General features: G+C 36.8%; 2 protein-coding genes across 2 annotated transcripts; one reads left to right on the forward strand and one right to left on the reverse strand.

Annotated features, from left to right (window-relative positions):
• Positions 1 to 637: 637 nt before the first annotated feature.
• IFT74 (intraflagellar transport 74) lies at positions 638 to 39,340 on the forward strand. The gene is given in 20 exon segments (XM_009586737.1): positions 638 to 754; positions 1,194 to 1,329; positions 1,847 to 1,895; positions 2,732 to 2,830; positions 2,997 to 3,057; positions 3,531 to 3,590; positions 4,639 to 4,700; positions 16,287 to 16,425; positions 17,452 to 17,475; positions 17,478 to 17,519; positions 18,469 to 18,612; positions 19,276 to 19,316; positions 20,558 to 20,637; positions 23,794 to 23,847; positions 28,629 to 28,726; positions 29,705 to 29,831; positions 33,650 to 33,813; positions 34,471 to 34,596; positions 37,049 to 37,109; positions 38,895 to 39,340. Coding segments are annotated over 20 exon segments (1,800 nt in total). The 3' UTR covers positions 39,011 to 39,340.
• Positions 6,045 to 12,692, reverse strand: LRRC19 (leucine rich repeat containing 19). Its single transcript, XM_009586736.1, has 5 exons — positions 12,666 to 12,692; positions 10,010 to 10,102; positions 8,019 to 8,526; positions 7,619 to 7,828; positions 6,045 to 6,370 (listed from the first exon to the last, which is right to left on the reverse strand). Exons 1-5 carry the CDS (start codon positions 12,690 to 12,692, stop codon positions 6,045 to 6,047), a joined length of 1,164 nt encoding a protein of 387 aa, XP_009585031.1.
• Positions 39,341 to 55,470: the final 16,130 nt, after the last annotated feature.

A 55,470-nucleotide genomic window follows, 5' to 3' on the forward strand; every position in this document is an offset into this window, starting at 1 on the left:
GGGGCGTTTATCGCCCGGGGCTACAGGAGTACTTCCTGCCTGTCTGGGTTATGGCCAGCAGTACCAACGTCTCACTAGCCCTGCCTGGCAGCTGCCTGCCAGCTTCAGCGATCGAAAAGCTGTCTGTGTATGCCGCGGCTGAGGGGGAGCTCCTCAAGGGGCTGGTGAAAGCTACCCGGATTTACCGGGGTAGCGCGATGTGGGTGACTGGTGATGCCTGAGGGACTGTCTCCAGATAACCCAAATGGATATTGACAACAGCTGTTCAGTTCCAGTTTGTTTCACGAGAGACTTGAATTCTGTGGGCAGATGCTGAAACAATAAACGCCACAATAATTAGCAGGAGTTAGCTGTTCAACAATATAAACTGAGGACTGACTAAGCACTGAAGAGGGACTGCTGTCTCTCTCCTTACTGATGGACCTTCTGTGGTCCTTTCTGAGCACTGTCTCTGTCTCGCACTGTGCTTTTCCAGTAAGGAAGTGCTTTGCAGATTTCTGAAGAAGACTAAACTCCTTTTAATAGGGGGAAGAATTAAGCTTTAAAGAGTTGATCTCTGGTAGTTTTAAATAACTTGTGCAAATTAAAGGACTATTTCTATCCTTCTTTCCAGGGAGAAGTTCAAAAGTGAACGAATATGGCCAGCAGTCACAGACCTCCAATAGCTCGTCCTTCTTCAAGAGCAGGAATAGGGCTGACCGCAAGGCCTACCTCTTCATCAAGGACTCCGTCAGCAACCAGAATAGGAACAGGGGTATGTTAAAAAGTTTGAACATTGACTTCGATATATTTAGATTTTTATCCATTTTTTTGTAATTTTTTTAGTACCATGACTGGAGTGATAGTTTCTCAGGAAGAATTTTAAGATTTTAATTTTGTAGAGAGTTTTATTTTCTAATTTTGACTGAAAGGGGTCAAGGAGGTCTTGCATCAAGAGTTCACCTAGGAGACCTTAATAGCATTAATGTTGCAGACAGAGGGAACAATGAACAGCTGCTCAAAGATAATCTCTTACCCTTCTGCAGCAGACATTCGACTGAAGCTTTGTTTACGTGAAGAGGTGTAAATACTAAAAGGTTCTTATACAAACAGTATAGAGACTAACTTAAGTGTTTAATTGCTTTAGAAATTGCATAGGGATAATAAATTCGTAATTCAGAGTTGGGAGCTTTGTGTTTTGGGTTTTTTTATAGATGCCTCCTAGTACATCAAGACCCGCTTCTCGTAGTGGTTCTTCGACTACTGGAGGAGTCTTGTCATCTCAGATTAAAGTTGCAGACCGTCCAGTGACTCAACAGGGATTAAGTGGAATGAAAACTGCAATGAAAGGTATTTTTTACTGAAAATAGCTATCAAAGTGTCTGCAAACATTTTAAAGAAATATTTAGGTTTTTAAAGGAAAACTTTTCATTGCTGTATAAATTGCAGAGTGAATAGCTATGATTAATAGGAGTAGGAGAAAGGAAACGAAGATTAAAGCATCGTTCTCTTATTTTCTTTGCTCTTGTCAATCAGAGAAGATAAAGGCTTTTCTGTGCCTAAGCTGTATTTAAAAATCATTCAAAAGTATAGAATAGGATAAACTGTCTTCTTCCGTCATGGCAGAATTATTAAAATACTTTGTTTTATAGTAACTATTCATATACCTGAAAAAGTCTAAACAGTCTAAAATGCATTTCTGCCTTCATTTGTTTTAATGAGGTAAAATCTATTTAAGAACACTGAGAAGATGGCAGTTCTCTGCCTGCAAATTCTACAGATTGTTTTCATAATTTACAGTTCATCAAAATTAGTTTCCTACAAAATTTGTTTTCTAACAAAGTGTCTTCTAATTCTGCTTTGTCAGGTCCTCAGAGACAGATAATGGATAAAACATATTACCTTGGACTGTTGAGGTATGTCTTAATAACACATTCAAGCTGCAGAAGGTTTAATGCTCTGTTCCCTTTCTGACATGAAGTTTGTTGTGCTTAACAATAGCGTGGGATAAGTGGTGTTCACTTACAATGAAATCTGTCCTGTTATAAGAGTTAAGGTTTTGCATATAGTTTGTAGGAGGAAAGGAAGTTTATGCTTATGTCCAAATACAAGTAGATTCCTTTGACATTTTGTTATTAGGCTTGCTATGTTAAATGCACTCCCACAGCATTAGTAAATGGAGGGTCAGTGATTTTGAGCTTCCACCTGTAGTGCCTGATAGGTCTGATAGCTCCATTTGTAAGAAGTAGCATCACAAACTAAGCACTTTTTACATTTCAGGTGGTTTACTTGGATTATACATTGCGCTAACACTGACAAAGGCAACGCCTTGCGGAAACTGTATTGCATACACTACTTTGTCCGTTGATCATATTGCAGTATTGAATAATCAGTCCTAAAAGTTGTAATTTTAAATATGGATGATACCCACATTCTGTGAAATGATACTATGATTTCTTTTCCTGTCCGTTTGAGAATAATTCACATCTGTTTCACCAGCAGGGACAAAAAGCTAATTAAAACATTTTATTTCATATCCAGGTTTTCTAACGACTACTTATGATTTTATCTGATAGAACCACTTTGCTTTTTTCCTCACTTATCCAGCTCTTCTTTGAAATACTGATTTGAAACATGGTGCAGTGTGAGAAAGATACTGATTGCCCATCTCTTGTAGTAAAATATAGTTTCTGTTCTGTGTTTTAGTTGTACATTCAAATGTTAATGATTCTTTTTTGTTTATTTTTTACAGAAGCAAAACAAATGAACTCACAACAGAAATTAACAAGCTGCAGGAAGAAGTAGAAATGTACAAGCAAGAGAAATCTGTCTATTTGTCATATGAAAAAAGGTGAGATGTATTGCAGCTAATGCAGTGCTAACTTTCTCAGTCACAAGACTATTCTCGGGTATTGTGCAGGCTTCAAGGAACCATTAAATAATTCTTTTTTTCATTATTTTATTTTTACATACGCACATCTTCCCATATTAAGTTTGGCTTTTTGTTTTGTATTTAGGGCAGAGGCTTTAGCTGGTGAAATCAAAGAATTTCAAGGTCAGCTAGCAGACTACAACATGGTATGCTGCCATCAGCTTTTGATACTGACTGCTCTCCCTTCTCTCATTTACTTTGTACTGCTTTTGCTTTACTTCAGAATCTTTTTTTTTGACATTTCTCTGTAAAAATATACTGATTAGTACTGCCTTTTATTCAGTTATTGGAAAGGAAAAAGATGGAAACTAAGGAAAACATAAAAGAAAAAAAAAAGAAAGTGTACTATACATTAGTAGAAGCAGTTGCATATGGATTTAAGAAATCACTGCTGCATAATATTTGTGGGTTTTGTACATCTACATATAATGATGATTACTTCTAAAAACTGCATGTAATCTATTAAGATTCCCAAATCATGTTTTTTCCATTTGCAATAACAGAACATTGCTGCGTTTTCGTGAGCGTTTTGTGAGTTGCTACCTATTTGTCTGATTTTTTTGTGTGTAATTAAAAAAAAAGGAGAGCAATAACAGGTTGGAATTCTGTCTCATTTCAGGTTGTGGATATACTTAACACCAATATGGATATGGCGGAAGTGATTCGAGATTACAATATGGTAAGAATTAGGATATTTGCTATGTTTGAACAGAGAAATGGTGTGTTACATTCTTGGTGCTTTGAACGTATGACATATATAAAAAACCATAACACTAATTTTAAAACTTACCCATTTTTTCCAGTTAAATTAACCATAATACTGGCAACGTGTTTGTAGTGGAAGAATTGTCTGAAGAGTTGCATTGACAGCCCCACAATAGTTTTCTGTGTTTTAGATTTGAGAAGGCTGTCATTCAAACCCAAATTATAAGTGTTAAAATATATTCTTTATTTGACTTGGAAGCACAGAACACTAGTCGTATGACGGGCAAATTCACTAGGCTGCACTGCTTTGTAAAGCTGCCTGGTCTTCTGAAAATTTAGTTCTGTTTTGTGTTCTGCCTTTAAATGACTCCAGTGTAATATATATTAAATAGGTCTCTGACATGGCCAACCACAAAATCAATGAGCTTTGTTCTTCCTTTATTTTCTTTCTTTATTTTCTAACACAGTTAGTGTTCCTCTAAGCAATAAGGCATGAGTGGCATTAAGCATGTTCCATTTCTTATGATCACTTTGTCCATAAGCAAAAGAAACTAGTTTTAGAAAACGTTATTTTGGTAGCTTGAAAAACCACCTGGGCATTTCTTGGTCAAAATATTTTTTTTTCCCCTGCATTTGATTGAAAAATAAAGTCACACTGTCTGTGTCATAAAAAGAAGAATGCTTTGCAAGTTACATTTTCATTTTGTTTGTAGGCCTAAACAGTATTTTACTCCCACAGTAATAGTAAGTGAATTGATTTGTTACAAACTTGATTGTATTTCTTTTTCAAACATAGAGATGGCTTCTTACTTCCTTTGGTTTCCAGTGGAAGACCGCAACTTCAGAAGGTCTTTCTTCAGTATCAACTGCGAAAAACTTCTGGAGCAGGCGGCCTGTGCTGCTTCTTCTTCTACTGCATTCTAAGCAACTTTTTGCTCATTGAAAGAAAACTTTGAATTTGTGTATAAAATCTGTATCTTTGTTATTATATATTATATCAAAATACATTTTTCTTTTTTAAGTTAAAGGTTCAGAATGACCGAGACGCTCAGAGTGTGGATAAAATTTTCACAGAAAGACAAGCGTAAGTACATGAAGTGTATGCTTCTCCAAAGCTGTTAAAATCATAACTGAACTTGGCAAAATTGAGGTGCCATCTAATTCAGAAGTTCCTTAACAGGGTGATGCATGCCACAAGTGACACCTGAGCAATTCCAAGGTGATACATTAGTGCCAGGCTGCAGCTGGAGTTCCCAGCATTAAACTCTTCTGAGTAACTGCTGTGGAGATACTTACCATGTTATCCAGGAGGAGTTAGGTGGCAGTGGAGACTCCTGTCTTTTGGCAACCTTCTGTCAAGTTCCTGAGTTTTGGCGGTTGTGTTGTGGAGTAGCAGAGTGGGGAAAGCAAGCAGAAGTGGGAATAGAACTGCAATTCCTATCTGGTAAGGTAAGGGTGTGTGGAGGGGAAGATGAGGACAGTGAGATGCTTGTAGTAAGAATCTGTAAGCCATGAGAATAGCTTGTGTAGTGATAGGCTGAGAGGGTGAGTTTCTGACATGTTTAATTTAGGATGTGCAGGAGAAAGATATGATCCTGCGTGTTGCCAGTAAGAACAATCTCAACAGTGAGATTTTATGTATAAATAAGCACTTTTAAAAAACAATTCACCATTTAATAATAAGTCACTTTCCAATAACACTGCAGTTTTCAACAGCTTGCAAATGTGTCTATTCTACCCCTAAATGCATTTTTATGTGTTAAGAAAATATGAAGAGGAAGAACTTGGTTCAGTAGCAAACTAAGGCATAAAGGCATTAGATATGCAGTAATGATAATTTATCGTTGTACTTTGTGTAGACACATTTAAGGGAATGGAGCAGTTGGTGTTTCTTGCTCTGCTAATTCAGGTAAAAAAAAAACCACAAAACAAATGCTCTGTTCTCTGATTGTGTTAGTTTTGCTTAATAGACTACTGAGCTGTGACACCCTTGGTTTGGATTCGGTCCCCAGTCTGGCTGTGATCTGCTTCAACATTTTAGCGAATTTATTTTTCCTTTCTGGACTTCTTCACATATAAAGCATTAGTGATTATACCAGCTTCACAAGCTACTTTGTGAAGATTGTTCATGTTAAGCAATATACAGTAAGTTCTCTGCCCCTGCCATAAATAACAAAATAGGTTTTTATAAAAGGTGGATTATGAGTATTTTTTGCATGTTGTGCAATATTTTTTGTGACACTAATGCATGCACATCACCACATTTTTTAGCTTCATGATCCATGCAGCAATACCTTGTTATGGATTTGACGAGATGAAGGGAGATGGATTGCTTAGCTTCATTTGTATTGTACTTAAGTAGCATAATATGGAAGTATAAGTATACTACAGTTTTGAAAAGTCAGTTCATCATCCATTGTTTAAGACATTAACTCTCCTCAGTTACATGAGAATTTATGTGTTTATCCTCAATAAATCCATCTTCCCCAGGCACAAATGCATGAATTTTCTCAAATGTTACTATGGAATTTTCGTCATTTCTACCCGATACTGTAGGAGAAGAACTCATGTCAGCTGAGAGCTCCCATTCAAACATCTCTGAGTCATTTTCTTCCAGACGACGGTGACTGTAGCTGATCAAATAGTGATACCATGTCGGGCATTTTATAGCAGTAAAAATCAGGAGCGTAGTGCTTAGGACAAACCCTAGGACACCTGCTAGGAAGGTCCAACTTTTGCCAAGAAGTGGTAACTCTTTAAAACAGACAGGAAAAAAAGAATAGTCATCTTCATGAGGATACAGCAAGAACTCTAGTATGAATTTTTTCATAGCGGGATTGAGAACACACAAAATAAACAATGGTAGGGGAATTACTGAGTATCTCCAAAGCTTTAATAGAATGTTACTGCTATGTTATTAGTCAGAAACATCACTCAGACCAAAAATGCATGTACATCTCAATATAAATCCACCATGCATATTTATCAAAATTAAATAATAGTTTCAAAGTCAGATAAAGTTCTGGCGACATATAAAAGATAGAATAAATTCCAAGACTGGGCTTTGGAAAAAAAAAATCAGTAATTGACTTCAAATTCTGTTTCCCAGGCTTAAATTTCTGTGTGGTGATGATGTCTTCACCCTAAAATATTACATCTTTAGTTTGGCATATCCTTTCAATTGTATTTCTTTTATAATAAAAATTTCAGTAGACTGTAGGTGCCAGTAGTCTTTACTTAGAAGCTGGTTTTGTGTGCTGGCCACTGTCCTAAAATAGATTATAGCTGCTACAGCAAAAGAAGTCTGTGGCAGTAGTGGCATACAATTTGTGTATGTATCTGGAGATTGATATTTCTTCTGCTTTAGCCAGAAGCAAGAAGTAAAGCATTTCAGTATGGAAGAGTGGAGAAGAACATTAATTTGCATATAAGAAAAAAAAAACCATGACTTTACCAAAAGAAAAGCTGGAGTATTACAGAGTGATGGTGGAATTAATATCAAAAGGTGAAGAAAAGTAAGGAGAGACTATCACTGAAATTTTCAAAGAATATGGGATGGGCACATCCATGTCCTTTACCCTGAACACAGTCAAGGGCAGGAGTAAAATTAATAGGCTTACTCTTTCACGTTTTAAGAAGACAGCTACATCTACAAAGCAGTTAATTTGGAAGAAGTAATTGCATTTTTTAAAGATGCTTCCCTAGTTCTGTTAGGCAGAGATCTCGGCAATTATTTGAATTTCAAGCCTTTGAAATTTCATCATGAGCTTGTAGTATCATTTGAGAATTCAGGTGTGGTTTATCCGTTTTGAACACTTACTCAGTAGATCTTAACATTCACCGTAATGTGTATACAGTCTACCAAAACCTGGAAATACACTTTTTCCATAGCCCTGGCTTTTATGGAAGAATTACAGTGTGCTAGGAATACAAAACAGTTGAAATCATGGAACAGCAAATCAAACAGCTTATAAGCAGTAAAGCAAAACATCAGTATATTACCTGCATGTGTTCCATTGCTTCCAGTGATGTTGTTTGGAGTCAGAGCTGTTGGTGAGGCACTTCTTTTAAGCTTAATGGCAGCAGTGAAAGTTACAGTGTTTTCTAAAGAAGCTTTTTCAATTTTGCAGTCGGCTTGTTGGATAGCCACCATCCTGATGGACAATTTTTCTGTGCTGTTTGGGAATGTACATGTAGTGCTGTTTTCATTTTCTGTGAATGTGAGCAGTGGAAAAGCTATGAGATATTGCTAATTAATTGGCACTAAAAATTTTCGTGCATAACTAATGTATTACTACAAAATACAGATAAGTTGATGGTGGATATTATCCAGCTCAGGAAAAAACAAGATAAGGCTGTTTGATATAAACAAGAATGAAATGCTGCTCTTACCGAAACTTACCAATTGTCACATTGGAGGCAGTTAGCCATTTCTGTAAATCAAGGAGGTCACAGGAGCAGGTCCATGGGTTTCCAGCTAAAACGGTTTTAATCAACTTAAAAGATGATTTGATATGAAAAGATTTCAGAAAGTTATACTGTAGATTTAAAACTGTCAGACTTTTTAGAGAAGTAAATACATCTGAATCTAGTTGAGTAATCGCGTTATAGGACAGATTCAACACTGACAGTTGATTTAATCCTGCAAATGCTGCTTTATGAACTGTGCTAATATGATTGTTGCTGATATCCAGAATTACGAGTTTTGTCAGATTGCAGAAGCTGTTATTATACAGTACAGTAATCATGTTTTCATTCAGATAAAGTTCAGTGAGGTTAATAAAACTTCGAAGAATGTCTTTGTCACTTTTTAAAGTGATTTTATTATTTTTGAGGCTTAATTTAGTAACATTTTGGAAAAGATTAGTGGGGATATTAGAGAGGTTCTTTCCAGACTCCTCACATGTGACCTGTTGAAAAAAAGAGAATGACAATTAAATACTGTGGGGAAGTCCGGTGAGGAAGGTGTCTCAGTGATGACTATTAAGGGAGTGAAAAATCTTCTGTAATTTTTAATGACAGCACGTTAAAGGAAAAGTTCTACTGCTCTTCATGCAATTTTATTTATGTTTTTCTTGATATACTTGTGGTCTGGTGATACAGGGGAATGAATCCTCCTAGTGTATAGAGACCTGAAGTTCCAAATCAACTTAGTGCTTAAATGCTGTTTGAGATGCAAGGCTCTTTATGTGATGATTATCCAAAATGTAACCAGTTTGGCATGCTATTTTGGAATTAGTAGAGCTGTCTGTTTTAAAATTCTATGTGAAGGCTGGCTGGATAGAAAAAGGATTCCTTTCCCACATAATCTGGAAAGAAGGTGTCATAGAGGAAGTGGATTCAAGACTGAAAATTAATTCAAATATGCTTTTTCAAATGTATTTTTTTGTTTTAAAAACAGCTATGTTTACTCTTTAAAACATCTTCGGAGCAGACCTTCAACAAAACATTTAGTGTATATTTTTATTATAAATATAGCACTTAAATTCATTTTGGTCTTCTGGGTTGAAGTTTAGCATAGCTGCAGTCTTTTCAGGTTTGAGAGTGTTTACTCTCAATACGTTGAAACATTTTTGTTTTCCGAAAAGAGTAGATTTCTTTATATGTCTATGTATGCATCACTGCAGCTGATGTTTAGTGTCAAGATATTTGAACTGGCTTTAAAGGAGATTTTAAGTACTGGAAACAGATTGGCTGTGTTATCCCTCTTCCTAAATAAGTAGCCTATGGTCAGCTTGTTACTGCTGTGACTGGATTGAGTCTAGATAGCTTATTTAAAAACAAATGTAGATGGAGTGCCTTTTCTACACTGTATATATCCATTGTGTGGTTTTTTTGTTCTTCGTGTTTGTCCCAAAGGTGAACAAGCGGTAGATACAGCACTGGACCTGTAGGCAGTGACTTAGAGCAAATAGTACAATACCAGTTTTATCACTTGACTGTTAAACAAGACTTCTTCCTTCCCCTCATACCCCAATAAATACAAAATCCATTAAATTAACCTCTGAAAAAAAAACCTTTAAAATTTCTTACATACATTTGGACCTGACTTGGGCAAGTGCTAACTCAGTAAATCTCTCGAGCAGTAGTTGGCCTTATTCAAATAACTGTTGTTTTTTAGGTCTATTCCAAAAAGATGAAGGAGGCACTCTATCTGCAAGAGATTTGACTGAGATACAAAACTATCTCAAATATGTTTCAGTGTTATTCACCCATTTACAATGACTGCCAGCAGCTAGTTGTCCATTGTGCAGAAAACCACATTTTCTTATTTGTCTCTATGTGCTTCTTTCTTCAGGAATTTTATGTTTACAAGGTAGTTTTTAAAATGCTTTTAGCTTCTAGTGTATATCTTTCAAAAATAAGGGTAATTCACATACATATAAAACTTACAGTTTGAGAAGTAATGTTGCAGTCAGCAGTGACTGGATTCAAAAACAGTGTGCCAGCCCAGATCACAAGCCAAGAGAGTTTCATGTTTAGAGCCTAGCAAAAAACAATACTTTTGTACACCAAGACCAGAATACCAGTGTCTTCTGTAGAGGTGGTTTAACAAATTAATAGATATAGTTAGTTCAATGATAATTTAATAAATTTTCTTCTACATAGATACTACAAAATGTAAAATTAAGAGGAAAAACATAGGTTGTCAGAATTAATGCATTCAGCTTTCACTTAATTGACCCAAACCTAAAATCCAGTGAGCAGGCTGTATCAGCAAATAGAAAAGGGATTGATCAGACAAGTTAATAGGCAACAGTTTCATAAATGGATAAAACAAATAGGCAGGGATGTACTCATTAATATCCCTGTTAAAGCGATTGTGGGTACTGAAAGACTATGATAGGAGTAAGCTGTAGAAAGTATTCAGGCTTGTATGCTCTCCCTAAAAAATTTCTCTTGTTGCCACTGCAGAGGCAGAATACAGTGCTAGATGGATTGTTGGTTTATCTAGTCAGATTTTTTGTATGTTCTTATGTAAGTTGTCAAGCAATTCTTGTGAATTTTTAGTTAGTAGATTGATCTTCTAATCTTTTTATTATCCATAATATAACATATATCATACGACATAAACTTGGACCTCTGTATTATGAAGGTGTAGTTGTTGTTCTGATCTTTGGAACGAAGTAAATATGGTTCAATCTCTTGTGCTGGAGTTTTTGTACAGATTTGAACCTTATTTTTTGAGAGTCAGGAAAGCTTTTCTGACAAATGGTATTCACTTACTGGCATTAACTGACATTAACTTCTCTCAGAGAAAGCGTCACTTATCCATCCCCTTTGAATCAGGTGTTATTTGCAAGATCTACTCATTTTGAACAGGAATGTTAAACCATCTCTGTCAGATGTTAAATCAGTCCCTGTTTATGCCAGACTTGAATTAAAATGTTACGTAAAAGGTAGATTACCCCTTCATCTTTACACTTTTTCTTAAGCATCTGAAGAGAAAAGATTGTGGGCTAAGTGAACCTCAGTATCTCCTTCCCCGATTTCTATCTTCCAGATTAAAAAAGGCCCAAAAGATAAGGTGTAAGATACTTGTTTAAAGTGCCTATTGTATCTTGAGCTGTAGAGAGTATTCACTGAATTTAGCAGAGAAGAGTGGGGGAAATTACATAAGGAAGCTCAATTGCACAAACAATGCTACGTATAGGCAGGCAGTCAGATTTGAAAAAACTCCACCAATACTTAAAAAGAGTGCCAGGAGGCCTTTGCTGATCAGTATGGAGTAGATGAGGTCACAGACCAAATTGGTCAAGTCTAATTGATTGCTTCTATACATCTGTGTGTCTGAAGACTGACCTCATTCACCTAACTGAGTCAACCTGGAAACTTACTAACTCCCTGCGAAGAAGAAGAAGATAAATGCAACTTACACTGCTCTGATCCATCATGCATTTCTACTGATGTTGGAAATTTACATTAAATACAAAAAGAGTTAATAAACCTTTTTTTTAGACATTATCAGTGGCAGGGTCAAGGGATATTAGCAGCAGCAGCCACTGTAGTATTATGTTCTGTATTAGGTATTGTTCTTGTCAGTGATGGAGCCAGTTTTATATTGCATGGAAAACATGATGCAGTTTGAGAACTCCCGATATAGACTATGTTAACAGTTGGATCTAGTGGCATGCTTGGACCTTAAAGATACCACTTCCAAGATGTTCAGAAACAGATGCCTTAACCAGGCAATCTAGAAACAAGGATTAATATATTATTGCAGTTTGCAGATTTCAGGAAAAATACTATCTATAATAGAGTGGGGAAAATATATTAAAATACTATTTTAAAAGTCAGTCTGTAAGTTAATCAATAACAATTAAGTTGAAAATGAAAGTTAATTTTAAAGTTTTTCAAAACTTCAAGAAAAAATTTAACACGTCTGAATGAAGGCCATGCCATTAACTGGAAAAATCCTTTTCCTGTCTAAAAATTCACTCTACATGTGTCTAAGTCAAAAACATAGTTCCTATTTTTTACTTCAGTTTCTACTGAAAAGCTAGGGGTTTTCTTACAGATTTGATTTCCTGCATTGTGTGTGTGGGACCCTGTATAATCAGTAGAAGAACAGGAAAGCATCTGTAATTTTAATTGCAGTTTAGCTTTTTACTAGAACCAGACTTTAAGAATTGCTGTTTAAAGTAATTGCTTTGGAAAGAAACAGAGCCTGGCAATATATTGGTAATACCTTGACATTTCCTTTTAAGTTGAAGCGTTTTCTTAAAGTTTTCCTTGGTGAACTTCTAAAGATTTTATTGTTTAATAGTAATGTAATTCCTATTGTTTTTCTTGCATTTGTAAAGAAAAAGGCAGATTTGGGGAGGTAGTGGGGTTTATATAATCAGGTAGTCTGTTTTCAGAGAAGAAACAGACTATTCCCTGGCTTTTTACTGAAGTACAATTTACTTAACAACTTAGCATGTCCAAGGTTCGTAGTAATTCCTGAACTTTTAATGTATCTCAAGATATATTTGTTTCCAGTCTGGCAACAAAGTTACACTAATAAATCTTTGCCTACGTTTTGAAAAAGATGTGCCAAGTGTCTTACCTTTCTATTGCTTCTTAGAGGCAGCATATGTACACATGTGTAGGTTTTTCAGTGCACTGACAAGAAATAATATGATGCAACAGCACTTTGTTTTTGTTCAACCTTTGTACCTGATGAATAAGCAGGCAGTGTAAAAAAAATAATAAACCTAGAAAATCCTTAGCAAAAGATTGACTAGGTTGAGCAACTTCTTATAATCATCTTGGGTTTAATTGGATCTGCAGCCAATAGAGAAGTCTCATAGTAGTATGCTCAAATGTCAAGTTCCAGATCACATAGGAAGCACTGAGTTAAAATGCCATCAGGAATTTACAAGTAAGCTGGGTTATAATCAATTAAAGAAATGTTGGAGACAGAAAAAGACTTGCATTTTTAATGTGATCAGTCATCAAATGAAGAAAATTTCAAGATATTTGCATACTAAAGATCTCTAGCAGTTAGTTAAATCTGTGTTAAATTCTTGTGTTTTGGAAACATCGGCATCAGAGGAGCTGCAGGGTGTGATATGTAAAACTCATTAGAATTACAAGCACTTAAGGACATCTGTTACGTGGGCTAGGAAGAAATTCTAAAAACAAATGATACTTGCTCTGATTTGAGAGCATGTCTATATGCATGCATGTCTGTATGTTGAAAAAGGGATTATATTGATACACAAACACTATGTGCAATAAATTTTTTCTTGCATTGGTGCTCATTCTCTAAGCCTCATTCTGTCCAATGCACAGCATCAAACTACAAAACAGTTCAGTCTCCTCTCCTTCTCCATTCCTCTCAAATATGTGGCAGTAGAAACCATTTTACTTCACTATCCCTCTTTGATGTTATTACCACTTTAATTTTTTGCTTAGTGTCTCAGAACATTCTGCAGCTTTTCCAAGCCTCATCCCTGATTCAGCTTCATCAGTAGTCTTCAAATTACTTGTGGTAGTGAATTGTCTTCCTGTGATAGCCATTGCTGATATTTTTATTGCCTCTCAGAAAATCACTGAGTTTTAACCTTCCGTGAAAAGGTTTCTACCACAGAAGATGTGTCACAGCTAAGTCAGACATTTATAGTCTCAAGGACATACTGGATCATCTTGAAGTATTTAGCCAGGAGTCCATATCACAAAAAGAGACTTGCTTCAGGTAAAGAGGCTGTTCTGGAATGTGTCCACACACACTTTACATCGGTGGGGCTGGAAAAGAAGGCTTGCTTTCCTTACTCTGTCATGCATACTTGCAGTCTCAGGCATAGATGAGAAAAATCCAGTAGAGCTTGGAGACACAACTGCCCTCAACAGTGGCGGCTGCTTACACATGGTGTTTTGGAACACGGGAGAAATGCAGCAAGCAGTATTCTTCTCTCCCTCCCCAAATGCCCCAGTGATCTCCAGGAAAAGGCACCCTGTTTGTACTTAAGACAAGCTCCTATGATCAGTACTGACAGTGTCTCCAGGTGAATTACATCTAGTGTGGAGCTTTATTCTCGAAATTAGCAACCTTAACATTTTCTTGAATTCTTCATTGCAATTTCTCTGTTTTCATTCTGTCATGTCTTCAGTTGGGCTTGATTTCAGAGAAACTGTCACTGCTGAGACTTTGCAACAGCTTTCATAGGCCCAGATGGAGGGATGGGGAGCTTCCAATAAAGAAGTAACATGAAAGCACCCTGCCAGTTCCCAGCTCCGTGTCTTCCAGAGGGTCTTGAATCAAACTACTCTCATAGCTTAAGAACACGCTTCACTTTAAAAATTACTCCTTTCCACTACCAAGTGTAACATAATTATCCATGCATAAACTGGTGTACTTACAGTGAGGGCTTCATTCTTTGGACTGGGTCTGAACAAACCATTTTTACTCTCAAGAGGGTGTTCCATTTAATGTCATGTTACAACCATCCAGTATTTCTTGGGCAGTCTGAGTGCACTCCAAATTTGCCACAGAAAGTGGGAGATCATCACTTTGATTTGTTTCTTCATAGTCAGGTTCCAAAGCATCTTTGCAGCATGGGTTGCTAACCTGACAGAATTTCTACTTAGCATCCTCAGTTTCCTAGAAACTATAGATCTTTCTTGAAGCCAGCTGGAAGACTGGTTACACTTTTGAATCTCTTTTGAGAATTCCTTGGAAGTGGTGAAAACTATGAGGACAGGCTGAGGGAGCTGGAATTGTTTTATCACTAGAAGAAAAGGCTTAGTGGGTATCTTATCAAAGTAAATCCCTGATGGGTAGGAGTAATGAAAATGGAGCTGGTCTCTTCTCAGTGATTCCCAAGGGCAGGACAAGAGACAATGGCCACAAATTGGAGAACAGGAAAATCCATTTAAATGTAAGAAAAAACTTTTTACTCTAAGAGTGGCCAAACATCGAAACATTGCCCAGACAGGTTGTGGGGTCTCCATCCTTCAAGATACTCAAAACCTGCCTGAACAAGACGCTGACAACCTGCTCTAGGTGACCGTGCTTTGAGTAGTGGGGTTGGGCTAGATGACCTTCAGAAGTCCATTCCAACATCAGCTCTACTCTGCTTCTATGAAATTTTCATTGTTCCCTTACCCTGATTTTATCCTCATGCAGTTCGACTATTTTGCATCATCTTTTAAGTCTTAGGGCATTAATGGCTGCAATCATTGAACTGATAGTGTCAGTTACGTAATTTAAAATTTCTGGCATCTTGCAACTCAGGAAGAATTAACGAAAAATAGAATTAAAATAAATCCTGAAGGAAGTATCCAGCTGATTTTGTCATTCTTAATAGCAGAAGTCATTCTGGAAACAAACAAACACTTTAAACAATCTTTCATGAACTGTGAAGGGAAGGAGGGTATACTCTTCAGGGTCTCAGGAGTTTTTGTTAATTTCCTTTATCTTTAGCTATGTTCTCAAATAGACTCTTCAACATTCAGGAGTTCCACAGAAATTACTAGACGTTATGTGAGACAGTGTGAGAACAACTCTTTATGCCTTCCTTGAACCTGCTAATACATTTGCTTGTAGCTCAATATAACTGCAGTGGTAGAGAAGTTTTTATGGTTGCAGCCCATTGATTTCCTAATGAGATTAAAGTCATGAATCAAGAATGTCAGGAATGGCTAATTTCTTAATTCTTGCGTGGTTAAGAAGCTTCACACTGCCTAAGACACTGAAGCCACTCTCCATTCTTAAGGAATCCAACAATTCATTGCTAAAAGAAAGTCGTCTTATCATCGTTACCCAGTACTGTCAAGCCCTGGTATCTATGTAATATGTTTTCTTTATGTGCATTCACATATCACATACCAGCTTCTTTATTTCAAACTGCCTGTTCTTATTTCAGGACTTCACTGATTGAGAGCAACTGAGAGGAAGTAGTATACTTTTGCCAGTGTTGGGGACTATGCAGGTAGTCAGGGTTGGAGTGTTGGAAAGTACTATGTGGGTCCTGTAAGGGCAAAGAATTCTGCATCTTCTGCATTCCGTGTGTGACTGTTTATGTAGCTAATCCAACTCCAAGAAGATTAGATACAAGTAGGTAACTCCTTTTTTTAGAATCTGTGGAGTTTTTGTGTTAAAGGCTGAAGGAACACCAGAGTTTGAAATGGGTTCTTAAAATAAACATCAACTAGTAAAAATTACAAAAACATTCTATTTTTACAGCACAGAAAAGTTAATTCAAGGTGTAGAAGAAGATATTGAACATGAAAAGGTTGTAGCAGATGACATAATAAAAGACATGTCACAGGAAAATCAAGCTAAATATATGGAGATGAAGGCTGCAAATGAAAAACTCTCCCAGGTTGGTTTGTTTCATTGTACTTACCTAAAATGTTTCTCAATCTGGTTCTATTGGTTCCACATACAATTTCACTATTAAAGAGCTTGAGAATGGAGTAATACAATAAAAAAGCTTGCTGGTACCTTGATCAATTATAGAAGTGCCTGAAAAATAAATAGAGCAATTGACTAAAACCAAATACTTTGTCTTCTTGTATTTCTTATTTAAGAAGAAATAATGTTCATAATTTTCTTTTTAAATTTGGGGACTGACATGCAGATTTTAAAAGCCACTGTAGTGCTTAGATGTTTCGTCATGTGTAAAAAGCAAGCAAAAGGGAAAAACAACCCCAAGAATTTTTTTAGTTCACTTGAGTAGAAAGTTTTCTTCCTGTGTACAAAGCTGAATCTGACTGGGGTTTTTTGTTGTTCTTGTTGTATGTCTGAATGTATCAGAAAAATGAACTGGGCTTTGTAAAAAATTAGTGACTTCACTAATCCTAATGTTAACAAAAGCAGTAAGATTTCTAGGTTCTCTGGGATCATCTAGCTTCAGGCATACAGCCTTAGAAAGTTTCTCTGTATAGACTGTACAGAGAGATAGGCATCTTTTGAGGCCAGTGCTTCCCAGCTATCTTAGGATGAGCTGAATCACCAGTCAGGGCCTACCTGTCTCTTTCTGGACTATGAAGAAACTGTGGTGGCTAGTTCAGATTTTAAAATCTGACTTTAAACTTCTGAAGTAGAAATGATGATTTCCACACTCAGTACTGATTTTAAGAAAAATAGTGGAAAAAGAGCAAACAATTTTTTGGTTATAGCCCAACTGCAAAAAACAATGGTAAGAGTTTATTGGAAAAGTTGGATGCTGAAAAGTAGATATTATATCTGAGTTACTTGGAGAAGCTGGACACAGTCTTGTCTTTTAAATTTTTAAGAGCAACAATGAGATGTTTTACAGCATTTTGTAATACTAAGTTGCAGAACAAAAAAGTAATCTCATCAAGTAGTAATTTTTATCCGAATTTTGCATTTTTTTCTTCTTTAGGAACTGGTTGTTCAACAGCAGGAAAAAAATTGGACGCACTAAATGTAAAGGAGGAGGCTCTAAGAGCTGTATGTATAATAACAAGTGATCTCTGTACCAATCTTCGCTGTAGTGTAAAAAATAATACAGTAGAAAAATACCCATAATCTTTCTCCTTAAATTTTCAGATACTGTAGGATCATGCCCTACAATAGGAAGGCAAAGCTGCCTTTTTGTTTTCCACCAATAATTTCTAATCAGTTGTGGGTAAAAATTGTTTTTGCTAGATGCCAAGTACAAATTTTGATAGCAATAATGAGATTTCCTAGCTTTAGTTACTCAATGTGGTTTCAAATGTTTTGTGTGACATTTGATTGATTTGGAATTATTGTCTGAAATAAATGTGAAATCATCATTCACATCCTTCTTAAGGATTTGTGAGACCTGATTTTTCAATATGTTTTTAACTTTCAGGATGTGTGAGAATGATTTTCTTGTTCCACATTCCATTTCAAAAGCAACTGTCATTTGAAGCACGAAGTGGTACCTGCTAAGATATTTTTTATCCCACATACATACATAAACACACACTTCTAATACACTCTCATATTGCTAGATTGGGGAGAATTTTCTCATATTGGGTCTTTCATGGATAAAAGGTTCTATGAGCTGAAACATACAGTCGTTTATATTCAGAAAGTATGATTTTCAAATACTACTAGACATTTTTCCAGTCCTTTTGAATACTGTATAGTGTTTGTGATCCCCTAGAAATGATGAAGTAGTAAATCTACTCAGAAAATTGGCCTGAGGATGAACTCAAAAAGCAATAAGTAGCTGACTGGAATATTCCATTCCAGAAAATGCAAAATTGAGAATATGGATTGTAAAGTTTATTGTTTATACTGTCTCTGTACTGTTTGTAACAAACAAGCTTCACTTTCAATTATAGATAAGTGTTGCTTAAGTAAAACATAATTTCTGCAATGCTCTCTTGCCATCTGAAAACAGCTAGTAGGTGTTTGCTTTTCCCAACAGGAAATAGCACACTCCCAGGTGAAGCAGGAGGCTGTGCAGCTGTATGAAAAGCTCCATCAGCTCGAGGAACGTCGAGATCAAATGATTGCTGAGGATAAGAACATGGAATCTCCACAGGAAGAAAGAGAGAGATTACTAAAGCAGGCAAGAACATAAAATGTTATCATGTAAAAGGTTCTTTGAGTCAGTATTTTAACCGATGATAATATTTTAAAATAATTGGGTTTGAATCTTGCCTTTATTTGCTCTTTAAGCAGCACAAATCATCTCAAATTAAGAACAGTTAATGAATTGGCTGGATGGATGTTTCAGGTTCAGCCAAAGCAAAATTGGCACAGTCAGCTTTTCAACTGGTTGACTTGTTCCAATTCATCAATCATGTTGGTATGGGAAAACTGATTCTATTGAACAGTTCTATTACATAACTCCAGACAGTATCCTTGTGGGGTACTGAGCAGACGTACTAATCCACAAACAATTTAGTTCATTTACAAGGGTCTATGCTATGTTATGTAACTATCCATATATACTATATGGATTATTGGATGGAACGACATTGATAAGTGTGTCTGATTTTTAAATGTGTATTGAGAAAGCAGGAGAACATTTGGAAGTCATAACACTTAAGTCATATCACTTCTTCTCTTCAATGAAGAGCTACTGTTGGACAATGTGACAGCAAGTTTGTGATTTCATATGCTGAGTTTCTATTCCCTGTATACTAAATTAAGAAATCTTTTTTGATTTTTCCTTTTTTCATTTGTAGATTTTATTTCATATGTTAAAGTTGTTGTACTTTTTTTATAGGTTAAGGACGATAGTCAAGAAATAGCAAGCATGGAAAGACAGTGAGTAATCCCATTATACTGTTGCTACAAATTACATTTAGACCCTAAAGACAGATAGTTGAATTCCAACACATATTTCTATGGACTTTTAGAACATCACCACATTTTTGAGCCTCTGCTAGTGTTAACCTTCCAGAGAGAACGGAATATATCCTTCTGTTTCAGCTAAACAACTTTTATAGTGATAGGACACTTAGATCTGCATAATAAGATAATTCCTATCCTTATGAACATGCCTTAAGAATATAAATTGGTAATAGCACTGACACAAACTTCTTTAAGGCTGAAGAAGACATTCATCCGTAAGAGCTACTCATCTGGGACATTTATGAAGTTGAGCCTACATTACGCTGCAGTCACATTTTGAAGAGTTAATGTTTGTTATGTGTTCTTAAAACCTAGGAGTTACAAAGTTGCTTACAGAAAGTTCAATTCTAAAGAGTAACAGGGCATTGCTTCTTGATTCTTGGGTACTGGACCTTTCTGAAGATTTGCCAGAAACTGTGGTAAATGTTACAATAAATAGTAATGTACTAGGGGGGAAGATAAAACAGTACAATATTTCTGTGATTTTGAGCCTTTTGATTTCTCTTTCTTTACAGAAAATTTGAGATAATTCCTGAAATCTCCTCGAAACAATTTAAAATTGTTCTAAAAAGTATTCCAAACTGTAATAATTGGTTAGTTTTTAATGCGTTGGCATCTTTGATTGGATAATAAGTTGATTAACAGAATTTTTTGAAAGAAACAATAACAGAGACTTGTGTTTGAGCATTTACATAGAAATGTTTTTAAGGTAATTTCCTTTCTCACTTCAATTGATTATGTAACACAGTGTTTTACTTGGCAACTTCTTAATGAATTTTAGTGAACACGTAGGTAATTTTTAAGGAATACACTTCCTTGTTGCAGTTTACCAAGTATGTTGTACCTCTGCAAAGCTGTATAGCAACCAGCAGAGGGACCAGTTGAGTAAGTTAAGAACTACTGATGACTCAACAAAAAATGTTTTTAATAAAAAGGACAAGTACTTATATTTAATAGATATAGGGACTAAAGTGACAGACGCTTTACATATACCTTTTATAATAACACCAGTCCTCCTGATATTCTTTTGGGTTTGATAAACTTTGGTATTTTGGTTTGGTATTTTTATTCTTGATTTTTCTCTCCATTTTTGTCTGACAAAATAGGTATTTTACAACACATTTTTAACCTGGGATTTCATTATCATTTGTCAGGCTGACAGAAGTAAAAGAAAAAACAAACCATTTTAAAAAGGTAATTCAACGACTTGATATGGATCTGGAGAATCATCAAGGTAATATGTCTGGAGTTGTAGCAGGCTATGCAGAGCTGCATCTGTTCATATTATAACACATATTGTTATGGACATTTGTTGTTTGAAACTTTTAGGCTTATGCAAATGTCCATTATTCACCATCAGAAGAAGGGTTTTTGTCTAAGGGTGCAGGCTTCTTTTTTCAGATGTGAGAAATAGGGAGTACCCACTCTTAGCGGCGCATTCATCAAGTTCATACTGAGTAATAAAACTATCATATAAAATAATAGTACAGCTTTTGTGTACAGGTTTTGTGTCCCAATTTTATTTTTAGGGCTACTTGAGGAATAGAAGTTTCTTTTACTGGAAGCATTGGAGAACCAGCTTAGCTTTACAAAAACTTTTATTTATTTTACCTTTTACATGATCTGATATACTGTCAGTGAATGTGGGATTGAGAATGTTTAATAATAATGTGTAAGTAGACAGAATTCAGTACTATTTTTATCTGTCTTTGAAACTTCTTGGGTTGATCTTTGCAAGAAGAGTTTGAGAGCTGCCTAGAAATGGCATTAGCTTAGAAACTTACCTCCAGCAAACACCTGCTGTAGTACAATAGGCTAGGTTAGGTTGGGATTTGTCCTAGCACTGGAAGTTACGGTTCTGAAGGAAGTAACTTAGTATGAGCATAGGCCCTCAACAGCTGGGGAAGATTCTCCTTAAAATGGAAATTCATCCCATGGAAAACTTTCTTCTAATTATACGGGATCTTGTTTAGATAGGAGTTACATAAATATGTGCATACATTCTGGAAGACTTTATAACAAGTTATTTAAATTCTATAGGACTTATGAATTAATGTGTTTGTGTCCTTTTTACTTTATACCTATTCTCAGGCAATCAGCGTAAAATTCAGCTGTAAATTTCTTCAACAAATATTTCTAAAATTGACCCTAAGCAAATGTTTGATACATTTGTTTCTCATCTTTTGCATTACAAAATATTTCATATTTCTCCAGATACTTCATTATTTTTGTGCAAATAATTTATTAAGACTGTTTCATTAGCTTCCTTGTTTCTAGATAATATCATTGCCAACTTCACTATTCTGCTTTAATTTTTCCTTTTTGTTTGGCTTGCAACTTTTTTTTTTTATCTTTGGAGAAATGCAGAAGGTAAGCAATGAGTTGCTTTTCACATTTTATAGTTAGGTTTACACACAGAATCATTCATTGCTGGACTGTATGTCTTTCACTGTTTTTAGAAAAAGACCTCTGTTGAATAAGAGGGTTTAAAGCATATGTAGGAGAAAGCACATGCTCTCTGTCAATGTATCAGAAACAGTCAGGATATTCAGAATAAAGTTACCTTGTGGTATAATATAGAGGGAATTATACCTGTTGGTATAACATAGAGGGAATAACAAAGATATTCATAAGGAGTAGCTTTAAGACACAGCAATCTAAACTCCCAACTTCTCTAGTGAATAGAGAGAGAATCCCGGAGGACCGTTCATACTTCTGCTCTAAATCAGCATCTCGGTGTGTCCTTGAGATTCCTGTCCTCCCTCCCTCCCTCCCTGGTCAGCTTACTTCTGGCTCTGTATTTAAACTGTTTATTACAAAGCATTCCCAAAACTTCAACTTCTAAAGTTTTTTAGTTAAATTTAAGGTAAAATAGCCAATAAAAAAAAAATTACAATTAAGGATTTTTTGAATGTTTCAGGATTAATATTTCAGTTCTGGGAACATTTTTGAGCAGGAAAAACAAAATAAATAGAAATAACTATTTTTAGTTTTCACGTAAGAAAATCTAAATGAGTAAAAAATTCACCCATTTATTATATGTTCCATATATTAGCAGTTGCCTTTAACTGATTAGTCAAAATCAACATTAACTCATAATGGAGTAGACTTAACACTTCATAAATTGCATGAGAGGCTAAGTTATTGGTGTAATAATGCCATATTTTAAAGAAAACTTCTCTGTAAAGACATTTTAAAGGTTGTGGTCTTTATTTCAAACTTTTTTTTTCTTTAAATACTTGGCAGATCACGTACTTTACTGTTTCATGGCTCACTGTAACTAGAATTTTTAAGAGTAGAACAGACTGAGTTATTAAGTATTGAAGGCTTGCCTTGCAAAATGAAAGAGAGAGTCCAGCAAGGAACAAAGCCACAGCTGCAAGGAAGCTGAAGCAGAATCATAGTCCCTTAGGGTGTTCGTATTGTTTGTATATACTAGATAAAAAGGAAAGCATGGGGGTGTACAAGAAAAAAGACCTGGAGAAATTTGCTTGCTAAGTTATAGCTGTATGTACTTCATTCTTTTTCTCTGTGTTCTTTAAAGTTACAAGATTATGCTGAAAATTTATCAATGACCAAGACTCAAACAATTAAAAATTTAGATGTTTGAAACTTAAAATTATTCTTAGGAGCTGAATTGTCTCATCTTCTTGAAACTTGTGACAAATATATCAAGTCTTCCACTTTACTAGTACATTTTAATTAATTAAGGGCTATTTATAATCAGTAGTTGGATTTAAAGATGGAGTGAATTATGTATTGTATGTTATTCGTTACTCCTAATGCTACTATAAAGAATGCGTATGGAAATGTTCTTTTAAACTTAATTGTAGAAAGCTTTCTGTGCATTTTATTTTCCTATACCATTGCTTGTACAGTTTTCCTGTTTGTTTCCCTGAGATTGTCACACTGTTGTTTACAAGCTGCGTATCCATATGAAAGTCCATTCTTATATGTGAAAGTGCCATTGAAATGGCCCATATGTTAGAGAGCTGCAGAAAGTTTTAACTAACCATGGTGCCCAAATAAATATGCAAAAGCATTTGTTCCCTATTATTGAAATTCACCTGACTTCAGAAAAATCCTATGAACTTCCTTTGTTCAAACCAAGTATTTATCCCACTCTTATTTATCAAAAATTCTAACCTCTAAAAGGTTCTAAAAATTGCTTTGAGGCTGATTTATTAAGCTAAATATATTTTTTTTTAATATAAAAGTGTGTATGACAGAGTCAGTTGAAGTGACTACATTAAATGACATGGGATGAGTCCTGTATTTTCTAGGCATGTGGGCATGTAGAATTTTTATTTTTAAAACTGACATTTTGCCTACCTAAAGGAATCCAGGACTGAGACAATATAAAGTTAAATCAATATTACATCTCTTGCAGGAGAGGAAAATTGGAAATACAAGGAGCTGAAGAAGAGGGAAGAAAGCATGGACAGTAAGTTGTCTAATATACTTTAATTAGGCCAATTCCACTTAAATACAGGTTTTCTTTTATTGTTAACACTCAGTTAATTTAGAGCTGAAAAGAACTGATATCCTGATCTTTGCATAAAGTTTCTGTGATCTACCTCAGGACAAGATAATTGATATCTTAGGACTTATAGGACAGTCAAAAATATTTGGAGCATCTTTCAAGGCTTTTCATCAAACATTAAAGGTCTTAGGAACACAGCTTTATGTTATGAAAGCAAGGCTGAAATTAATTTTAAGATTAATTTAAATTAAAGATATATAAAGCCAGCTGTTCAAGTCTGATTAAAAGCTGAACTTCAAAATATACAAGCATAGGCATCATGTAGTTCTTTAAAATTAAGGCTTTTCATATCTGTTTATTCAAGGTGAATGCTACTAAAGCCTTCTTCCGTATTAAAAGGTTCTAATGTTGTAGAGACCTCAGCAGCAACTAACAGAGGATGAAAACAGAACTGTTTTTGAAATATACCCTATTGCTAGTATACTGTAGCAGGCAGCTTGTAAAGAAAGTTGGTCTGTTACTCAGCAAAAGGGGAAAATGATCAATAAATATGCCAGAAAGGCCAAAGTATATAATACCTTTTTGTAACAGTGTTCTCTAAAAATGTTCAGTACAACTTATGGCTAGCATGATACTGAAAGAAAGGTCTCTGACAATAAGGAAAGGTGGATAAGAGCGTACTTAGAGAGCTTCTGCATTTTCAAATTACCTGATTTCCTGAGAGGCAGAAGGGCAAAAGCTCGTTTGATCTTGATTCTCAGTACGAATACAGACCCCAATGAAATTGGGGCCTCATGATCCTTCTGACTTTTTGGGTTTTGTTTCTGTTTCTGCCCTTCATCAGAGGATATTGATGCAGTTGCAGAGCTGTTTGAGATTAACTGAGAGTTTTGGGGGAACATGCAGGAATCTTAAAGATGGGAAAAGAGCAAATATGGTACCTGTCTTGAAGAAGAGCAGCCAGGGAAAGATAGACCAGTCAGCTTAGTACCAACTTCCAGAAAGATTGTGAAAAAAATAAGGAAGGAAACAATTTGTGAACATTACAGAAACAGGAATATGGACAACACGAGTATTGATTTGTCAAGAACAAACAACTGATTTCCTTCTTTGACAGAAAAATATTGCAGAATAAGGGAAGGAGCAGCAGATGATGTGTACTTTGACTTCAGTACATCTTCTACTGTGTCTTGTGTTCTTAGACGCAAGCTAGGGAAATATTGTCCATTATTAACCTATAGTGTGCACTTGATTAAAAAATTATTAATTATGAAGGATTCACTGCCAAGATGGAAGAATGTATTGCGTAGAGTTTTGCAGTGTGTTGGATGTTCAGGTTAGTCAATATTTTTATTAATCAGTTGGATGACAGGAGAAAGAGTAAATACATAGTTTCACAGAAAATGCTACATCGGAAAAGCTGAAATCATGTTGGAGGACAGGGTTAAACTTTGAAATACTTCTGGCAGATTAGAAATTAAGAACAAAAGGTTCAAAAAGGATTAAGTGTAAGTTTATACAGAGTAACAGCAAAAAAACAGAATAGGGAGCAGTTTGTTAGGCACGGCGCTGTGGTATGGCTTAGAGTTACAGTGAAAGGCAAAGTGAACGTGGCTTAGCAGTATCATACTAATATGGAAGAGAAAATACCACAGCACTAGGTATACATAGGAGTGTAATTTGTCAGACACATGAAGTAATCTTGTTCTCTGTGCATTGAGGAAGGCTTCAGTTGCAGTATTAGTTCTGCACATAAAGAAAGAGGTTGGCAGTTCTGAAGAGAGACTGATGAGGGATGCGGAAAGCATGACCTGCAAGAAAATATTGAAGAATGAGTCTTTTATTTTAGAGAATTTATGACAGTCGTCAAATGTGTAAAAAACCTGTTTCAAATAGTAAGTGAATAATCTATCTCTGCATATACATGGAGGATAGAAAAGGAGTAATACACAAAAAATTGCAGAAAGATTTCAGGTTGGATATTTAAAAAAGCTTTCTAACATTAAAACTCACCAAGCGTTGGAATAGATTGTTCAGGAGGATTGTAGAGTATCTATCATGAGCTGTCTGTAAGAAGAGTATAGACAAACAGCTGAATTACTGACATACTGACAAGTTGTTTTTGTCCTGGAGCAAGTGAATTAATTAGATGACCTCTTGCAGTCTCTTCCATTCAATTTTTTATGGATCTGTGAAACACATAGGGCTCAAATGAAACAAGGTCAGTAAGACAGGTGTGATAAAAAGGAGAGTTGCTTGCAGAAAGATAATGAGGTGAGATGTAAATATGGACCTTACTTAATGTTTCTAAATAAATTCAAAGAAGATTTGAAAAAAAAAAAACTAAAAAGGTCCAGAATGCCAAAGGAGCAAAACACTAGTCAAATCATATAGGTACGATTCTTAGGTCCTAATTCCACTGTTTCGGGCTTATTTTATAGAATTACATATTTGTGGATGTAAAGTGCTTTAGTTTTGTTCTCTTGTTTCACATTTTTGAATATGTGAGAATGCTTTTCTTTCATGAAGGTGGTTTTGTTTCACTCCTGTGTCTTCCCTACGTATGTGCTTTGGAAGATTCAATATCTTCATTGCCTACAGCTTCCTTAGAAGCAAATAAATAGGTTTATAAGGATATTGCAATCAACTTATTTGAGACCTTTTGCTAAGATGCATCAAAGGCCATGGCATCATCTGTTATGTTGAAAAGAAGTGGTTCAGACCCCCAGAAGAGACAGATGTTAATGAAGCCTTTGCTCACTACTAGAGCACTAAACAGTTAAATGTGATTGAAAGTTTTGTGTTAGGTTATCTGAGTGATTCTCTTTGTAAAAATTACCCTTAATTTTTTAAACAAAAAAGGAAAGAACAGGTCCAATGTTTTGAACACAAAACATTAAGTGAGAATTTCAACACTATTGCTTTCCTTGCTGCCCTTTCCCTTACTTCTGTTGTCCTTAGGTATTTTCTTAGTGTAGAAAATTCCTGTCTGTATTTCACAGCAACGGATGGTATGAAATATCCAGTAAGTTCCCATTGACGAAAGAGCTCTTTTTGGAGCTGTCATTGTTGCTCCTCTTGTTAAAGTATAATTGTATTATCTTTAAGATAAAACAAGACAAGTTCATTTGAAGGAAAAGAACATCACAGAGAGAAAATAAAACTTCCTTTTCTGAGGGTAACTTCATTTGCAGCCTCGGTACTGGAGAAAAACAGACCTGGCAATGGTCTTATTCAGCACTTGGGACTTGACTAGCTTTTTTCAATTGCAGGCTGTTTAAGCTTTGGTTTTAGCTATGTTTCTGGTTACTAGTTCACAGCAGTGTTGGTAAAAGGTAAACTTTCTTACATTCTTGCAAAGTACTGTTCTCTACAGTTACTAGTCAGTGGCAGATGGACCGAAACTTTATTTCAACTTTTTGAGCCAACTGAATCTGCATCAGAACTAGTCATTATTTTTAGCAATCAGCTGTGCACCTTACAAGTGTGTTGTCTAATGCCATTCATTGACCTCTAAGAATTCCAAGTGTCTTTCATCCTGAAATCTGTGCCTCAGAGACAGTCTTTGTTCTATCTTAGTATTGTCCCCTGACTCAAATAATGCACATTTTCCCCTCTAAAAGTTTTAGAAGCTGTACTCTGTGAAGCATCTCTGTTAACTCTTTCATGGACAGCATTGCAGATGATGTCGGATATTACAGTAGTTTTCTTATCCATAAATGTTTTATCAATAAAGAATTTTAAAATGAGGTATTTTTAAAAAATCCTGGATGCTCTGGGATCTAGTCATTCCTAATCCCTTCAGGATTTGTCAGTAATTCCATTAAGTATTTCCCCCTGTCTTTTTTCTCTCTTCCCAAATAATCCATCTTGAATCTACTATTATCTAATCCTTCTTGCTTAAACAAGCACTTCTCCCCTTTTTCATCCAGCTATAAAGTTTGCAAACTCTTACATTTCCTGAGTGCTCCTGTGTATATAAGCCATGTTTCAGGAGGAGACCCAACAGGAGAGGGATGATTATAACTTATAGCCCTAGGTGGCATCTTGATGAACCTCTGACTTCCATGTGATGGGTCCAGCACTTTTTTTTCAATATTATCTGTCACCAGGAATACAATATAGTATGCCTAGGACACAAATACAGAGTGCATACCACCATTAAAACTGTCTAATGTCAGATTCAGTTGGATACTTACTAGAATGAACATAAGTTAGAGATGTAGCAAAGGGACGTCATACAGAAAGACAGAGATGATATGAGGTCAATATTGGTCTCAGGTCCTTAGCAGTGTTTGGCATTTAGTCCAGGCCATTAGAGATAGTGAAGTCACCTGTTTCCTTTATTTAGTAGCCCATTTTGATAGTGTTCAGAAAAATGAAGACCAACAGCTGCTGAGACAAGCATTCAGAAAGGTGTCAGAAATGAGGGTGATGAAACTCCTTTCCGATTGGGTGGCAACCCTCACCTAAACAGTGTCCAAGACGGTGGTGACCTCATGTCATTAATCAGTCAAATATGTGTCTCTGGAAAAACTGTCTTCTTTTTCATTCCAACCCATAAATTGACAAGTTTCAAGGACTCTACCACCTGTCTCTTAAGTAAACTATTAATCTTAAAGTAACCTGTCTGAAACTGTACAGGTTATCAATTTAATACAAAGTTTTGACTGGAGACGACAAGGGCTTGTGCTGTACCCATGCAAATAGCAGCCTTTTTTATCACGTTTGTTGATCTCTAGATTTTCTTGAGACTTTTGAAGACGTGAAGAATCAGGAATTGGAACGAAAGACCCAAACAGAAGCCAACATTGTTGCACTCCTGGAGCACTCAAGCAGGGTAAGTGCATTTCCCTCCTCCTGTGGCAAGCTAGGAGTTTAGAAACATAGAGCAGGAGAATGAATGGATAAAGAAGGATGGTGATTTTTATATATTATCCAGTCAGTATCTGCATAATAATCTCTCAAGAGGATTAAACATTAAACCATGTACAGCTGTAGTTAAAAAAAAAAAAAAAAAAAAAAAAGATTTGTTTATTTTCTCTTTATTTCTGGGGAGTTTTGAATATTAAATAATACTTGTGACCAGAACAAAAGAAATGTTAGTATAATTGCTGTAACTCATCATCATTGCTATAATGAACATTATTCCATTCATGATAAACATTTCAGAATACTGCAAATAAAACTACTGCAATATTTTGTTTACCTAATGTCTGCAAATCTCAGTTTATGGGTATTCTGTCTCTACTATTACGTAACTGACAATATTCCAGTCATCTCTCTGATCTGCTAAAATTATGTCTGGAATGCTCTGCTGTGGAATATTTAATGTAAACACTTTAGAAATTGTTCCCATTTGCAGTCTGCCATTTTTTTGCACTTTCAAAACATTTTTCTTCTAACATTTTTGGTTTCCGTGGAATTTTTTCTTACAGAAATCTTTCAGCTGAGTAATACTTTGATTATATCATCACTTTAATTGTCTTCTAACTCTTTCGGTATGGCATACCATAAGGTGTATTTTAGGCAATGACACTTACTTTAGAAGAGATCGATATGGCAACACAGTTTATACTTGCTGCATTTTTGTTTCATCTTCACTGGCCTGTCAGTACATCTTTTATCAAAAGTTGGCAGAATAAAAATCGTTCACATTTAAATCACTTCAGAGTATTTCCAGTATTTTCAGTCTTTGTAGTAGAAAAGCCAAATAATAGACAATGTACTAGGACAGGAGAGTTTTTTATTTGTCCAGTTACCATTTGTTGTTTCAAAGATACAGCATGTTTACATTATTGTTATTGGTAACACACAGAATGTGAATCGTATGAAACAAATATCATCTGTTACCAATCAAGAGCTGAAGATTATGCAGGAAGACCTCACTTTCAAATCAAATGAAATGCAGAAATCACAGAGCACTGCTAGGAATCTGATTACAGGTGAGATCAGCAATGAATTTTCAAATTCATTCCTTAAAAAAATTAAAATTACCTGAGTTGTTACACTAATAACAAGTACAGGATCAGTGATCTCCAAATATTAAAATACAGCGGCAAATTGACAGATTGAAACTCTTGTGGGTAACAAGTCATTTATATTCCTCAGGGGTATTTCACTTACTATTATCAGCAAATGATCAGCTTACTTGCACAGATACACATTAAACAGATGTATTTTAATACAGGGGTACAAAGTTCTTTGAGCTAGAAGTTTGACTTTACTAATATTCACCTCAAAATAAACGTTTTTCACAATCTTAAAATAGCGTTTAATAAATTGAAGTAGAGACTTCCACAGTTACCTAACCATGTATTATTTGTAAATGTAGTTCTTAGTATCACTTAATTATGGTTTGTGCTTTTCTAAAGGGGTATGTACCATGGGAGAATAACTGGCAACAACAGCGAATAGCTCTCAAATTCTCAGGCTTTGATTCTGCAGAGTGAATATTCATTTTGACTTCATTTTGGAAATACTCAAATACTTAAATTTAAGTGTAAGAATCTGCAATATCTTGCCTGTAATTTCAAAAACCAGACAGTATTTTTCTTTCATTTCCGTAACAAGTATCTATTTAGTTCTTTATTTGCACTGTTTACAGTGGAATTGTTCTCATAATTCTAAGCCTTTGCCAACATCATTATTGGTTCAGCAAGCCTTTCCTTGTTTGTTTGGCTGAAAGGAAGGGGCAGGAATTAAGAACTATAAATCATTTTGTTAGAAGGCTATTACGTGCTGTGCTTGGTAGTAATTTTCAAAATAGGAGCCTGTGTTATAACTTCAAAGTAGTTATGTGCAAATAAGAAGTTGTTATGCGCAAAATGTTACAGAAACTGATTGTTTTGCTGTATGTTTGAACATTGAGTGTTAGCTTGACTGCAAATACTCGTTTTGCAGTTCTAGTGTAGTTTAAAAAGCTGAGCCATACATTACAAGTTCAAAAATGACTTTTTGTTTTTTTGTGTAAGCATCAATTCTTATTACGTTACAATATAAGGATGTTCCAGAAGCACATAGTGCTATAGAGACATTATTGAAAGACATAATTCTTTCTTCACAAGGGGAGAGAAGGAAGTTACAGTACATAATTTTCAGCAGATCATTTAAATGATTCGTAAGTAAACTTCTGAAAGCAAGGAGTCACAGATACTGTAATAGATAACTTAAGATTCTTTCAAAAATACAGTGAATGTTCAGTTTGCACAGTTAAAGTTCTTCCTAACCCTTGAATTATAGCACAGTCATCTTCAGGATTGTTTTGTTGTGATTAAAAGCTGGATTTCCATATTTTCTTGCCAAAACAAAGATATAAAAAGTCCACCAACAGAACCCTTAAAAAAAAAAAAGAAAAAAAAAGAAAAAAAAAAGGAAAAAAAAAAAGGAAACCATGAAGAGTAAACAAAAGTGCTGATGGCATAGTTTCCCAAAAACATTTCCCTGGGTCACTGTAGTTTGGTCTGAGAGTTTGCTACAGTGTACACACTGCCTGCTAGACGCTGCAACTTCATGGCGTATCAGAAGGAACTGGGCTGCATCCTCTTCCTGTCTCTTCCCCTAGAGAAGTTCTGAGGTTTTTTGGTTTTGATTTTTTTTCACTGATGCTGTTGCTGGATAAGGATAAAATTCACCCCTTCCAGTTTCTTCCCTTTTCTCCAGAAAGTGTGAATGGATAGGAGTAGTCGATTGCTGTCTCACCATAGTTTTTATCAGTATATAGATAGAACAGTCTAAGAATCCTTTCTGGCTTTTTGGCATTTATGTTGTTATTACTCTTTACAGGTAAAATAAATCCCAATTAGTCAACTATGTATTATTTTAAAATAACAAAATATAAATATTAGAACAACTATATAAAAAGCAAAAATGCTGTGATTAGGTCTAAATAAATCCTTAAGAAAATCTAAAGTTGTTCTCTGCTATATCTCTCCAATTTGAAGTATTTTTATTTCATAATTGTATTTTTTACTGTTTTTAATGTTAAAGCCCTAATTTATTGAGGTCCATTAAGCATTTGTCTGTCTTTAAACCACAGTGCCGTAGGAACAAGAGAAGTAGAGCTGTGGTCTGTTCAGTCGTGTCTTAGGATCTGACATTGACCAATATCAGGAACCAGTGAAACTATAGGCAGTTATTAAATATTCTAGACACGGGGAAAGTGTTTTCTTAAGCCCTTTAGGGTGGAAGGCAGAATAAACATTGGATCACAGACATGCAATGCAGTTCCAAACCTTTTATTTTTAAACGCTTCTTTTTAGTAGTATGGAAATTTTTCGTATTTATATAAAGGCTCTTTGTGCTTACAGGACCCTTTCAATCTTGCCTTATGGAAGTGTGTTCCTCAGGATAATTACATATTGTACACAAAAATCTTGGCTTGCCTTTTTTTTATTTTGAGGTTCCTAAAGAAATCACCAAAGCACTCTGTAATAAGCCAGAAATGTTGATTAAAGCTAGTATTTCACTCTAAAAAATGAGTATATGGCATAAATACACAAGAGGAGAGATGAGTACCAAAATCTTTCTATGACGGGGTTTTGATCAGGTGAGATTTTCCCAAATAATTCCACTAAGGAAACCGTAGTTTTTGGAGAGGTGAACTCTCCCTCTGCCACATATGCACATCCACTCCCTTCTGCCATAAAGATCTATACTGCCTGGGTTAAGTTGGGGGAAAAATTTCCTACCCTTTTTCCAAGTGATCAGTACAAATCTGACTGTGTGAGCAAAATATACAGTCTATGCTGAGAGGAGTTTCTTTGTGCTGTCTCATCCCTCCCAATAGCCCACTTTTCCTGATATTTTGGAATGTAGAAAAAAACCCTGCATTATTTGAATCATTCTTCCGAGTTAGACACAGCTCTGAAACATTATGTAGCCGCCTGTTTAAATGTTCAGGAACATGAAGAAAATGCAATGACAAGGTTGCATGTCAGCAAACCATCCAAAACAAGTCTAGCCACATCTAGTCCTTCCACACTCAGGGCGGATAACTTGACCCCAAAATTGGCTCGAAGTGTATTTTTTATTTAGTCTGTCTTTATTGTGTCCTCTCTTAAGCATCTCATGTCTGAACAGTTTCAGTCTTTACATCTCTCTTCATATAAGAATCCGTCCATACTTCTAACTCCTTTAATTATACTCCTGTATCTCTGTTGCTTCTTTTTAGTGGACTGTCAGAAGTAAATGCTGTGTATTGTAGCACATGCTCATTTTGTAAGCTATGGCAGTTCTTATTCTGGGGAGATATGGAAGTGTTTTCCTGTACAGAGTGAATGTTTAAAGCAAATTTGGCTATTTACTCTCATAAAACTAAGTCTTATCATATACAAGCAATATAAATAAAAACAACATGATGCTAAAAAACTAACAAAAATGTATTTTTAAAATTGTCTGCATTATTGCAGTCAACTTTTTTTAAGTATCACCACTGCTTTAAGACTTGAAATTGACAGATGCTAGAAGCAACTTTAACAGTAGAAATACCACACTGTGATAGAGAAAATCACTGCATTTTCATTATTTTCACTTACGGAGTATAAAACGGTAGTTGTAATATAGGAGTCTGACTTATGGGATGATTGTGAAGATCACTTTTTTTTCTTTAATTCCATTAACATTCTCATGGATATCAAAATCAGAAAGATATCCAGGAGCTGTTTGTATTGCTTAAGTATAGCACAAACCGTTTTATATATTGGGCAATGTATTACGAAATAAAACGTATTGTTAATTAGAGATTGTGTATCTGGTGATCTAGAGAGTCAAAAACTGCAGATGGACCTACAGAAGATGGAACTTCTGGAGGGCAAGATGGTTGATGAACTGGCTTCTCTTAAAGACAAAATTGAACAAACAAAAACGGAGTTGGAGGTCTACAATAATTTGCCAGCTCTGAAAGCATTAGGAGAAGAGAAGAAAAAGGTAATGAAAGGAATGAAACCTTGGATTATGCAGAATTTGGGTGGTTTTGAGCACCTAGTGGATGGGAATCCACGTCTATGACTAGGAATCCTGACTGAAAGCTGAAAACTGGGCTTGCACACCAGTGCAAATGAATCCAAATGCTCCCCTGCTTATATATGTGACTTATTAATTGGGTATATGTACCAGGCTATCAGCTGGATACCTTCCACAAAATTTCCCATTCATTTTAGTGATTCATGTGAACTTTTCTGCTGTAACTTATGACTACCCATAAGTTTGAATTTAGCAATCTAACCACAGAACCCAAACAAAAAAGAAAAATCTATTCTGCGTGTATTTGCTCTAAGACAAACTCCATCTAGAGCGCTTCCTATTTCACATGTGACAAATTTCCTACTAATTCTTAACATCAGCATTCCCACTTGTGCTGATATAGTATGGTCTAAACCTACAACTTGGTCATAACCATTGAATATCATCTTTAGGACAGAGCATGCATTGCTAGAGAAAAGCCTTATGAATTCTTTATGCATATGATCTTGTTCTGAAAGGAAGAAAAAGTAGCATTTTGAAAGCTATTAAAATAATTTGTCTGTAGCCCATAGCACATGAACTCATCCATTAATCCGTTTGTGTTGGTTTTTTTCCAACTAGAGACTCCAGAATGATAAAGAAAAATTAACAAAACGTAGCCATGCTTTCAAGAAAATAATGGAACACTTGAATACAGAGTATGAGACACTAAAGAGAGAGCTGCAAGAGAATGAGACACATTCTCAGGTATAGGTCAAGCTACATATTATTTCTTCAGTTGTTTCTATTGCAGTTTCGGTTTTCTCATATACATGAAGCGTTGTATGGACAGAAACAGTTTATTCCTTCTCAGGGAGTTTTCAAAGTTATGTGTTATCAATGCATAGCCATATTTTCGGTTTTGAAACAGGAGTTAATATCGTGCCAATAAATTTCTTGTAAGCTTTGGATTTCAAAGTTACTAGGCAGAGCTCTTTCTGAGCTTAAAAATTGTGCGAATCCTTTGCTTAAGTTTTTGTACTAATCTTGCTCAGAACTCTTCCCCCTTTTGCCTTTCCTTTGCTTGCGGAGTTTTGAGGACCAACTTAGAAAGAAACTGCAGGAAGAAAAAGTCACTACTAATTAGATAAGATCCCTTTTACTTTTAAAGTTATGGTGGTAAGTTTTTTCTTGCAACCTATACTATTAATTCCATTTCCCTTTTTCCAATCCTTCTGCTCCTTGCAAACCACTGATGTTTTAGGGTTTGTTCAGACTTCTTTAAACACAAGGAACTTCAGTATATGAGTATATTTACATTTACATTTCAAAAGTGAATGAGGAAAGATGATATTTATAAACTCGAGCAGCTTTGATTCTTCCATTGTAAACACCCATAAATTGCTGTCATTTTGGCAACAGAACTTTACTGGCATATAGGTTTGGATGCACAGAAGGAAAATGGATAATCTCAAAATAAGCTGAAAAATGGAAATTGACTGTTTTCTCTGCATTTCTGGTTTTTGTTGTTTCAGGTTGTTGAGATCTTTGTCCTTTAGAACTGTTACTTTTTTCTAATTCAGTTAAAAGCTGAAGATGATATTTGTACATGTGTAAGTTAACTTTCTTCTGGAATGAACTTTATGGATTGGATGAGAGAGCATAGCTTGAAATGAGGAGATATGCGTATACACTCGTAGCATATGATCATTGTGGGCTAACTCTAGGGTGATAATATAAATTCCCAAAGCTGCATGCCAAAGTCTTCAAGACTTCAGATATTGCATATTTTTTATGCAAGATCAGATTCTTATTCCTAGAGATTATGTAAATCAGAAATGGATACCCAGCCAGTGTTAAGATACTTGCATAATGATGCTAAAAAGTTTATATAAAATAGTAGTTGTACTGCATTTCTTCAGTTCATTAAGCTGTGGCAGTTGTATTTCAATGTGTGCAAAAAGGATTTGTTTCTTTGCTTTTTATGTCATGAGTGTAAATGTCATGAGGGTGAATAAAGGTATATCTTAAAATAGCTGATTAGTTGACACGCATCAAGTGTTTTGAAATACAAATAGCATTTACATATCTTGAGGGTTTGGCCGATTTTGCAAGCAGTCGACTCTATGAGTTGTGGCATTCAAGGAGTTACTATAAAAATGTGCTGGATATTTCCTTTGTTATATATCAGACAGTATTTTAAACCTAGGTTCCTTTATCAGCTGTATTGCATGTAGCAACATCTACAAAGGAGACAATAAAAATTATAATTGGTCAGAAATATCATCTCTTGGAAATAAATGATTGCCATGTTTGCTGTGAACCAGTATACTAGATAACTGATTCTTCAGTGTAAGATTTATATTGAGTAATATACCCATTATTTTCATATCTTCTAGCTTAAGAATAAGCTTTTAAGTAAAATGGTTTGCAGTATTTTCCTAATTTATTACCTTAGTTTCCTCTGAAAGTTTAGTCTCAGAATGATTTTCAGTTTTTGCATTTAAAAATAACATCTGCATATCTTGAAATGCAGAACCTTGAACAGTAGCATCAGAAAAACAAATATTATAAAATTGTATTGTAAGGAAGCAGCCATCGATATAATGTCCACATTAGTTTCCTGTTGATGCTGAAAGTATTGAAGAAGTGCCAGCACTTAACCCACACTCCTACAATCTTCTTGCTGCAGCTCTGTTCTTATCACAGCTTCTGGCATCAGACAGGAAACTTAACTATGGAAGTAAGGAAGTTTCTTCTGTATAGCTCAAAGTCCAAGACAGTGTCAGGAAATATTGTATCTTTGGTGATTTTAGATCTTACTGATTTTAAGAAGAGATCATTTAAATGATATGAAGTGTAATGAGAATTAGTATCGCCCTGCAGTCTTCACCTTTTTACTTCTGATGTGCTTACACATTTCCCTATATGACAAGTCTTGAATTCTCATCTGATTTTTTCCATCTACCACTGCGGTTGCATGCAGTGCTTTTATACAAATAGATGTATGGAGTGCTAAATTATGTACAGATTAGTCATTGGCAGCTTTAAAAATCATTTTGCCATTGTTTCTCATTTCTGTGGGTTTTTTGTGAAATAACTTCCATCTTATCAGGTGATAGAGTATAAGGTATTGACACAACATTTTTGGGAGATTCTTTGTGTAAAGTGCATGTGTAATAATTATCATTTTCATTTTTGGCTCTTTTTGTGTTTTCAGCTTACAAATTTGGAGAGGAAGTGGCAGCACCATGAGCAAAATAACTTTATGATGAAGGAATGTATCCTTTTCTTTAAGAAATACAGTAAAATTCACGCACTGTATTAATTGAGGAAGAAGTCTGTTTCCTCCAGCAGAATAAGACAGGACAGAATGGGGAGCAGGAGACAGAGGAGGAGGGGAAAGGTGATGCTTTGCAAATGGCTGGTTAGGTAATAGATATTATATATAGTAAAACTTGTATGTGTTGTCTAAAACAATTTTACGGGGTCCTAAAGCATAAGATTTGTGTTGCAGTCTGGAGCTTTTACCTGTTGGGTCAGTTTTGCCATTAGGTTTCATATGAAGATCATCTTCACATCTGTCCAGTCTTATCTGAAACTATCCAGCACGTGTAGCATTGTTTGAAAAGCTGTATAGCATGGTGACTTTACTTAGTATTTTGCAGTTTTAAAACACCATAAATATCAATGATGAAAAAATAAACAACAAATTGTATATGTTTAATGTATTTCTAATCAAAGAAAGGAGGAATTGCATATTAGAGGGAAAAAAATCAGATAAATGTGGTAAGATATGACAAGGTACTTTAGCTGCAAAATAGGCTGGGATGGGGGAAGTGCATTGTAGCTTTCTCATTTTGTGATGCTAATTAAAGAGTTACATTCCACTAATCATGTAAGACCTTCCAAAAAATCAGCAAAATCTTATTTGCTGCAAGTGACTTTCATAAGGTAGTTTTTGAAATTAGCAAAAGTAGTGAAGTTTTTTTAATTAGAATTGATGGTTCTTCTTATCTTGTACTATTCTCCATAATTATTGGAGAGATCTGAGTAGGGCATAGTTGCATTTTTATTTTATATTCTAGAGAGTTTGAATTCACTGCAATAAATTCAATTCTTTAAAATTATTTAGGAAACAAAAAATCTGAAATCTCAAAGATTCATAGAATTACTGTTACATGATTATAGTACAAATGTAATTGGTAGAAGTAACAGCAAAACTAGACCGTATCATCCAGCGTTGTGTGTTGGACAATGGACATTGCTACATGTCTCAGACAATGGCACAAGAATATATTTCAGGCAATTTTGTAGTAGCCTAGCCATCGGGGGGGGGGGGGGGAGGGGGTGGGAAATAGGATTGGCATATAGCGTTATCTTTTTCATATACCATTTCTCGTATCTGATAAGTGCTATAATTCTTAGAAAAAATCTGAAAAAAGTCTTGGACAACGTAATGTAATTGGAGCCACCTTCTCTATGAAGAAGGCTCTATAGGAATATTTTATTAAGGCAAGAATCTTATATCCTATTTTTTCTAACAGAAAAACTCTTAAACAAACCAAGAGAAAAAGTTGATCAGGATATTAAAAGTGCCTCCTAACATGCTACAAGGTATTACCTATACAAGTGCACACCCTTATACAGAGTTTTATGTCTGCTTGGACTAGTGGAAAGAAAGATCCTGCTTTCTTGGACTGGGACTTTTGCAGCCAGAGTTCTAAAGTGACAGATTGTATGGCTGTAAATAGCTGAGTGCCTTGAAATGGTTTTGTTTGCAGTGTAACAATGGGCAGAGTCTTCCACGAGGGACCTATTGCCTATACATATGAAAACAAAACTGACTCAGCCATGTAATCTCTTTTTTTTTACCATGCTTGGCAATGTGAGATGACAGCTAGTAAATTGGTGTAAATCTTTTAGACCCAATTTGAGTTTTTTCCATTTTTTGCTACTCTTGACAGTTTTCACAGAAGGAAACTTACTGTATTGTGGTTCCCTTATGATCCCTAAGTATGCTAATATTTATACTGGCAGTTTGTTTCCTTAATTCTTTTAATCAGTCATAGCAACAAAAAGTCAGGAGAGTGACTACCAGCCAATAATGAAGAATGTGAGAAAGCTGGTCACAGAATACAACAAAGCTCTCATAGAAGCTTTACAGAACACCAAGAACTGAACCCGGGCACTTCCTTCCTGCCCCAATGGACCAACAATGAGAGATGTGCACAGGCAGCATGGAAAGCTGGACTACTCAGCTCATTCGCTCACTGCTACGGCGACAAATATTCTTAAAAGTATTTTTCTGGGTTTTAATAGTATGCCTCCTTTTGCAACATTAAAAAATTTTAGAAATAAACTTATGAATTTTAGAAACTTGTAGAAATAAAAAGGAAATACTGTACAATGAGTGTAAAATCATCAGAACATTTTACTGAGGCCCATTGCTGGATTGCATCTCAAATGTGAAATTTCAATCTGCTTTACACAATGAGTCTCTAATTGTCCTGTAGTCCTATCCCTGCCAGACAGAATAGGAGTTTTCCCTGAATAAGGACTGCCTGACACAGGCTCTCATACACATTATCTTAAGAAGTGTATAATAAGATAAATGGTAATATCAGCATACCATTCCTATTTAAGTAGCAATTTGTAACAAGTAAGGAAAACATCTAAGGCTGACAAGCATCTTTTTTGATTTTGCTTCATAGTATAAAGTCTTATAATAAAAGCAAATGTTCTTTGGATCTGTCAGCAAATTTTCATTTCCCAATGGAGAACTAATTAACTTCCTTATTTTATATTTTTTAATGTCATTATAAGGAGAGAACTGTGATAAAAAGTAGTGAAACATAGCTAATACTGACCGTGTGCAGAGCATTTTACTTTTGTAGTGTTCACCAATAAAGGAAGTTACAGGGAAAATTATTTGTATTTTCTGCAATTTTTTTTCCTCATGTTTCAAGCTGCAGTGTCATATGCAACCTCTCCTTTGACAAAAATACAGAGATTCAACATACAACGAAAACAGGACTGATACAGAAATAACAATGTGCTTTATGATACAGAAATTTCAGAAAATGTTTACATAAAACAAAATTTCCCTCACATTCTATATGTGAAGTAATTATAAACTACCTATTGCTAATTTCCTGCACCTGGTATGTTGTAAGCTCGTCCTGATTAAAGAGAAAAAAGCACAGTTGACTGTAGATAGGAATCTTAGCCAGACAGTAATCTAGCCTTTTACAAAAATTAATAAAGAACAGTGGGGTCTGGATTTATAGTTGTTCTGCTCTCTTAGAAAAGATTTCTGAAAAAGAAGTAGACATATATGCTTCACTTTATAGAACTAGAATAGACAAAGAATTAAAAAATGCGCTGAGTCTGTTAAAATAGAAGTTCTGTATTTTTGTCACTAAATTTCTCCAAATCTATGATTGTCATTTTGAGTATAAAGAGATATGTAAAACAAAAATATTGAAGATTCTTGCAGAGAGCACTGTGTTTCCAAATTCAGCACAGTAAATGCTGTTGCTCTGTATATTTATGTCTGTATAATACTAGAGATAATGGAACAGGATTTCTATCAACCAAGGACTGTTATCTAGGGGAAATTCCCGCTAATGTCTCTTCCTTCCTGTCAAAGTTTCAGCTATTCCAGAGAGAGCCCATTATTTGCTGAGATAAAGTTGAAGTCTAATATTCTCACCAATCAAACCATCAGCTGGAGAGATCGCCTCCTGAATTCCACTTGTGCTACAATAACATATTTTAATGAACAATGGAAAAAAGCTGCAGACTGAATAAACAGACTGCTTTAAATTCGCTTTCACTCGGGGCAGGGGATGGTTTTATTCCTTGGTAGTGGTTCTGTATGATAGCATGGTAAAGTTTACAGGTTTTTGTTGTGTTCCCCAGGAGGTGCCTGGGTGTCATAAAGGAGGTTCCCCAGGAAGTGTCATAAAGGCCCTCTCTCCAGCATGCTGTTCTTTTCTTTGTTCTATTGAAGGATCTCCAGATTACCTGTTTCTGTCTGAGAATCTCCTCAATCATTCCTTCTTTTAACAGTTCATCCTTTTGGTCCTGGATCATGGTCATAGTACCCGTGGCTGAAAAGAACTGTATGGATTCTAAATGGTGAGCTACGCAGCAGGCGTTTAATATCCCTCTAGGAGATTAATAATTCATTCCCAGTAGTGAGCTGAGTAAATTGTATCCATATCTAGCTCCTAAGGTCTCAGTAAAATAACCTTTTCTTTAACTCTTTTTATCTTTTTTTTTTTTTTGATACAAGATTAAGTACCAGACATACTGTGTTTTTTCACCAAAGCTCCTGTGTGTCTGTCAAGACACTAGATCAGTAACACAGGTCTCTCCACCCAAGCAATCTTTTACGCATTTTGTGCTATGACTTCAAACTGAGAAGACATTAACTAAGTGGCAGCATCTATGGGGTGCAGAAATTTAAAACCTTTTCTGCTCATCTGTCTCACCAGGGCTGAGCAGAGGTAAGGATCACCTTCCTCAGCCTGCTGACAATGCTCTTCCTAACACACCCCTGCATACTGTTGGCCTTTTTTGCCATGCATTGTTGGCTCATGGCCAGCTTGGTGTCCACCAGGAAGGACCCCAAGGCCCTTCTCAGCAAAGTTGCTTTCCAGCCACTCAGCCCCAGAATGTACTGGTGCCTGGGTTCTTCCTCCCCGGGGGGCAGGACTGCGCATTTACCTTCGTGGAACTTCAAGAGATTCCCGTCTGCCCGTTTCCTCAGCCTGTTGAGGTCTCTGAACAGTGGCACACCCATCTGGTACTTCAGCCGCTCCTCCCAGCTTTGTATCATCTACAAACTTCTTGAGTGCGTTCTAACCCATCATGCAGATCATTAGTGAAAAAGTTGAACAGTATCGGCACGAGTATCCACCCCTGAGGTACACCACTACTGACTGGCCTCCAACTGGACTTTGGGCCACTGATCACACAGTGAGCCCCAAGCCAGTTTTCAGTCCATCTCACTGTCCACTTACCTAACCCGTACTTTGTCAGCTTATCTGAGGATTTTATGGGAAATGGTGTCAAACGCCTTGCTAATGTCGAGGTAAACAACATCCACACCTCTCTCCTTGCTCACTGAGTTAGTTACCTCATTGTGGAAGGCTGTCAGGTTGGTTAAGCATCATTTCCCCTTCATAAAGCCATGCTATCTGTTCACTATCACCTTCCCATCTTTCATGTCTGGAAATGGTTTCCAATGTAGGTTGCTCCATCACTTTCTCAGGGATCGAGGTGAGGCTGACAAGCCTGTAGTTCCCTGGCTGGCTCTTCTTGCTCTTCCTGAAGACAGGAGTGACATTTGCTTTCTTTCAGTCTTCAGAAGCCTCTCCCTATCTCCATGAAAAAAAAGATAATCGAGAATGGCCTCGCAAATGTCATCAGCCAGCTCCCTCTCCACACGTGGGTGCATCCCAACAAGTCCCATGGACCTATGTATGTCTAGTTTGTTTAAAAGTTCCCTAACTTGGTCCTGCTCCAGGAAGATGCCACTGAGGTATTACGATACCAGGTTTGACAGTGTCTGTCACTCCAAATCCCACTTCACTGACACACTGCATGGAAATAAGCATTTCAGTTTCAAAATCTTCAACCAAAGGGTCTGTTATTTCTATGTTATGTTTGTGCTTTGCATGAGGATCAGCATAGGAAAGACTGTCCTTATTCCCAGCTCATGATGGGATGACGCTGCACCAACCTTGTTCCCATATTCAGGGATATCACCATCTTCAGGCAAACTGTATTTTTGCTACAGACAAGGGTTAATCCTCTTGCTGGTCTTCCTGCTTCATCTTACCTTCACTGCTTTTCATTGTGATCAAAAATCAATCAAATTTTTTTCTTTCAAAATGAGTTGATTTTTTTCCCTTGCATTAGTGAGCTTAGAAGATAACATGCAGCATTCCTGTGAGCAATTCCAGACAGGCAAAACACCGAGATCTTTTTTAGTTCTTTCTGCCTGATGACATTAGTTAATGTTAATGCTTCTTAGTGCTGTTTCACAATCAGAGGGATATGTTTCCAAAGTGAAGTTGTTGTAAAGTCTTTCAGTATACTTCTATTTTTCTGCTGCAAGTGTAAAATAAAAATACAAGGCACAAGGCAGACCTCATGATGAGGCACGAGTCTTAAGAATATCTTAGTTTGAGGAGAAAGATATTAGAATGCTTACTTTATAACTATTCTGCAAAGTATCTGCTTTGAGTGAACTCCTTGGAAACATGTCTCATAGTGATAAGGCATCTGGGTGGGGTGGATGTGGCAATTGTCTGGAGCAAAAAAAAAAAACCTCGGACTCTGAAAGAGATCATAAAATCAGAGTTCACTTGAACACATGCACAACGGTGAATACTAGCTGAATGCCAAACGCTATATATATTGTAGGTGACAACTCCAGCCAGAGCAATGCTGCGAAATGCAGGTTAATCACTTGGGAAGGGGAACTGAATTACTCCCAAACAAAATAGTTGTCATCTTCTTCTTCTTCTCTAAAGAGGAAGGAAGCCTTTAACTGCAGAGATGATCTGAGTTCAAATCCCAGCTTTGATCAATCATTTGTTGGGACTGGCAGAAGTTTGGAGCAGAGGAAGAAATGTTCCTTGCCCTGACTTGCAGTCTACTCTTGCAAGTTCTCCTTTCAGGAAGGAGGACTAACTGGACAATATGCCAAATGTGTGAAATGGAGGAAGCCTCCCACATTTAAAAAAAAAAAGAGCCAGAAATGTAAAATGATCTGCTCTTGTTTCCTCTTGTAAAGCTAATTCCTTGAAAGCTACATTCAAAGTGACTGAGCTTGATTCACTGAGCACTGATCTTTGGATCAGGCCCAAGATTTCTGCTGTGCAGCAAAGGATAAGTAAGATGCAAGACCTCTTTCTCCAACATACAACATGAGTTTGCCTACAAATACTATTTCAAGTGGGGTGAGAGGAACTCAGCACTTCTGAAAACTAGAAAGAAAAAGAAAATAATGATTATAGCAGAAATTATCAATAGTATCAGTCACCCCAACAGTTATGCATGAGAGAGAAAATTCCAAATAAAGCCTTCAAATTTTCAGTATCCTTCCTGTTCCTTCTTTTTCTTCCAAATTAAATGAAGAGAGGGTGTTTAATGGCTTGGACTTGTGTTCAAGTTTGCTGTATTTCATAATTTTTTAGAAGTATTGAGCTGAAAGTTACTGAAGGCCTTTACCTATATGCAAATCTACATTTTAACTTCTCACCTTAAGATGAGCCATGCATGTCTTTCACGCTTCCATATTTCAAGAATTGCTAAAATTATATTGTTCAAACTCTCAAAAAAATTTGCCATTTAGCAATTTTTCTCTCACACAGAGAGATGACCGAAGCATTCAAAGAAGGAACTGTTACACTGCAGATCACCAACAGTGCACTTGTGGCTCTCCTGTATCAGTACAAGATTTTAGCGAATCCCACTGTGACATGAATTTGGAAGCAGAGCCAGGTAGATAGTAAAGTTATCACTAAGTTGCACTTGTTGAATGCTGGTTAAAGTTAAATAAAGTTAAATGATGCAGTCATCAAATAAAAATTCCCATTAGAATCACATTAACGGTGTGAGATTAGTTCAGTGGAAGATAGCGGATCCCGCAAACACAATTTTAAGAATGAATTTTTGTAACCTTAACGGATGAAAATACTAATCTTGAGATCTGGTCCTTTTCCTAGTCCTTGGAAGCAACAGTCAGATCTGCAAACTTCACGTGCATTAAGTGGCTTACACAATTAGTCTTTATGTCTCCAAGTTGCACGCGTATGAAATTTGCCTCATTAATGCAGGGCTACTTTAAGCATTTTATTGCTGTGCATCGTTTGGAGTGATTCAGTGTTAATATCTTAAAAACATTTGGATATACAGTTGTTACCATTAAAGATAAATACACAGACTCATCCATCCTTCAAAATGTATTGTAGAAAAATTAAGTAGAAAAGCAGTAATAGAACAGAGGAGAAAAATTATAAACTCTCTAGCTTCTGTATGAGCTCTGCTTACCTCGTGTTGGATGATGTTTCTTTCAGGCTGGAGAATCTCATTCATCTCCAGACTTATTTAGACTTTGGGGCAGCAGGAGTATCAACATCACTTATATTTGTGCTCCCAGAATCTGACTCAATCTTGGCAGAGAAACAAAAGCTTGATTTGGGATTAATTTAGCACATGTTCAGAATGACCCATTTATTAGATCTTTTAAAAAACAAATCAGACATGCTCTAAAGTAGGAAAACAATGGGCTCAAAAAGCAATGACAACAAGGATGCAGTTTTGTCCTTTTTCATACACACGAAGAAGGATTAACTAGCTTGCTTACTTCTCACTCATGTGACTTTATATACGTGTTTGACATCATCAGTGTCCATCACCATTGCTGGCTCTTAACTTCACTTCTCACACTTTCTTTCTCCAAGCATTTTTTAAAATAGTCTCAGTCCCTTTTGTCAGCAAAGAATTGGGAAACAAAAATTATTGTTTTGCCCTTCTGCTGACAATTCTAAAATCTACATAAAGCCTATTTCAGCAAAATACAAGTGACTCACAAAGCAGAAGTTTCCAGAGTATAGACCTTAGTCAAACAGCCTGATGTCCTTCACAATGACTTTACTGATAGAGGCCCTGAAGTAGTCCTGTGCTGTTTCATCAGCTGAACTTTCCCCTTGAGAGAAACCTGAGATTCCCCTGAGATCCAGTCTTTAATTGTAGTACATTCCCTTTCATTCCACTAGCAAGGAAGACAGGAAAACGACAGCTCGCTTTGGCTGAGGCTGTTCTGTACACTGCTCAATACTCAGCTATTTTCCAGACTACAGTCTCCTGAAAACACAAGAGAAGCTCTTTTTTGAGAAGAAAACAAAAACGCTGAGCAAAAAACCTGATCATAGCTATGTTTGCAATCCTGAGTTACCTTTTGAGTATGCATGTGCAGGAGAGGCAGTAGAAAAAGCAAGAAGTAACTGCACCTCCTCAGCATGAGCTGCCAAGTCAAGAGAATGAGCTGCAACAAAAAACAGACGTTGTTACCTTTTCTACCCCACCTTAAAGTTTCTCACAACCACCTATACAGTATCACCACTCCTCCACACTGTCCCTTCCACGTTAGTATAAATTATCTTTAACTATGTACCACAGAAACCTTTATGTCCCTCCAGTTTCTGCGCTGCCACTGCATTGCGCAGGGATAGTCTTCATCCCGATCGCTGAGACCAGCGACAGCACATGTCCTTTGACTGGCCACCTGGTCACTTCCAGGTGATCCAAAATAGATGGCTCAGGGGCTGTGGTTGGCCTCAGTGGCGTAGACTGTTCTGTAGGGGAGAAGAGGATCTGTTTAAGAAAAGAAGCTTGAACTCCATCATTTATGAGCCTCTGCTTCACATTAGCTGATTGCGGTGGGTAATAATTCCTAAAGTTCTTTTACTGCCTCCTACTAACACATATTAACATCATGTCAAGGCCAAAGTAATGGCTTGTTTCCAAAAAGCATAATACAGCCAGACACTGCAAGAGGATATGTGCTTTCTGCTAACACATCTACCTGATTAAAGAAGTGCAGCGTGGCATTGTTTCTTTTTCCTCCTCACATATTTCCATGCGCTACAGCATGTATGAATGGATTGTCCTTGAGACAAGCGTGCTGCTTATCTAAAGAGGAAAGCCTGGTGTCAGGAGTTCAGGGCACTCGACATATCATAAAGTTAGCTTTCAGCAAACAGAGTTATGAAAAGCCATGTTTAATGCTAGGGCTATATTTACACTTTGAAAGACAATTTGTTTCCCTGCTGTAACTAATTTAAAAACTCATGCATGCCATTGTGATGGGTGTTAAGTTAGATGTTAATGCTGATATGTATTAATCAGCAGATAACCACCAACAAAACTGATGTTCCTGAGGGGAACACTTTAGAAATGGCACAGGGTTGGACAGCCTTTCTCAGTCTTTCCAAGTACTTTTAGAAAAGACAAAGGGTGTAGTGGAGGGGGCCCAAATACAGCTACATACCCACCTGAGATCATGCCATGGACATGCTCATTGGCCAGCCCAGTAGTCAACAGTGTCTATTAATCCTGCATGCAACAAAAGCTAGAATAACTCGGTATCGTATTTTACTTTTCCTGCCATCCTCACTTTTAGTCCAGTTTCTTTTACTGACAATCTGGTTTTGCCAGAAGGCTATTTCCAATTTGTCTGCTCTGTAATTGTGAATGCAGGCCGAGATTTAGGATCCTCTTCTTTGTAGATCCCTCAACACAACCTGAGGACGGAATAGCAAGGGATGGGCTCGTGCATGGGATCCTGCTATGGTATCGTTGCTGCTTGGTGGAGGGGACAGGCAATTCTACTGCACTTCTCTGCTGTTTAGTAATCAGAGGGATGGTCAGATCACAGAGTTTTTAGTTTACAGGGTAGAAAATTGATATGACCTACTTTTAGGAAAACTTATATTCTAATAACGTTAAATATAAGGATCAAAATATGGAAGATGGGGCTGGGAGACACTTAAATATGAGTTAGAATAAGCCAGAATGGTGAAATCCTTTAAATTCCACAGCCTAGCAAAAGCTTACCATGTGATTAATTTTGACTTCAGTGGGAGCAATAATCAAATGGTGGCACTTAAACACCTTCCAAGTAGAAACAGATCTAAGCTTAAAAACTTATTACACATAAACAAGTACTTAAATGTTTGCTGAATCATAGATGCTATTCTTTATTTCTTCAAAAATGAAATTATATAATGAGACACAAAACAAATACATGAGCCTGCTGAGACTGGTATCGCAATCAAATTCTGACTCGGGTCAGTACGTACTTCCTCTTTTCTGGCTTCAGCAAGTCTTTGCAACCTTCTTGCATTTGTGGAGTATTGCATATTTAGGCTGTCCGCTCTCATCCTGGAGATAGTTACCTTGTCATGGCAGATTAAATGACCACTAGGCACAAACTGATTCTTTAAAAAATAGTGAATAACTGACCTCGCCAATTATGCATACTGCAAAATCAGTATCAGCAGCTGTCCATATGCATTGCTTTGCATTTAGGTGCATTAAAAATGGAGACATGATGCATTTCTCCTCAGTGACCTGTTTATGCCTTGGGGAGTGAGATTTAAGTTAAAAGCTTAAAAACCCCTCACAATAACATCTGGAGAACCCCAGCCCTGACTGAAGTTGTTTGACCCCTCACCCCTCAGCAAATCAAAAGACACTGAAAAAAAATTAAGAATAGGCCATGTTAGAAGTAGGTTAAATGAGCAACAGCACAGAGTTATCCACTAGATGATACGAATTATGATAATACTTAGTATGTGGTAATACAGTAAGTATTCTGATACTGGAGGGGCCTACACCAGCAGGCTTAAAAAGGCTAACGTGCAGCTGGAGTGTGGATAATCACTGCCTCTTCATGTCTAACAGTAGAAGAAACTGTTCTCAAAAATCAAAGATGGACGAAATACATGTGTGTATTTTGGTGCGGAACCAGACCAGCTAAATATCTTATATTCTGCCTCCTTTAAGCCTCAAAATAGAATTTTGGTACTGTTTGGACCTCACACTGTGTTTCTGCACCCAGAGGGTATTTTCAATTTAAGTTCCTACGTGGTTTGGCTTTCAGTTATATTTTCGGGGAGGGGGCGGAGAAGGGGCAGGCGGTATGTAATTGCATTAATGCATTGAAATCTGCTGTAGATGACACCCTTCTGTCCACATGGCAATAGATCTTGGGTGTAAAGGACTTCCTCTGTGACATCTACACCAACCAAAGGCTAAAAGGTCTTCACAAGGAAATTAAATCAAAGTAGGATCAACGCATACCCCATTTCCAAAATGATGCTGAACATTCACTTTTCTATACTTCTGTAAAAGTCATTCTGGGTGTTAGCATCTTGGCAGAACTACAGGACTTTCAAATGCTACATTGTCATGGGTTATATTTAGTCAAGTGGTAAATAAGATTGCTCCTTATTTGCAATTCTGTTTATATATCTGAGTGCTGCTTTCCCATTTATTTCATTATTTTTTTGTGGTTTTCTTTGTATTTTTGCCTCATGTTTTGTTTTAGCTTCTGAGTTTTGAGACCCCCTTGAATGATGTGGCATTTTGATCCCACTGAAGTCATAATAACTCTGGGTGCGATTTATTATTGCAACAAGTTTTCAGTCTGTTTCCAATTGTCAAACGTAGAGAAAAATTGTTTCCAGTAAAGCACATGAACTAATGGAGCAGTTTGCTGGATTGTGGCTGGCTTTGGTCTATACTGGATTCAGCTGGTTGCTTTGTTACTGTTTACTTCATGATTTTATTACTGTGTGCTGAGATGCGTTGCAGCCAGCAGCTTACACGTGAATTAAATAAATAAGGGAAAAGATGATAGCACCCTGAGAAATTAGCAGAGCTGCCCTTTGAGAAGGGGATGACACTTTCCACCTACTGTACCTAGGTGGAGGACTTTTCACTCGCGTGCTCCCGCCTGCTGGGGGATGCCATCATTGTTCCTATTTTGCTGACTGTGACCAACAGCAGTCCCCTGCTTCTCCAGCAGCTCCAGATAACTGTTTTGATGTATTACTGGATAGACGGGACTCGCACTGCCCTGCAGTCCTGCTGATACAAAAATGCCTTTAAGATCCTGCCTTTCCCATCCTAATCTACAAAGGAAACAGGAAAAAGGAACTTAAACTCCCTGTACTCAGACAGCAATGAGACTGTTCCAGCCTGCTCCAGTGCTGCGGTTTCTTGCCTGTGAGTTGTAAACAGCGTACCATGCAGGAGAAGAGTAACCGGTAAACGTCTACCCCGAGAAAAGGATACTCCATGAGCGACTGTAAGAACTGGATGGATATATTTTGGAAAGCATGGACCCTTTAGCACATCTAGTTCTCTACGGATTCAGCCTGATGATTTCAGGTAAGCCTTTGCTTTAATATCTGTAGCCGACCTGTCACGCCTTTCTTGTTTCTCACATGATGTGCAGACAAAACGCATGACTCCCTGCTCCTTACTCCAGCACTTATCTTTATTAAGTACTTGTGCTTGTTTCAGTGAGACCACTTATCTCTGTGCAGCGCTCCTGCAGCGAGTGAGGGCAAGGCTGTGGCCAAGCTATTGGGGAGGGTTTAGCTACATGTAGAATCCACTGCTACCTCTTTCTAATTGTTGAAGTCATTTGTTGACACATATGCACATTGCAGCAGGGTTTCTCTTCTGTCGAATGGTACTAACTTTTTCGTAAAGCTCATTACTTTGAAACCATTGATGTCTTTCCCCAAGAATATCTGCTCTAAATACAGATTAAATGTTGACTTTTTCTGTGACTGACATTATGAACTGGCTGCGCGGTAGGAAATGTTGACGTTTCTAGGTATTCCAGTGTCTGATTTTAGACGAGTTTTTAGACAAGATTCCACAACTGGAATCTAGATGATGGTCAGAGAACAAAAAGGGCAGAAAAATGCACATTATATAAGATGAATTAATAACACTGCAAATACAGCTAAAGAATGATTCAGTATTATCGAATGTCATTAGTTCAGCAAGTCAGAAGTTAGTCATAAGAGACATCTGCAGAAAGGTATACAGTAAGATTATACTAATGCAAATTTAGTTTATAGTATTCGGACCATTAATGTTAGAGATGCTTTGCTGAAGCTATCGGAAGCAGAGCCCTGAGGAAGCCTGTGCTCTTCCTTAGTTGCTCAGTGTTTGAGTATTGCTTTCACCATCCATATTTTGATTTTCTAGACAGTTTCTTCTGGGTAACATATCAAGCAGAATCTGTAAAAGAGAAATACAACCCACACAATAGCCTTAGACTCTTAACTCACTCCTAACCATTTCATTGAGATGTGCATAGGTTGTTCCAGTCCATCTCACAGTAAAAAGATAATATGTGCTGTAAAATTGCAGATTGTGCTGCAATGAAAACCAGAAAGTAGCAAGAAAAGGCAGAAGTCCTCATTGCTGTGTAACTTGCTTTACAATTTCCAGACCTTCTTGATTAGCAGCATGTTAATAGCTAAGTGAAATTACAAACAAATGAGTTTGAGATGTTACTTTTGGCATCTATAACAAGCTAGAGATTAATGCAGGCAAAAAAATGTGTTTAAAATCTGTTGAATGCAAGTTTGGAAGTATTCTTATCTAGCCATTGCCGTAATAGGCTGCATATTGTTTACCAATTCTTCTTTCATGGCTTAAGTTTCTTGACTGTTTAGCTGCATGTTGATTCAACCTATTTAGCCCTCGGATCACTTCCAGCTTTTCACTTTAAGGAGATATCTGGTGCTGTAAGCATTGTGGATGGAGAAGAAAAGACAGCCCAGTTACCCCAACTCTTTTTCCTTGTCTCTTCTGTTTCTCTACATGGTAACGTACACCTAATTGACACAGAAAGCAGGCAACGTTCATTAAGTCACAAGTACGGGAGAAACAGAAGTCGGCTGCGAAGATTAGCTATGAACATGGTCAGTGCAGACAGCTCAGTCCTGAAGAGCCGCCAGTCACTGCCTTTTCCACAGGGGCTGACCAGCGAGGTGTGTGCTGTAGTCACACCCATCTCAATAGATCTGTCAGCTTTCCCGCTTTTGTTTGAGAATGATATCATGTTTCCTGGGGCGAGCGGTGGAAGACAATGCGAGCCCGCTTTCCTCTAGATACTGCAGGCGGAGTTCAGGAAAGCGGGACTGACATTCCCCGAGCAGGGGAGGCTTTACACTCAGCGCAGACAGTGAACTGGCTTAACCTTCTCCCCGATGATCGTGGGCTTCTCTGGGTGTGTTGCTGGGTAGGCACAAAATCCACTCCACCCTTTTCCAAGGTGAAGACCGTCGGCTTGGCTCCCATTACGAGAAACGGCCTTTGATTTAATTTTTTGTGTTTTTGATAACAGTACTCCATTGGCAGCTAAAGCTAAAGATCTGATTTGGAAGGTAATGTTAAAAATATACACAAATGCTCACTTTTGCACTGTATATACGGTCCTTGCTTGCCATAGCAAATGTTCAGTTAAACCGACAAGGGATTGAACTTAATCATGTTGGGATTCTGGCAACTGGACTGAGCATCACCATGTGTTTTTCTTTTGGTTGATTCTACTCCAGTCAACATTTTGTAGAATCAAAATGATCCTGGCATCCATCCTGAAGTATAGATTCTAATCCCAAGGCTGTGGCTAGGTACTATCTGTTAAGTCCTGACCAAAGAAGAGCTGCAGGCTCACCTATTCCTTCGGAAGGCTGAGGACAAAGCAAGGAACGAGTGTCAGAACTTGCCTTTTGCCTCTTAACAACATCCTCAGATGGTCTGGAAACTTGCTTGCAGCTTCTCACAGTGGGCTCAGAAACGTTCATGTGTGGGCCTTATTTTAGAAAGATGGCCACCATCAGTAAGATATTTGTGGAAACCAGCAACAATTAAAATCAGTTTCAAGCACATTGACTGTTTCTGGCAGGAAACAAATACATTGTCAAATGTCTCCATTCTCCAAGACAGACAGAATCTTCTGTGCTATAGCTTTGCTCTACCAATAATCTTAGATCCAATGGGTTTCTAAAAATACTGGATTTTTTGGGTTTTTTTCTGATTTAGCTGTTGGACCCATATAAGGTAAAAGATTCAAAAGGTTATATTAGCCTTTTAAGAAAGGGTAACAGTGGATTTAACAGTGCAGTGGCATTCAGTGATAGCTCTCTCTCATCCCTGTTGATGGCTGAGTTTTCTCTGGGATCAGTAGGTGTTATAAAAAACCCATAAATCATATATATAATCATTAATGTGTGACTCATTTACATATTCAGAAAGTTATGCAGCTTTTAACATACATTACCAGACACACAAGCACCATTATGATGCTGTAGGCTCTTCAAAATTACAAGAAATCATAATTTTTAGTTAGACCGGAAAGTTTTAATAATTCTGTTTCAAGGCTTGTTTTTCTCTTGTGAAGCTTAACTTAACCTAAAGAAAACCTGTATTAACCTCTGGTTAATACATTCTTGTGACAGTGAACAGGAATGTCATTCTTCCCATAATTAAAGAGACTAAGCCTCTGTGAGTATCTTCAAATATGCTGTTGTGAGATCAAAATGGCACCTGAACTTCAAAGAGCCTGTCCTACAGCTGCAGTGCTGGGGTTTTGAGCCTCCCACAGCCAAAGGAGTGGACACAAACCGTGTTTGAGCTTTTAGTCTCAGGTATTTCAAAACTATGCTGACTAGACATTAGACTGACACACAACCTTTCAGACACCTAAATTATCAAACTATTAATATAAATAGCAAAAGAAATTTAAAAAGAGATTTCATCCCTTGTTCCCAAAGTGTATTTGATTTGTGATACCCAGCAATCGCATCTGCCTGCCGCACTTAGGTTATTTACCCAGAGGGAACGGTGTCCTGGTGCCTTTTTCATAGCTCTGAAATTTACACGGAATTTAGACTCTTCTTGAGATGTAACTTTCATCTAACCCAGAAATGATGGGTCTGCCACAGTAATCACTGGTTGAATCTCTGACCTGCTGAATATTGGTATTTCTGCACAGTTCTGTTAGGATAATCATGACTACAAAATCGATGGATCTGTTTTATGGGAGAAAGAGAGTTGTTCTCTTTTAGTTACATTGCTGGATATATATTTGCAAAGAAAAAAGTTCCAGCTGTGACCTAACTCATTGCTGCCTGACTCTGCAGCTGGAAGCCAGAAACAATAGCCTCAGCCTGTGCAGGCAGCTCTGTGCACCTATCCTAAGTGGACTTACAAAAGTGGGCTGATTCTCTCCAGTTCTTTTATTTTTTAGCTTTAGAGTTTGCTTTTGGTGTGTGCCTGGTTCAGACCTAGCGAGAGGTAGAGTAGCTCTCAGGAAGCCTGTATTCCCAAAGGCCATTTCAGCAGCTGGGATTAGTCAGGAGTGAAGAGGCATTGCATCAGACCCGGAGGAATCAAATCTAAAAGGGTGAAATGAAATCACACTACATTCACAAGTGTTAACATATGCTATTGTTTTAGATACAGATTTCATACACACACACACACACACACACACTAGATTATTTGGGTATTTAGTCATAATTAAGCTGGTTGGATGGATTACCTTTTTGCTGAAATTTCATTTTGGGGAAAAAAACAAAGTTGTAAAATTTTGCAGAGATGGTCTGATACCCACAAGAATGTCAATCTGGAAGGCTTTAGGTGGACAAGAGGGAGTAGAGAAGTGAGAGAGACCGACTGCAGCTGAGCAAGCTGGCTTTAGGGCAGGGGAGATGTGGATTTGGTACTTCATTTGCCTACAATGAGAATTACCTGGGTTGGAAACCTGCTCTGTGTCAGTCACGTAGACTTGAGCCTACTTGGCCCAGATCTGTCTCTTAAACACACAAAAACCCTGTTCAGCTTTCTGTGGAAGACTGAGAAGTCATTGCGGTGTGGAGGGTATTGGGTAGGCACAGAAGAAATGAATGAAAACTGTATGCACCTACCACTTGTGTGAGATAGATGTATAGTTCCGTGGTCAGCTCCCAACGTGATGCAAGATCTATCTGGGGCTGCAGGGATGAAAATCTTAGAGAAATTGCAATGAAGGACTGTCCTCCAAAGACAGTATTTACCCCATGCTAGTGGCAAGATCGCATTTAGGATGCTGTTCCACTGCGTTTTCAGTGGAGACACACAGCAAAGAACCAGCCCGTGTCTGAACTGGAGACTTTCCTGTAAGGGGTTTAAGATGGTAATTGTTTTTTAGGGTACAGATTTGATAACTGTTCTGCAACTAACACCCAAACTAAGAACATGCACTAATAATGTTAAACAAGAGTCATATAATAAAGAAATAAAAAAAACCATCAAAATTCATTTTGTAATTCATCACTAGGAAATGCAAGCAGTTTTAGGGTGTGATGACATTAGGCATTTACTAAGTTCTGAAAGGATTTTTGAAAGACAGGTTCACAAATGACATTTCTGTATTCAAGGGTAATACATGTAAACTTTTTGCTTCAAGGTCAGTATTTTGCTTGCCCGGTATTTATTTACTTTTTGCATTGTGTCAGCCTGTCTAATGAAGTGGCTTGGTTAATTTCCCCTTCAGAGCGTAACAAGTCTCTCCTGACAAGGCAGTTCCATCTGCACTTCTGATCGTGTTGATGATTTTCTCTTGTATTATTTTATGGCTGTTCATCCCAGACCTGCCACTGGTCATAGACCTTAGCCTCGTTAGTCACAAAGTGTGCTTAGCACCAGAAACATCTCCCACTACTCTACTCAGAAAAATCACTAAGTGGCAAAGTGAGGGTATGCTACTGTACAGGCAAGAATGTATTAGAGTGTGTCCATCGAGCAGCCAACGCTCACAGACACTTCCAGACAGTTAATCTTATGCATGTTGTATGCATTGATGTATCCTATGAAGACTAATTGATTACCTATGTTATTTTGCATACTTCAGCTTGGCATATGTGCACAAACAACATGCAGTATAGATAGTAGCTTCATAATGCAACTTACAAGGACCACCCTTGTTATAGACATATTTATTCTTGCTTGCAAGTACTTTCTTATAGAATCATAGAATCATTAAGG

Source organism: Fulmarus glacialis, unplaced genomic scaffold (genome assembly GCF_000690835.1).
Source record: "Fulmarus glacialis isolate BGI_N327 unplaced genomic scaffold, ASM69083v1 scaffold37951, whole genome shotgun sequence".
Lineage (NCBI taxonomy): Eukaryota > Metazoa > Chordata > Aves > Procellariiformes > Procellariidae > Fulmarus > Fulmarus glacialis.

Excerpts from the sequence above, each read along its gene's own strand:
- LRRC19 (XM_009586736.1), bottom strand. The coding sequence starts at position 12,692 with ATGCTGCCTCTAAGAAGCAATAGAAAG. Across the intron at positions 10,103-12,665 it reads CTCTAAGAAGCAATAGAAAG|GCTCTAAACATGAAACTCTC; the intron begins GTAAGACACTTG and ends GTTTTTTGCTAG. Across the intron at positions 7,829-8,018 it reads TGCCTCCAATGTGACAATTG|AAAATGAAAACAGCACTACA; the intron begins GTAAGTTTCGGT and ends TCACATTCACAG.